General features: G+C 48.7%; 10 protein-coding genes across 13 annotated transcripts; 6 read left to right on the top strand and 4 right to left on the bottom strand.

Moving 5' to 3' along the window:
- Window positions 1–14541: 14541 nt before the first annotated feature.
- Window positions 14542–16203, bottom strand: LOC118516458. The gene is made up of 3 exons (XM_036062356.1): window positions 15303–16203; window positions 15126–15222; window positions 14542–14984 (listed from the first exon to the last, which is right to left on the bottom strand). The coding sequence occupies exons 1-3, from the start codon at window positions 15489–15491 to the stop codon at window positions 14671–14673; spliced, it is 600 nt and encodes a 199-aa protein (XP_035918249.1). The 5' UTR covers window positions 15492–16203; the 3' UTR covers window positions 14542–14670.
- On the top strand, window positions 16175–18101 carry LOC118516457. Of its 2 annotated transcripts, none has more exons than XM_036062355.1 (3): window positions 16175–16309; window positions 17440–17536; window positions 17610–18097. In XM_036062355.1, the coding sequence occupies exons 1-3, from the start codon at window positions 16199–16201 to the stop codon at window positions 18026–18028; spliced, it is 627 nt and encodes a 208-aa protein (XP_035918248.1). In that variant the 5' UTR covers window positions 16175–16198; the 3' UTR covers window positions 18029–18097. The 2 variants fall into 2 exon arrangements, with proteins under 2 accessions (XP_035918248.1, XP_035918247.1); XM_036062354.1 differs by lacking the exon at window positions 16175–16309 and adding an exon at window positions 16346–16920 and having other exon boundaries at window positions 17610–18101.
- On the bottom strand, window positions 17822–19921 carry LOC118516455 (dimethyladenosine transferase 2, mitochondrial-like). Its single transcript, XM_036062351.1, has 3 exons — window positions 18942–19921; window positions 18552–18871; window positions 17822–18486 (listed from the first exon to the last, which is right to left on the bottom strand). Exons 1-3 carry the CDS (start codon window positions 19710–19712, stop codon window positions 18123–18125), a joined length of 1455 nt encoding a protein of 484 aa, XP_035918244.1. The 5' UTR covers window positions 19713–19921; the 3' UTR covers window positions 17822–18122.
- Window positions 19922–20202: 281 nt separating this feature from the next.
- On the top strand, window positions 20203–22277 carry LOC118516456 (translocon-associated protein subunit alpha-like). The gene is made up of 3 exons (XM_036062352.1): window positions 20203–20477; window positions 20620–21336; window positions 21426–22277. Exons 1-3 carry the CDS (start codon window positions 20414–20416, stop codon window positions 21503–21505), a joined length of 861 nt encoding a protein of 286 aa, XP_035918245.1. The 5' UTR covers window positions 20203–20413; the 3' UTR covers window positions 21506–22277.
- A 1893-nt stretch (window positions 22278–24170) lies between these two features.
- On the top strand, window positions 24171–26126 carry LOC118516460 (liver carboxylesterase-like). The gene is made up of 2 exons (XM_036062358.1): window positions 24171–24319; window positions 24392–26126. Exons 1-2 carry the CDS (start codon window positions 24260–24262, stop codon window positions 26018–26020), a joined length of 1689 nt encoding a protein of 562 aa, XP_035918251.1. The 5' UTR covers window positions 24171–24259; the 3' UTR covers window positions 26021–26126.
- Window positions 26127–27653: 1527 nt separating this feature from the next.
- Window positions 27654–29780, top strand: LOC118516459 (carboxylesterase 4A-like). Its single transcript, XM_036062357.1, has 2 exons — window positions 27654–29450; window positions 29512–29780. Exons 1-2 carry the CDS (start codon window positions 27931–27933, stop codon window positions 29696–29698), a joined length of 1707 nt encoding a protein of 568 aa, XP_035918250.1. The 5' UTR covers window positions 27654–27930; the 3' UTR covers window positions 29699–29780.
- Window positions 29770–32282, bottom strand: LOC118516461 (sphingosine-1-phosphate lyase-like). Of its 2 annotated transcripts, none has more exons than XM_036062359.1 (4): window positions 32049–32282; window positions 30462–31960; window positions 30228–30374; window positions 29770–30156 (listed from the first exon to the last, which is right to left on the bottom strand). In XM_036062359.1, the coding sequence occupies exons 2-4, from the start codon at window positions 31700–31702 to the stop codon at window positions 29916–29918; spliced, it is 1629 nt and encodes a 542-aa protein (XP_035918252.1). In that variant the 5' UTR covers window positions 31703–31960; window positions 32049–32282; the 3' UTR covers window positions 29770–29915. The 2 variants fall into 2 exon arrangements, with proteins under 2 accessions (XP_035918252.1, XP_035918253.1); XM_036062360.1 differs by having other exon boundaries at window positions 30462–31704; window positions 32049–32268.
- Window positions 32283–32508: 226 nt separating this feature from the next.
- Window positions 32509–34096, top strand: LOC118516462. Its single transcript, XM_036062362.1, has 2 exons — window positions 32509–32643; window positions 32709–34096. Exons 1-2 carry the CDS (start codon window positions 32627–32629, stop codon window positions 33895–33897), a joined length of 1206 nt encoding a protein of 401 aa, XP_035918255.1. The 5' UTR covers window positions 32509–32626; the 3' UTR covers window positions 33898–34096.
- A 1376-nt stretch (window positions 34097–35472) lies between these two features.
- On the bottom strand, window positions 35473–54136 carry LOC118516463. Its single transcript, XM_036062363.1, is given in 13 exon segments — window positions 35473–39743; window positions 39821–40107; window positions 40184–40390; window positions 40971–41103; window positions 41188–41398; window positions 42171–42377; window positions 42495–42719; window positions 46984–47154; window positions 47798–47983; window positions 49373–50125; window positions 50128–50206; window positions 50208–50323; window positions 54052–54136. Coding segments are annotated over 13 exon segments (4683 nt in total). The 3' UTR covers window positions 35473–37720.
- On the top strand, window positions 44606–46971 carry LOC118516464 (dynein assembly factor 4, axonemal-like). 2 transcript variants are annotated; one of them, XM_036062365.1, is made up of 2 exons: window positions 44606–46067; window positions 46210–46971. In XM_036062365.1, exons 1-2 carry the CDS (start codon window positions 45087–45089, stop codon window positions 46459–46461), a joined length of 1233 nt encoding a protein of 410 aa, XP_035918258.1. In that variant the 5' UTR covers window positions 44606–45086; the 3' UTR covers window positions 46462–46971. The 2 variants fall into 2 exon arrangements, with proteins under 2 accessions (XP_035918258.1, XP_035918257.1); XM_036062364.1 differs by having other exon boundaries at window positions 44606–46103; window positions 46210–46535.
- Window positions 54137–57835: the final 3699 nt, after the last annotated feature.

Below are 57835 nucleotides of genomic sequence, written 5' to 3'. Positions count from 1 at the left end.
CCAGCTATCAGACGCGCAACGGCGAGGTAATTTTGAATACACTCCGTCACATCCGTAAGTGAGTCCCACTGAGACGGGCAATCGGGCGGGCGGGCACCATTCCCGGGGCAAAGTGGAAACGGAAGCCGTCGATTCATGAGCGTAACGCGTGTGAGGGTGCCAGAGTGCCTCTGTTTAATTGAACGCATTTCGCTCAATTGCTGAATTTATTATCACCTTCGTTACAAGTGCCGCCGATGTGGAATGGAAATTTAATTACTTTTTCGCTGGTGGTAGCTTTGGGCCACGGTGTGCTTCAAAGTGGATGGAAATTCGGAGGCAAGTAGTACCAGGAAACGCCTTGATTTTACAACCTTGAGATATTGATCAGTGAAGTGGAATTGTTTATAGCAAACTTGCTATAAAATGCTAAGTATTGCGATGAAAGTGAAACTGTTTCTAAGAAAAGATAGGAAAATAAGCTAGCGAATATAAAAAAGGAGCTTCTCAGCTATTGGTCCTTGTCCGTAACATCATTTTCATGCATTACTTTAAGACATCACAACCCCTAAACGTACGTAAAAATGTATTACTCTGGCTTTTTCTTTTTCACCCTTTTTCTCATCGGTACCAATTCTCTTATCCTTCCGACGCAAGTGAAAACCTTCACAGGGAAGGACCGAAAATTGTGTCGAATTGTGCCTCGAGGCGTAAAAACGGCGCGCGCTCAAGTTTCGCAAAGAGATTGTTTTAGACACACCCGCGATCATCCACAGTCACGTTCATGCGCTTCGAGGATGCCGATGCCGGAAAATTGCCATGCATGTTCCACCTGTTCATCACAGCAGCAGCAACGGGAGCAGAGTCTTTCAAGTCCTGAAACTTTATCCTCTCCCTTATCTGGAATCTGGAAGTATCCGATTGCTACGCCCCACAACATCCCGCTATGAGCGGTTCATATTCCCTACCATTTAAGGGCGAGTAATATCGCGGTGGGGTGTTTTGTTTTCCATACTTTTCCACCGCTTGTTGTTGTCAACTTGATTTTTCATCGTTCCCGTCAGCGTTCCCTTGCGCGGACTTAAAAAAAAACAGGGGGCGGCGGCCGACAAAAAATCATCAGATACTTTGGAGCTCCGATACTCCGATTGGACTGGAGCCAAACAAGCTTCTAATGGGGTGGCAGAATTGTTGCTTCTCGACTGTGACTCGGGAAAATGGTAAATTAATTCATTTTTCATTAACCAGCCCGAAAAACCAACAGCCTCTGGTAGGTGGAAAAGACTGAGCCGGGAGAAAGCGACAACGAACATGTGTTTTGCGAGTGCCAAATGTTGATAATGCTGGTGCCGGTACTTTGAAATCCTTTTTCTGTTGCTGTGAATAATTTATCAGCAGCGGATAGATGGCAATTAACAGTTGGCAAGAGTAAATAGGAAACACGGAAGATAGGACTATTAATGATACTTTGAAGCTGAACGGATACTTGAAAATGGGCAAACTCTTGGAAAGACTTCTTCCTCAAACAGCAAGCCAAAAGGGTGATATTGTAGAAGGGATTTTTAAAGTTTGAAATTAAATACGAAGCTCAGATAAAAACGCAAATAATACATCCAATATGTGCCACCAAACCCCATAAATAGCTTCACGCCACTGCTTCATACCGGTCGTTAACTTCTTAATCCCATTCCCATGGAACGATGTCAACTAAATGGTCGCGTTGAAGGTAATTGAATGAATCATGAGTTAATCCTGTTTGTGGAACGCTTCTTTTGCTCATAAAAGGCAAACATTTTTTTTATCGCACGACCGTATGAGGTTCTTTACGAGATTTTCCGTTCATTCCGAGCGTTCCAGTTGGCGATCGTGTCACAGGCGCGGGACATTTATAGACAAGGGACATCTTCTAACACCCCGTTGTGGCAGGCGATGATCTCACCTTTTTCCGAAAGAATCGTTCACAATCCCTATCGCGGTGCGAGGTTTGATTCCTTTCGCTTATAGAACGATAGCAAAACGCCAGCATGGACCTGGAAAGGAATCGATGAAGTGTACAACATCCGATTGCTAGAGGATGTAGACGAAACGCGCCGACGGCACAAATGCTCGATTCCGAAGTCATTTGCAGTCAGCACACTCGCGCTGTCTCACAAGACACAAGTAGGTTGCTTCAAGGACTCCACCGCCAAAGCCCCACAGCCAGTGGTGATGATGTAATGGATTCTTTTCTGCTGTTCAGTTACCGAGTACCATGGTGCCTCAGTAGTACAGAGTTCGCTCGAGGAAAAGGATTGCAATCGGAAGGCTTCTCGGTGAAGAACTAGCCGCGCCTCGTGCAACGCCCGGCGACCAACTGTGTGGACTGGGCATCACTTTCCGCCTCGGCATGACAGCACGTGGCCAGCTGCTGGTAAGGAGCTGCTGCTGAATAAGTTATTCCATCGGGTTTCCTCCGGCCAAGAAACACCATACGTGAGTAAAGCGTCCATAAGTCCAGGGATTAGGTGGCGGAGTGGCGGACAATCAACAGCACGAGCACTTCCTCACGGCACACGATTGTAACGATTCTCCTTGCGCGCGACATTGCGGCCAACCTGGCAGAGGAAGCTTTGTCTGCTTTATGGCATACAAATGCCTACCTATTTCGGGGAGGAGGTCGGGGAGGGAGGTCGGTGGTGAGGACGGCTACACAGGCAACCAACGATTCTCTTCGTGACGGTGCACGTTTGCGGTACGTCTAAGTAATACTTCCAGTCACACGTCCGGATGGCTAGACAGGACGCAGAAAAACCTGAGACTCGGGGCCCTGTCAATGCAAGAATCGGTAATGACTCGGTGTAGTACCGGGTCCCGGACGTTCGTTCTTTGGGTTATTCGGAAGGCAAATCGAGTGGAAAATGCTTGTCTGTCTTGTTGTCCGAAGTTCAAGAAAAACGCTGCGAAACGAGCGATATGCGGAACAGGGCAAATGGCTGCCCGGCGAGGTTTGGTAAATTGAATTGAAATCGGCACGGGACCCAGGACCGGCAGCCAGGCAGGGCGCCATCGCTGTGGCCACGTGAAAGTGTGGCATGTGGAGTAAAATGGATTGGTGCCCGGGGCAGCACAGCGGCGAGTACCATTTTAATAATTTATGGCAAATAATTTACAGCAGCGTAGTGGTGTACGGTGTGGAGCCGTCTGCCGAGGGTTTTACTGTGGCGTTAGGCGAGCGGCAGTACGAGGTTTCGAATTGATGAGCAGTCAAGGGTGTGATGGATAACTTAGTAACACCGGATGCACGAACACAGGGATCGTGGTCAAACGGGGAAGCAATTCTCTGGTAAAAGCTGCTGGCCATCAGCAGCACTTGGGAGTGTCATCAGCAGGACGAGATAACGAGGAAGAAGGCAGACGGTGGCTAATGTCAGACCGTGCTCTATAATGCATGACTACTTAGTTTACTAGCGGTAAATGACATCGTGTGCCTTCAACCGGAAGAAGCTCCCACTCACTGGAACTCTCTTCGAATTACTTTGAAAGCAAAAATTGATGGTTCGTAGAACAATTTTACGAAACAGTGTAACAGGAGGACAGAGCAGTGAGGATTGATTTGTTCAAACATGGAATGTAGGATCTAGATAAAGAACCTTTGGAAATATGGGACTTTTTTTGTTTAAATCTCCTCTATTTCTTTGTCACTAAAACATGGTGTCCGGCATTATGACCTAAAACGACCGTGTTGAATTTACGGATCCAGAAATGTCCATAATGACTGTGTATATTGCTACGGAGAAAGGAAATCAAGAATTCAAGGATATTTCTGCTATCAGTGGTCATGTAATGAAGCTCATTGGAACCTTGGGACTTTGCTCAAACGTCGTAGTTATGTTGCGTAGTCCTGCAACTGGGTCTCATTAAATATAATCAGAGCAAATAAGACCTGATGTCTGTTAGATTGAGAGTACGGCACGCTGATCACCAGACATTGCAGTCCGTTAAGTGGATTAACGGCTTGAGCCTCAGCTAACTTTGCTGGTGTTTTGACTAGACATGGTCGTTTATGTAATGCCTTACAACCATCTTATGCAACGTATTATACAACTCTTCGCATCAGTGCGAACATAATGCATTATGCAAGCGAATCTTCCACAGCGAAGCGAAATCTTTCCCAAATTCACAATCATTACAGCGTTCCGAAACCACCATACACGCTCTGTACCTAACACAAGGGGAATCGCATTCATTACATGTCAAGCCGGTGTCTTTGTTTACCGCAACAGACCGGCTGGCTGGTTCGCTGGCTGGCTGGCTGGTATGCTCTCTAACCCCCGACAACTCGATGAAATGCAAATTTCTCTCCCTTCGAGCGCTTTCGTCGTCCTCGCGTTCGACACTTCATAACATACCCAATTTAATCAGCGTCATCATTCCCGCACATCCTAGACGCGCCCGACCAACGTATGACAAACGACATAGCTGTTTGCTTAGCCCGACCGGCAAACATTCCGGAACACGTTTGCACTCGCTCGGTATTTCCGGGACGGTTGGACGGTTGTTTGGAACTTTGCCGAATAATTTTCCTAATTTGCACGCTCACAGTTTCGTTCCATCTGAGCCTAGCCCTACGATACACAGCAATCAGCCAACACTCCGGATCAGATGATGTACGTAGATTTCGTACCAACGTGTGTGTCTGAGTGCAAACAAAAGCTGGTGGTTTCTGGCTCTTTCAAGTGCATTCGCGCGTATCCGTGCTGACGCAATCCGGCGTTAAGGATTACTTCGTTAAAAGGAGGAAAGAAGGGACAAGTTTGAAAAATGCTTCAGCCTGTTCATAACGAGCCGGGGGAATGTCGGGAGAGGCGGGGTTTTTTTTTGCCTTCTTCAAAGCAATCATTAATGCCCACGGTGTGTTGGGAAGCAGCAGCAGCACCTGAGCATATACTTACACCCTATTCAACCCTTTTTCTGATGTTCTGAACCAGCGCGAGGGAGTTACAATGTACTTGAGTTTATCATTCACTCAACCTGCCACTGCACGGGGCTTGATGCTACTTCAATCGCCCGTTGTGCGCATTTGTTTACCTTTCTGATCGCTTGGAAGAGTCAGAAACGGTACTCATTACGTGCCGGATCCGGCGTCCGTTTGAAAGGAGCACATTTCCTGTCGATGAATGAAAAGTGCAACTCAGCCGACGCTACTCAAGGCGTTCACGGCTTTACGGGCGTTCTTCTTTCTGGTCGCACTAAGGAACCAGTGTGTAATAATCCCTACGAAACCTGCAAAACATGTGTACGCTGTCGTTCCCTGGTGATTCGTTTCTCATTTACCACATCATCGTTTAATCCGATTAGTAGCCAGACCGATAGACACATTCACGACCGGCGGCGTCCAAGAAGGTAACGTCTATTCGCTGAATGTAAGCACGGTGGACATATTGGAATTGAGTTATTATATGTTCGAGAATTTCAGCAGAAAATAATGTAGAAAATGTACAATATACTGAAAACATTTGCAAAAGTATTCACCTGTAATTTACCAACATGAAGTCATTTCTAAAGACGCATCAAATTGTTTGATCTACTTTTACAAAAAAATATGTTTGACCACTAAAACTCTCAATACTTATTTGAAGGGCTACTTGGGACGTAAAAGCAATAGATCGTTGACCTTTCCAGAGGTTAATATAGCTAAGGAAGCTTATATGATGTAGCGCAAAGGGACGACACAATTGCACCGTTCGGCATGAACTAGACGCCCACACCCACACATGTCTGTAAGCATCGCCACAATCCGGATTACTGTCGTATTGGACATTACTCAACAAACTCATCGTTTTTGGTGGTGGTGGTGCTGTTTATTTTTGTTATTTTAACTGCACCGTCTGCGAGTAAAGCTGATTCTCACGGAGCAGGTGACATGTGTGGGCAAAAAAAATCTTAATAAAAGTGCCCGAATTCTATAAAACAAAGTAGACTTTAACAAATTTATAGCAACTTTTGAGCATCGGAATTAGTGAAATAAAACAAAGGACAGATGTGTGAAAGAAACATGGGGAACCCATTATCAGCCGTTATTATTAAGAAGTTATCACTATGCAACACTTGCTGTGCAGAATTTTTAAAGAGACATCCCTATGTCCCTGCTTGTCACAGAACATCAGTCACTAGAGGTTGTTTCATTAGTGCTCACTGCATCACCTCGCCGGAATCCATAAACCTCCAGCGTTGTCCAAAACTCTCTATGCTCACCCAAACTGTACAAGGTATGAGACACCCGATTCTTCGTCCTGGTGAACGTAATCTCTTCCTGCAGTTCCTGGTTTGCGATGTGATCCACATCAATCCTTAACTGTTTTGGATAAGCGGCCGATGCTGTGTAAAGAAACTTGCCGAGCAAGAAACTGCCCTAGCAATGGGCAGAAATGGTAAGAAACTCTACCACAACTTCACACCAAAAACCTAATACCGGCGACGAAGGGAATCGCAAACAAACCCAAGAGAGCTACCAGCACTGATCTGTCCATTGTTGGGGTTTGTGAGTGACTGAAAGAATTGGCTGATGTCACATCGGCGAATGAAGTCTGTGATTTGCTTATCAGACTGTCAGAGCTGGGGTCAAGAATGAAAGCATGCTGTCTAATAAATTACGTGTTTTGCGATTATTATTTGAAAAAGTGAGCACGTTATTTGTAAACAGTTGCAGAAACCCTGAGGCTAATGCTCGTGCGATGTGCCTAGAGCATCGTCACTCTTGTCGAGTGAGATGTCCAATTAGTGGCCTGCATTCATGTGCCTGCCTGTCGAGCTATGGAAGAAAGCTCTTGAGCACGTCGCACAAAACCCTAAGATGGATCATTTAAGAGCCGGAAAGTGTCACTGCTTACAGATCCGTTAGGAACACTCATGACATGGAACCATTTTTTAAGGAACCTCACTAGAATTTTTGTTGTCTCGAAATTTTGCAGACGTTTGCAGAAAAAAATAGGCCCAGACTTTAGCATTTTCTGGAGTGGTTCACTTTTACCTAAAGTCTCCAATTTTGGAGCAATCAAAAAGAATGTAGTTCAAGGGAAGAAGAGTAAAAGTCAGTACTTACCTCCGGTATGTCATCCGGCACCTTGCCCATCCAGGACAACGACAGTATCGGGCAGTCGCATCTTGTGTTGGAGTTCTTCTCAAAATGCAAATGCATGATGTCGGCGGCCTCGGCAGTGGGTGGGTCACGTGTACGCTACTGCACCCTCCCACATGCAACACACTGTAGGTCACACTGTTGGCGTGTCACACGAATCCTGCTCACGACATTCACAATTTGCACCAAAAACAAATGCCCCGTCCTGTTCAATCTTCGATTTCACGAGCTGTCGAAGCTGCTCTGTTTGAACAGTAAACACTTTCTGCTGAGAAGTGGGAAAAAGGAACACAGAAACACATGTCACAAGAGGTTGCACCAGTGTCCCGTGTGAACGGATTGGCTCGGCACCACACGTCAACTGTCACCGAATGTTACTGCGACGCCAATACGCGTGACACGATGCTTTCACGAGCCTATACCCGGGTGCCGACAGCCGACCGGCCGGAAGGACATGTGTCTCGTCTGTTGAACGCCGGTGGACACGTTGTCACGTTTTGTTTATACCCGCCGGGTGATCACTTATCCAATTTCACCTGCCACACAATTGCCGATAAGTCGTTAAGAGGAACAATCACAAGGAAAGTACCGAACGAGAGTGCAAGTTGGCGAAAACTGTGATTGTTGACTGTGTTTGGCAACATCTGTCCACACCCGCGACGACACACGAGCCGCTACATTAGGATGCTTCGAACCTTCGAACTCTTGCAGACAGCGCGCTATTTTTGGCCAAGCGTCATTAAAAGCGTCAATGTCAAGGCATCAGGCACGCTTGGCTTCTCTCTTTCGATTTCGGGTGATACTATTTTCGCCAACGCCCAATGGACATTTGGTTCGTGTTTTTTGTTCCTTGGCACACCACACGTTCTTGGTGTCTTTACGGATGATAGGTAATTTATAATTAATTGTCGCTGTTCCATAAATTGTGGTGTGCAAATTAGCTTTTACCGACACACGTCCGCAGGTTCGTGTGGGAGGATAAGCAAGCTTGATTAAACACAGCCCAACCGCAAACGCTCATTCTGCTGGTCGTACATTACTGAGTGCATACATTCAGGCGTACCAGACACGATTTGACGCCATTAACCATTACTCACAGGAACCGCAGAGCTGCGGGAGCGTGTATGTGTGTTCGAGATTTGTATTGGTGTTACAGAAGCTTTCTTTTACTTACAGTTCGCTAAGAAAAAATGTTACTTTTTATATAAAATCGATACTCCAAACACAATGAAATGGTTGAATGTTGTAAAAAATATTCCCTACTGTACTGGGGAACTAGAAAAAAAAAACAGGAGACACTCTTCACAAATATGTTGCCTTTTTTCCCCGGAAGCATAACGATCTCCGGCTGTGTGTCGCTGCTAACGCTGCTTCTATTCAGAAAAGTTTTAAATTTATTCATCTTCGATAGCTACGCAACTTCCGCCGTCCGTCAGCTTGCCGTTGTGCAAAGCCTGATGATGCAATAGAATCGAGAATATATTGCTTCCTTATCCGACAAGCGCCATTAGGATGGGTATGTATGTAAAGATGAGGATGACAAATAAAAAACAGTTGCCGCAGTGGGACTTTGTGCCTCGGATTTCTGCCACACTCGAGCGCTATTTCTTGAGTGTGTCCAGTGTGGGCTCTGCCGCTGGTTCCTTAATTAAATCGTTATGCAAATTCCAGAGCAGAGACACATCATGCCCAACCCACTACAACTGCGACTGACATTCTATTTATTATACGGTTCTCGTTGTGCCGAAGAACTGTCACGCTCGCGTGAGCTACCATGCGGCTCCATCGGTTTTTAAAGCACGGACGATTAAAATGAAATTTAAATTCTCTAAAGAAATATATTTTCCTGTAGATGTACTCTCGTGTATAAAATGTGATTTTCTGATGCTTGCCTTTGAAAACAGTGATAAATATAGAGCGAGTCGAAAATAACAACACTATCAAATATCTTGATCATGTCATGAACTCTGAGTACGGAATGGGGAAAAAATGCTCAAATTTGTTGTACCAACCATGTGCCGCATATTTGCACCAGCATGTGAGCCACCTACACTCGGAAAGCGTATAGAAGAAAAAAACCTTCAGCTGCTTGGCAACGGGAACCGAACCGTCTATCGGGTTCATCAGCCGTTGGAGAAGCCAACACGATATTGTGAGCTTGTCCCGCCACCAGACGGATGGGAAAACGGACAGCGCAGTAGGTGGGAAAACTGCAGGAAAATCGACCATCCGGCACAGACGATGGTGTCATCGCATGAATAGCGCACCGGATCTCCGGTATCATTTTCTGACACCCACGACCTGTATAGTCTGCGAGGGTGTAGATAAGGCCAATGTCGGCAAAGATCGGTTGCGAGAAGTTCTTTGTAAGATTTAATTCAACCTTAGAAAAAGCTAGCTATAAGAAAATATTTTATACATTTGAACTTTCGATGATTTGGTGACTATTTTCTAACAAAAAAATGCCATAAATGTATATTTTTTGCTCTTTAATTTCATTTCTCTCCCTCTCGCTTATCGCTCCATTCACCGATCAATCATCGGAACGTCAATTGGAAAGTTGATCCGTTTTTTTTTTTGTCCCGAACCAATCGCTCAGTCGTTTTCCACCCAAACACTCACACGCACACAGTTTTTCCACCCATCATTCAGCACAATGTAGGTGTGTGCGGCGGATTCGTTACAGGGTTAAAAGCTGTAACCATCCATTGTCGTTATCGGCAAATTATATATCTCATCAGTTTGCCCACATTTTCCCCCCGTTTGCTTTTTCGTTTGGATAAAAGAAAGCTGTACAAAAGGTTATTTGAAACGAGTCGCAATGGAACGTGTCGCATTCATACTGCTTCGTGAAAATGAACGGTGTGAAAATTACACCACAATCCCGTTGTGAAAGGTGGTGCTCGTTTAACAAATTATCACAATAGCTTTTGAGAAGATAGCGTTGGATAGAAGTTCCATTAAAAGCTTTACCTTTGATTTACGATAAATCTCACCATCCTATCTATTTGCAAGGTGTCAAAAGATCCAAGAACAGGAGTAAATTTTAAGTAAAAGTGGCTCATAAATTGAAGATTATTTTAATCACAACCTCACCGGAAAACTGTAATAAAATAAAAGCTCTTTTTACTCCAAACTGCTTGGACACTGATGTTGGTGCACTATCGATTAGATTTAATCGGAATGATTGATCCGTGTTTGATATTAATAATAAGGTCATCGGCGGTGGCACAGTTCTAGCCGAAACGGTATCATGGCCGTACTCTGCCGGTGAGTGACTGGTGAATTTTCAACTATTTAACGCTTCCATTATGTGCCCCCACCAGACGTTGGACGATTATTATGTCCCACAAAAAACCCCATTCAAATCTAGTCCAAATTGATTGATCGCTTAATACAATTATTGGATAAGTATCTAAGATGTCTGATACGCACAGAAAAGGGCAACAAACAATTGGTTAATTATGAATTGTGGATGAGTGCTAGAGGGTTTTCTTCCAAGAACAAAAAAAAATCATTCATCGATAAATTCTTGAAACGCTTTACAAATACCGAGAACTGCAAACAAACAGCGTCCATCGCCATATTTTTTTTGCACACACAAATTTACCAAACCATTCATCTCCCGCATCCTTGGATCTGATAATATCTGATGTTCTATCAAACTCTCCTCCCAAAATCGCCACTTGTCCATGTGTTTGAACGTGTCAAACAACTTCGACCTACACTACTTTGCACACAAATCCACAAACGGACGCTGTTGGTTGTGTACCTTGCTTTACGGTCGTGTTGACAACCTTTCACGGACGGGTCAGAGCCGAAGACGGCACACCCGAATATCATCATCCACAGCGTGAAAAATTCCACCAACAAAAAAACAGCACCGAACAGTGTTGTAGTACATTTGGCCGAACGTCCGATACAAGTGGGATGACAAATTCTGTTGCGGTTGTGTGCGGCACAGTGCGGTAACCTTCAGAGAACCCCCGACCACAGCTTGACAGAGCGGATCGGACGTCATCGAAAATGGGACGGACATGTGTATCGGGTTGGACGAGAGCGTCGCAATGTAGAGAGAGTAGATCAGATATTTTTAGCATCGAATTTATGGTAATGAACTTACTTTCACGATCAATTCTAGGGTGGTGACAACGGCCAAAAAAAAAAGCGCTGCCAGTACCTGGTCCTCCGGGAGAGAAGTTCACAAATCAATCACTTTGATAACGACACCCTAATGGGACCATTTTGTTTAGCGACAAAGCTTCAGAACTGTCATTCACCAGAGAGGTTCATGGTGTACTTCGTTTTGACAACCGGAGCTGGATTGCGCGACCATTTTGACTCCAGTCCAGTGTCCGGTTCGAGTGTTACGCAATTGCGATTTAATCATGCTCTCTGGCCGGTTCCAACATCCAATTCCACAGCTCATAATACTCTCCCCGGTGGATAATGCTAGAACCTCATTGGATTAGTCTCTGTGGAAGGCTTCCAAACATTGTGCTGATGGGCGAAAATCAAGAACCGATGACTAGTTTTTGGCACCGTTCCGGATGTCCACTCTCGCATTATTCATTCCGCTGGTTCCTTCTGGTGGACTCAATCTTGCTTCCGTCGATGAGTTGTGAATCAATCGTACGGGTATGAAATGGAAATGCGCCATTGTTTTGGTTATTTTTGAACCGACTCATGGTTAGGGAGGACGCCTTGACGCTTTGTCTTCGGCACACCATGCCTTGGTCTGTTTTTATCACAATCTTCTTTTAGATATTACACACCATTTGCTGCATAACGAGGCAATAAAGATCCTTTTCCCAGCTTCGAGGCCCGCCATCTTCCGCCCATAACCGCGTCAGGTTCTGTGACATGCGAAAACAGTACCAACTGAACCGCAAACGATAAGCGATGGTGTACGATTCGGCCGTACCAACAATCGACCGACCGACCGGCACACACACCGCCGGTGGATGTTGTTTGTTGGTATATCTGCCATCACGCAACGGAACCGAGCACCGTCACCGAGCGCCGTAAGGTATTTATCGATTTAATAACAATCCTGTAGCTAAAAATAAATTATGCATAAACTTCACTTGCATATATATGTATTTTCGGTCGCTTTCGCGTTCTGGTATCCTTTTTTCCGCTCGCAAAAAAAAGCCCCAACGACCAAGTCACGTTAAGGAGGTCGGCGCCGAATTTCCTTTGGGGCGTGTATGGGTTTTCCCCGTCGCTTCAAACACTACTAACCAACACACGCAATCCTTGTACACACGCACACGTACACACAATCGCGATATGCGAGCTTGTTTTAATGAAGGGAAGCAGTCCCCCCAACAACACAACCCGAGAGAAAGGAAAAACCCCACTTTCTATCGAGCACTCTGTGCCACTGACAGTTCCAGTTGTACTGAGCCGAGATTGTCAACGGAGGATGTGTATGTGTTGCACTGTTCCTTGGCCGTGTACGATTCATTCATCCATGGTGGAGAAAAAAGCTCACAACACGCACGCACACACACACACACGCGCGAGCTCGTTCGTGCCTGTACTCATTGGTGCGATTGCTGGACGTAGTAGTCTGGAGCATCCTGAAGGCCACCGTACCGTAGTGGGCACATTCTTCTTCACAAAGCTAGGAAAAACACATGTTTAACACCACGACACGTCCTCTTGGATGAAGTTTTCATTCGCAGGAAAAACTAACTTTCCGCTTTCCGAATCACGGGTAGCATCAGTCGCCAACATTATGTGTCACAGTAATGGAAGTATTGTAACTGGCAGCAACACATAAAACCACTTCGGTGTTCCATATTCCCCCGGGGGGGAAAACCAACCAATTCCGTACCGATTTTTCGCGGGCCAGTCGGGCCTTACTTACTTGCACACTACGCAAACTATACACCCACTGTAGCACAATGTCGATTTCGCTTAAAATTCCTACGACCACGGCAAACAAAAAAATCCCACTGCACTACGAAACACTGCGGCGTCACTCCCGGGGAGGCGTTGAAGGAAAAAAAATCCCCGTGGCACTCCGTCAAGGGGGATCGCTTACGATTGCTACTCCTAGCTTGGCAACGTTAAATCTGCAACTGCGAGCTGTGCAAGATTTTCCACAAGCTCGCCTTTTGCCGAACGAGAGCGAGAGAGAGAGAGAGGAGTGCGAGAAAAATTGTGTGCGGAAAATTTGTTTGAGAGAGCATACACACGCACACACCGATGAGGGTTGTTAGTAGATTGCTCAAATTAGTGTGTGTGTGTGTGTGTGTGTGTGTGTGAAGGTTTGGGCGCGATATTGATTTTCACAACGACTCAATACGGTGTGGGAAAAAGAAAGAGAGCGAGAGAGAGCAGGCAGGCGCGCGCGCAAGACAGAGAAGGAGCATGATGTTTAGGGAAATTGCTTTTCATGTGACGGAATGATGCTGCCGCTGCTGGCATGGGATGTGGGAAGCCGTGGGTGCGGCTCTGGGAAAAACAAGTTGCGCACGTGGAGAGCGCTAGACAACTCTCACGCTCTCGTACACCTTGTTTGCTCGTTTGCTCCCGGAAGCCGGGAAAACTGGTTACATTATGCTCTTTTGTACGGAAGCGAAAACTTGCCTGCTGCCCGCTGGTGGAAGGGGATTTTTTTTTCTTTCTCGTCCGTTATCAGCTCAACGCACACGTGGAGTGGTGGCGAGAGCTGCTACTACTTTACGCATGAGGCCACCTGTTTTCTTCGCTGGTGTGCTTCTGGTTGTGTGGTTGGTATGTTAATTTGATTTGAAAACGTCACTGAGCTGTGGGTTGGGAAAATTGGGACGATAGAAAGGAAAAGTGAGTGAAGTATTTTAGTGCAAGGAAGGTAGTTCATATTTCAAACAGAGCCGTTAGCAAAATTTTAATTTTTAACTTAATGTTTCTTTTTCTTCCAATCGCTTACAAAATATCAACAATAAATTGGAATTATTTACTTATTTTATTTATATTTTAAAGATTACGGCTTGAGGCCGTATTGTCCAATAAATTGGAATGATTACTTAATATTTTTAATATTGTTGTTAAATTTTACGTCAAATGCACAAATCATGGAACACTCAGCAGTTTTTCAACTGTTTTCTTCCAAACATTTTAAAATTTTGAAAATTTTTGAACTCTTCACTAACTGTCAAAACGCAGGTCCAAGAAGGTTGCCGTTGTGCTTTTCTCACGACACACAGTGAGGTGCTACTATGAGTAATGGTGGTTTTGTTGTTATTTACTTTTTATTTTCCACAAATGTAAAAACATTTGCTGTAATGAGAAATTTCGCCTCGTTGCCGTTAACGTTAACTTAACTTTACAAAACAGGTTTTAAAAAAAAAAGGCGATAACTAGGCTCACTATTTAGACTATTTCGAAACGATATTTTGACCCATCATCGCTCATGTCACTTTGTGAACGTTTAAAAATTTAAGTTGCTCAACTGTTACGACGTGCGGCGTTACGTTCAATCACTTGGCTCAAATGCATATTTTATTGGCAAATATTTCTCTCCAAAAACGGGCTAACCGGGCCGACCGGGCGCCCACACCACAGACACAAAAACACACGCGCTACTCCCGCGTATTGTTGCTGTTGTTGATCAAGGTCCGATTGAACGCTACATCGGAAATGTTCACACACTCCAGTTCGTGCGTATCTTCGTTAATTCCCACCACCATCCTAAGGTTGGCCAGATGGCACAGCGCGTGCTCTTTGTTGAGCACGGCACACACGTTCATAAAGCGCACCGTCCCGTCCGGACACTGGTTCGGCAGGCAGACCGGGGTTTTTCCTTTCGGCTCGATGTAAATTACATTGCCGGCCGGACAGTATCCTTTGGTGTACATTTGGTAGCACTGTTGCGTTTGCGGATGGTACACGTACGCTGCGGGAAGTACCGGGAAAAGTGCCGGCCAGAGAGACAGAGAGAGAGTGAGAGAGAGAGAGGAGGGATTTTTTGAGCTAAGCATCTAAGCTGCCACAACCGCTGATAACGAAACTGCGGGAACGGAACACCGTCACTTACTTGGCTTACAATCACAAACCCAATCGTTCTCGTGGTCACCCGGATAGAGGATCTCGTTCTCTGCACATTGCTTCGGTATGTAGATGGGCGTACGGTTCTGGCGGGATGGATGAGCCATCGGATTAGTACAAACAACGCTGGCGCCGGCCGAATGGACTACTAAGGGGAAACACTTACCCGTGCGTTTTGCTTCGATTCGACGGCCGACTGTTCGGCGGGGTACGCAAACAGTTCCGTCCTGTTTTGCTGGGCGTTGTGCAGCTTCGGTGCAATATCAGTGGCGGGCAGAGAGCAGCACCTTGCGATAAGCAACCCAAAGCAGACCACGATGGCGATGGTGTCGAAAATGCGTTCCGATCGTATCATCGCTAGCACTCTTCCGGCAGACAAACAGTGGTTGTGACACAACTGGTGTGGTTCGGTCGATGTTCCGCTGTAAGGTCACCGCAATCCTTACTAGACCGGCTTCACGTAAGAAACTAAGTCGCACAACCGTCCGTTCTGCAGGCTTCGAGCGTAACAAGATCGTGATCGTACGCCGACCAGAGCAACGCACGCGGAGCGATAGACAAAAGAGCGAGAGAGAGAGAGAGAGAGAGAGAGAGAGAAGCCCGAGAGCACGAGCGCGCATTGATAGTGCCAAAACAGGCCTCGAACAGGGAGTTCTCGGGTGGGAAACCCCTACTGCCACCTAACCTGTCTTGATCCGACGGATTGGCGTTGGAAGGGGCGGGAGAGCGCGAGGGCCGAACGGAAGGCAACGCATGCCGCGAGGCTTCACACACAAGGGCGCAAAACCTCGCGGACGCGCACGACGACCTTCGCCGAGACTCGTCCGAGTGGCGGACTCGTTGGACAGCTTACGTCACCGTTGCCGAAGCCGATTGGGTGGTTCTAAGTCAACGTACGCATCGCGATACCGGGGAGGCGAAACTGGTTTTTAGTTTTGCGTTGCTATTGGAGGCTTCACTTAATTCATGGCGACCTCTTTCCGAAAGACGATGCCGATGCGCCTACTTTGGAACAGGGAACAAGGGAGCACACTCTAGTGTACATGGTGGGACCAACTAGAAATGATGTACTACGAGCCGAGATGCAGCAACAGCCTCGAACCCCGGACGACCAACAACAATGTAGCTGGAAATCCCCAAGCAGTGCGAAGGATTAACCAAAGACCCGTGACGGTACAAATTATCACCTATCTTGTCCGATGGCGCATGAATGAATTTTCATACCCTTAAAAAGCATAAGCCACTTAAGGATAGAGAGTCTCGCGAGAGAAGCGCCTCGGCTTAAGTTAAGCTTCAACTGTGTTGGTGCAAATGGCTCGTGATGGCGCAGGCACGGGCAATTATTTTGCTTTAAACAGCAAACATAAAAACCCCCAACCGCAACGATTAGACGTGCTGATGATGCTACTAGCGCCCATACTCTATGGCACTACCTACCCACAGAGCCACAGAAATCAAACAAAACATTTATAATCTTCGCAAAGCGAGCGAAGTGTCTGAGGATGAAAACACACACACACACGCACACAGGAAGCACGGGTTGCTCGGAGATGATCCGTTGCGAGATTCGCGATCGTGCGATCGTGGTTCACCGCGTACATCATCCCGCCAGTCGCAAGCTGACCGGTGTCTTTAACGGTTCGAGCACAATGGCAATGGCGCGTTTCCTGGTTGCGAGTGTGGTGGCGTTTGGTGTTGCGATACTGGCTCAGCAAACGTACACCCAGGAGCTGTTTGCCTTTCCGGCGGATGTGGTGGTCAGCTCGAGCTTGGAAAATGCCCACGTAAGTGGTGTGTGACAGTGGATGGTGCGAGAGTGGGGAACGTGGGCGCCCCGCGAGTTATCAGCCGCAAAAAGGTCAAGGAAGAAATTTAAACTCAAATATGCAAATGAGGACAAATGGAATTGTGCGTGTGTGTGTGCCATTAGGGCAGAAAAAAAAAAAGGATGCGTAAGCTATTTGCAAGGTTTTTTTTCGTATGTGAAATTCTATGCATTTAACATGAGCCACACGTCACACGACGACCGTTGGAATGGCAAACCGGTCCGTTGCTTCAGGAAGCGCTCAACACAACGCGCAAGTTAGCCTTGAAAATCTATAATTATTTCGCTTCAAAGAGCTGATCAATCAAACACCTCCTGCTATCCTCCGGTTCCTGTTGTGGGGCGGAGATACAGCATGGTCCCCGGACCGGGCCCATCATTTGACCTAAAACCCGAGATGGAAGTGAAAGTTTGCAGCGAAAGTTTGTGCGCTCGTAAATGCACCGCAATAATGTGCTTTTTCTTCCTACTTTTAAAGAATCGCACCCCCGTTTACATACCGGGCAAGTGCAGCACGAACGAAATCCTCTATCCGGGCGATCACGACAACGATTGGGTGTGTGACTGCCGGCCGGGTATGTAACCCTACAGTTCCGGCTTAAAACCACAACCGCTTAATGAATGCCATCAAATACCTTTTTTTTGCAGGATATGTGTACGCTCCGGCGCTGGAAAGCTGCTATCCGCTCTTTCAGCAAGGTTTCTGCCAACCGGGCGAGTACGTCGATCTGGCGCGCCCGTCGATGATCGTGCGGTGTACGCGCAATGTTTGCAGCGGCAAAAACGAAGTACCGTACAAAGGGCAGTGCGTGCAGCTGCATCGGAACAATCGGATGTGTAAGATTGAGAAACGCGTCAGCTGGGTGATCGGGGTTAACATTACCACACTGGAGCTGGACTGCATCAAGGGCACCACGGAGATGCTCGAGCTGACGGTGAACAATCGGAACGACGTCGACCAGCAGCAGGAACAGCCGGTGGCGATGAAGGTTAACCCGCTGTATTTCGAGGGCGTCAAACTGTGCCGCGCTGGCACTAAAACTATGCATAATGGGTTGTGCGCGTAATGCGCGTGTGTTTCCCCGCCTTCTGTTTTCAGTATAAGCACTCCGAATAAAAATAGAGTCAGTTCGAAACCGGTTACCGACCACCGTTCGTTCGCTACGCATCCGAACGTTTTTTCATCGGTTCGTTGGGCTCTTCCGATCCGGGATCTTCCTCATCAAGCGTTCGCAACAGGCGCTGCTTGAGCTTCTGACTTTCCACCGCCTGCATGAACGGTGACTGGTGGAATTCGGACCAGTTGATAAACTCATTAAACAGCGTTAGCGCCTGCGTTGGGGTCAGCTCACCGAACTCGGTGTAAATGTTCATGTTGGTCGGATAATCGTTCGATGACAGGGGCATCGATTTCGACAGCAGACTCGGTAACACGTTCGCGATTGATGACGCTGCCTTTTTCGACGTCCTTGGCGTATAGTTTGCGTTCAAAATAAGCCTTGCTCCACAGTGCGGAATCCAGTGTCTGCAAAGCGTGAAGCAAAAGGATTAGACGCGATTGCCAACACCGGCCCAGTTTCATCTACTCACTCTAGCGATGGGATAATCCGATTCCGTCTGCTGATGTAATGTTGCGTTATAAACGAAGCAAACAGACCGAAATTGTCCGGCAGCAGATGTTCGTGCAGATTCCTCCGTGGCACAATCTTCACCAAACACCACTCTTCCGTACCGTCCTCGATTAGCTTCTGGTGCAGCGTACGGACCTTTTTTGTACCGCCAGCAGTGCACCAGGGTAGGAAGTGTTTGCGTGGTACCTTTCCCAACAGTTCGTGCTCGAAGTACACCTGAAACACGATCGTGCTCCCCCGGTACAGTTTGTATCCTCCGTCTTTGGTGGCGGCGATTTGCTGCAAAAGATTGTCTCAACCATCAGTTACCACTTTCTCTCATACGAAGCCGTAGCAAATGTATACTTACCGCGTAAAGTAACGGTGACATCACGAGGTACATTTCGTACCGTCCTAGCAAATAGAATTCCGACTGGTGGGTGATCGAGTTGATAAGGTAGCGCAAAAATTTTACGGTTCCTATGACGGAAAACAGTCGGAAGCCGACCTCATCCGGCCACTTCCTTTGTGGTATGTCACTCAATAGCTTTAGCACGCGTCGACCATTGTCCAACCCATCCAGATAGGACAACCGCCACAGCCCGTTGAAATCACCAATCTGAAGCGCATTCTTTGGCAGTTTGAGTGACGATCGGAGTCGAGGCTCGAAAGCGGATTCCGTTTCGTAAAGGCGCAGGTTGTTAACTTTGCGTTTCAGGATTTGTTCGGTCAGCATTCCTGGGCCAGGATTTACTTCCACCAATAACCGATCGGGCGGTAGATCCTGTGTTATAACGTCCGCGATGCGTTCTGCCGTCGCTCGATTGGCGACGTAAAATCGTTCCGTGTTGAGGGAGCTTTTACGCAGTATCGATGGTGGGAAGTGTTTCAACACGGACGCATCCATCCCGTCAGTGGTCTGGAAGTGTTCCAGTATATCCTTTGGTACAGTGATTTCGGTGGCACCGGGGGATGATGTGGTGGCCATGGCTTTCGGTTTACGGCCGCGCGATGGTTTCAGTTGGAGCGATGCTGCATCGTTCACCACGGTTCGGTACAGAGAAGTCGAGCTGTTTCGCCATCGGGGAAAGATGCTTCGAAGCATGTGTAAACTGTGCCCGGTCATGTTTGGACCGATCATGTAACTTTTCTGCTACCACGAGGTTAGGAACTTTTATTTGAATTGATTGTACTACGTTGTTTGTGAGGGTGTTTCACGGGATCTACCACACTCGATGAAATTTACATATTACGGAACTCGCCGGCACCACGAGTTTTTTTATATTTCCCTGGTTTATTTACAAACTGTTGGTCGGAGCGGTAGCAATGTTTTGATTCAACAGTCAAATTAAGTTTGTCAAGGCGCCGATGACATTACGTATTTACAAGGAAAGGTTGAGTACTTACAAACCAAGATTTATATACAGCCGATTATCAACAAATTTTCCTTTTCGTGCAATATACTCAATCTTTCCAAGAAATGCTATCACATAACTTTTAAACTGCAACGGAAGTTAGTAAATTTTACGATTTCTTCTTATTTACAGCATTTCCATGCACGAAAACGGAAAGTTTATCTACTTACCTTGACCTGCTATCGATGAAGCTGCTCGAATCGGAACAGTCACAACAGCTGCTCGAATGGTTTCGTTAGGACGTGGCCGAATTAATACCGATGCAATTCCACGCGTCAACATAACTTCAAAATAACTTCATCAAAACGTAACATCGTCCAGCGCACATCGGTTCCTGCGCTTATTCTGCTGCCGCGTCTAGTTGTAAATACTGTTGAGTGTGTAGAGCTTGCGGACAAATAAGCGTGCCCCCGACAGAATCGTAACGATGCAGAAGTTTTTCGTGCTATTGCTGCTGGCTTTGCCCGCTGTCTTGCTGACGCTGAATACCGGTAAGTTGGTGACCGAGAGAGAGAGAAACGCGTGTGCGACGGAACAAGGCCGGAGGTGTACACAACGTGGCACACACACCAAACGTCCCGTTGTCCAGTGTGGAAAGTGGTAGCACTGACCCGTTTGTCGAATTCCCCTCAGGTTCGAGTCCGTTCGCCTTTGCCGCGGAAGACGAGCTGGACGAAGAGTTGGTCGATGTGGAAACGGAAGATGCGGCCGTCGTGGCGGATGAAACGGAACCCGAGGATGAGCCGGAAACGACAAAGTCTCCGGATGCGGACACGTACTTGCTCTTTACGCGCCCCCTCCATGCGACCGGTTCGCAGCTCGAACTGCCCGCTGGCTATCCGGTAGAGTTTTTGGTTGGCTTCACGAACAAGGGCGAGTTTGAGGATTTCGTCGTCGAGTCGGTCGAAGCATCGTTCCGGTACGCGATGGATTTCAGCTACTTCATCCAGAACTTCTCGGCCGTGCCGTACAACCGTGAGGTGAAACCGGGCCACGAAGCGACCGTTTCGTACTCGTTCCTGCCAACCGAATCGTTCGCCGGACGTCCGTTTGGACTGAACATCGCGCTGAACTATCGTGATGGCCGCGGCACTCAGTTCAGTGAGGCTGTGTTCAACGAAACCGTGCAGATCACCGAGGTCGACGAGGGACTGGACGGTGAAACGTTCTTCCTGTACGTGTTCCTGGCTGCCATCGTCATTTTGCTGCTGGTGCTCGGCCAACAGTTCCTGGGATCGTACGGCAAGCGGAAACGTCCGACGGCTGCCCGCAAGGTGGTTGAAACTGGAACGGCCAGCACGAAGGACGTCGACTACGAATGGATCCCGCAGCAAACGTTGAAGCAGATGCGTAAGTAGAGCTAACAGAGAAGGCCGGAAAAGCTAAAGTCCGGACATGCTAATTGACTTGATGCATCTCTTTTCGTTTCTCGCAAACAGAAAACTCGCCCAAGAGTGCTCCCAAGTCGTCGCCGAAGCAGAGTCCACGGCAGCGAAAGGCGAAAGCAGGCGTGCAGTAATCCGTACCATGCCGTCGTGTGACAGTGAAAGACTCGTCAGCACACGCCATTCCATTCCATTGCCGGAGCTGGATCGTGTGCACTTTATCACCCCCATCCCTCAAAACTCATCCTTTCCCGGTTCCTCTTCCTACCATACCACCACAGTGGCGTCTCGCAAAGCATCGTATCATTTCCTTTAGTGATTTACAACGCAGTGTCACAATCATCTCTCCTCCCGACTGACTCCTGCGCTCAGTAACTTAGAATAAACCCGCACGTACACTGGTGAGACTGCAACCGAATGAGATCGTGCACTTGAAAGGCACGAGGGAAGAGGCGGAGATGGCAACATCCCCACGAAGGCAGCAGGCAAATGTTTGGAGCTTCCAGCAGGATGTGTAGAGCTTGGCTTGCCTCCATACAATCCTACAAGCAACACACATAGGAAAAAAACACTCTGAGTTAGGACATTCGCGAACGCATTTAGCGCTTCCCTGCGTGTGCTCGTTCGGTTGAAATTATATTACGTTTGCTCATAATTATGTTTGTTTCGTCGTCGGCGGCGTCGTTGGGCTGTCGGAATCGAAAGGCTCGACGACGCACGCTCATCATCACCTCAGAACGCGGCTGCAGAAAAAAGCACAAAAGCAATGGAGGAAACTCTACTCAGCGGAGTCGATAGGGAAATGTTTTTTTCTTTCTATATCCGTAGTTGAACTGTTTTACTACTAATTTAATGAAAAAAGCGCGTGAATACAGAGAAATAAAAGAGAAGAAAAACATACTTGAAGAAGGACTGTTGTCTACTATGTACTGTACCATCGATGGAAAGACGAAACGAGAATGTGGGTGGTATTGACTTGCTGGCGGTGTAAAGTAATTAAAAATCACATCAAAAAGTTACAACGGATTGATTATTGTCGCCCTAATACGGTGCATCATCCACATCAGATTTAAAAATTCGATTAGCTGGAGATGGTTAGGAAAGCGCCATCTAGTGGTGGGTGTTAGAAGCGCAAGAGCTTGCATGCAGCTTGCAAAAACATTCAAAATAACGGCTGTCACATTAGCATAGAGCGTTACAAGGAAAGTTGAAACAGACCATGATCAGCAAGCTTGGAGAAGCTGCCATAAACCTTGCTCCATTATTTCTTGCATTTTTATATTAATTTTGATAGTGATAGTTAAACCGTACTATGGAAAATCCCATTAGGAGCCCGACCAAGCTTACCGGGCAAAAGTAGGTGAAAAACTCTCAGGAATCTTACTTACTTACTTATCAGGCGCTACAACCGCTTTGCGGTCTTGGCCTACTGCAACAATCCTCGATACCGCTCACGGTTCAGCGCCGTCGTCTGCCAATCCGTTATCCCGGCCGTTCTGGCGGACGCATCAACGCCATCACTCCATCTCAATTTGGGCCTTCCACGTCTCTTCTGTCCGTGTGGACGGTCTAAAAGGACTTTACGGGCTGGGTCGTCCGGTGTCATTCTTATGACGTGACCAGCCCACCGGAGCCTGGCGAGTCTAATGCGCTGTACGATAGTGAGATCATCGTACAGCTCGTACAGCTCGTCATTGTAGCGGCTCCTCCATTGTCCTTCCACACATACGGGGCCAAAAATCCTTCTGAGCATCTTCCTCTCGAACGCGGCTAAGAGGGCTTCGCCAGTTTTGGACAGAGTCCATGTCTCAGAGGCGTATGTGAGTACTGGGACTATAAATGTTCTGTACAGTCCCAGCTTCGTCCGTCGCGACAGGTATTTAGAGTGGAGAAGTTTCCTCAGGAATCTATCATGGTTAAAAAGTAAGAACCGAAAACAACATAGATGTTGAAAAATAGCCTAAGCAGTGGTGGCGTATCCAAATTTCAGAAGGCACGGGACATACTTCGTAAACCCTGAGAATCTTTTGCGATCATCATTCTGCTTTTAGAAAACATGATCCCTTAGCTGACGATAAGGTCTCTTGATGGACTATGTCTCTTAGATGAAGAGGTTCCTTGAAGGTCGCGATCCCTCGAGAGACAGGTCGCGAGGTCGCGAGACACCTGTGCTTTAGATTCTGCATAATTCGTTATTCTGCAACATGTAACAAAAAGGCTACCGAACGATCCAGCAGGATGATCCGTCAAAGGACAGCTGCATAACCGATTGGAAGGCAATCCCATCAAATCGGGAGCAGTAAAGGTAAGTGAATTACTGCGATTAGCCTGCTAAATAAACAACAATCGTCGAAACCCAAAAACAACTTCACTGATACGGTGCGCGGTAAGCCACGATGAGATAAGTTCACCTCATTCCGCTAAGCCGACTTTAAAATCGAGTCTCCAAAACCCGATCAACCCGATTAGCGCAGGATGACGGAGGAAGACCACCCAGGGATATCTGTGACGCTGCGACGCCACTCTCCGATACCAATAGTTCGGTTGTGGTGTTGGTCGCACGTAGAGGTGCCATTTTTTGGATTGGCGAAAGGAAAACCCCGATCACTAAACGGGAACATACGCACAACCGCGATAAAAGGATACGCGGACGGAAGGTCGGTTACTAGCCAATCTCGGTACGCGCCCTCTTCTTATCGCCATGTTTATGCGCCCCTCCGTAGAACCGCTTGATAAGGCAGCTTATCGGGCCGGTAGGATAAGCGACGAATGAGCCCCACCGTGTTGTGTGCGGTGAGTCCTGCCCCGTCGTATATAAGCCGATCAACACCTGCGGCAGCCACAGCTAATACACTTGAACACGGTGTGGCTTGTTGTGTGTCTGAAGGATGTTTAAGTTTGTGGCAATCTTAGCGCTGGTGGCCCTTGCGGTGCACGCGCAAGATGCGGTATGTATCGATTCTTCGCATTTAAAGCTCCCTCATTAACGCTGCTTCCATCTTTCGTGTTCATTCAAACAGTCCCGGCCAATCATCAACACGAGCGGAGGACAGATCCAGGGTATCACGTCCAGCTGTGGGCTGTTCTGTAGCTACTTCGCCTTCAACGGCATTCCGTACGCACAGCCGCCGGTAGGTGAGCTTCGGTTCCGCAATCCGCGTCCGGCCGCTCCGTGGATCGGCGTGAAGGATGGAAGCGAGCATCGCAGCACCTGCCCGTCGGGTGGATTCCTGGGCGGTGTGTCCGGCAGTGAGGACTGTCTGTACCTGAACGTCTACACCCAGAACCTGATCGGACAGCGGCCGGTAATGGTTTGGATTCACGGTGGATCGTTTACCGGCGGTTCGGGCAACTCGTGGATCTACGGCCCGGACAACCTGATGCCGGAGGATGTGGTGGTCGTCACCATCAACTATCGGTTGGGCATTCTCGGCTTCTTCAGCACGGACGACGTGCACGCGGCCGGCAACTGGGGCATGAAGGATTGCGTGATGGCGCTGCAGTGGGTCCGTCAGAACATTGCCGCCTTCGGCGGTGATCCGAACAATGTGACCATCTTCGGCGAGAGTGCCGGCGGTGTGGCCGTGCACTATCTCGTCCTCTCCGACAAGGCTAGTGGACTGTTTCACAAGGCGATCGCCCAGTCCGGTACGGCGCTCGTTCCATGGGGCTTCCAGTATCGGCCGCGGGAGCTCGCTTACCGGCTGGCCGACCGTCTCGGATACACGCACGACAGTGCGCAGCTGGTGCAGAGCCTGCGCAACACACCGATCGAGCGGCTGATCGAAGTGCAGGAAGGCTGGCTGGACATTGAGATCCCGCGCGGTTTCAAGCCGTTCGACTTTGTGCCGAACGCGGAACCGGTCAACTCGCCCGAGGAAACCTTCCTGACGCAGCTGCCGATTGACATCATGAACGCGGGTACGTTCAACCACGTGCCCTTCATCGCCGGGTACATGAGCATGGAGAGTCTGTTCATGGTGTACGAGCACACGATCGACAGCACGGTTTGGGACGCGTTCACGCGCAATCCGGACTACTTCGTGCCGCACTTCTGGAACATCCCGCACGGTACGGCAGCTGCGGCGGCCGTCAGCCAGGGCATCCGCAACGCGTACTGGCAGGATCGTCCGCTCAGCGACAGCATCATGGTCGAGTGGTTGACGTTCCACACCGACCAGCAGTTCATCTACGCGATCGACAAAACTATTCGGCTGCACGCGCAGCGCTCCAGTGCCCCCACCTACTACTATCAGTTCAGCTTCGACGGTGATCTGAATCTGGTCAAGCGGGTGCTGCTGCTCTCCAGCTGGCCCGGCGCAATGCACGCCGACGACATCCCGTACCTGTGGTCGGTGACGGATCTGAGCATCTCGCCCATCCTGCCAACGAACCACGCGCGCACGGTCAGCAATCGCTTCGTGCGTCTGTTCACCAACTTTGCCCGGTTCGGCAACCCGACGCCGAATGCAGTGGACACGCTGCTGCAGAGCCGCCAGTGGTTGCCGGTCACGGCGTCGTCCGTGCCGTACATGGACATTGGGCACGATCTGGTGACGAGCGTCAACCCGAACGGCCAGCGTACGGCAGTGTGGCGCGATCTGGAGGCCCGCTACGCCAACGATCCGTTCCGCTTCCCACGCAACTGAAGGGAACACTTTCTTCCACTCAAACTAATCTGATACTGAGCTAAGCGATAAGGCAGGGGCAGCATATTGAATGCGACGATTAAAAGACTTGATTTTTCAATTTACACATTACTGGAGTTGGGTTTGTTTTTACTGCTTGGAGAAAGTGAACCAGGCCAGCCATTGATCGTCTTTCGAAGTACTCTTTTCCTTCCACGTCCCACTCCCAATTACTTTAGGTGGGGTCTGAGTTTATCTTGTTTTTGTTCACTTTGACGTCAACGGCAATAAGCGGTGTGTCCTCTAATGGCAGGATTATCGGTGTCGACCAAAGAAGCGGTTAGAGTAGTTGTTGTATTTACTAAGCGAAAAACATGCGATTCGACCGTATCTTACTGCTTTTGAGGGGGGGGGTCTTGGCATGTTACGCACATTTTGTTGAGGGATTTGATAAGAATCTGGTAGATGGAGGGTTACGATAATGGGTGGCATTAAATGACGAGGCAATATGGCGTCTTACGATAATCCATCGGGGGTGTCCCTGTTACCAACGCGACGAATTGAGCTAGATTTAACGGCATGCAAGGATTAGATGGAAAATTTATAAACATCTTTGTTTAGGATAAATTATCACCGGCAAATATTATTTTAGGAAAAACCTAAACTAACAGAGCGACCTCCTAGCATGAGAAAACAAGAGTATGATGCGTTATTGGAAATATCTCGAAAAAGGGACAAATCTCGACATATGGTAATCATAAACTCAGGCCATGTAATAAAATACGAAAGTGAAGAACATAGGCCGAAAAAGGTTAACGCTAGAACCCAACGCATACGTTATCGTTGCGCGATTAGTTTCACGAAAAAAGGACCTGCGCGAAGATCAAGGCACGGTCGTAGGGCAGTGAAGGAAAGACCAACTTGACGAATAGAGTAAACGACGCGCAGGCAAAAGGCAATAGGAAAATAAACATACGCACTTGAACCACAGATGCGCGATGCATTACCCATGGTCATAAAACGATAGGGTAACAATCGCCAGACATTGTAACGTTACAGACCTCCTACACTAGCCGACGTCAGGCAGGGATCAAACGCATCGGCATACCGAGTTAGGATAAAGGAGATCGATGTAATGCTATTTCATGTTCTTTTTCCCACAGAATTTTAGTATATAAGACAGGATTTTTTGAGAATAAAATCGACTTGTAATCCAGACCTCAACGAAGAAGCTTGTGTTTAATTGTTTGGGTATCCATACAGAATCGGGAAAGTTTCACCTTTGCCTTCCCTCCGGAAATTGGTTACGCACTTTGACCTCCCCACTCCGTCGGAAGAATTAGGCGAAATCAAGCCAAGCAAGAACCACGGTTAGAAACTTCTCCTGGTTATTCAGGAAAAAAGGCTAATCGTCTGATCGAGCTACGGCATTCCCGTTGTCCACGCCGAGTTAGTGTAGTGCGAGTCCGCCGCTAAAAACTTCTCCTGGTTTTCCAGGAAAAAAGGTTAGCCGCCTGATTCAAGCAACTCTGACAAGGCCAGGAATCTGCGCGGAGATCTCCGAATCGACCATTCCTTCGCGTGGTCGGTTCAACAACGGTTCGTTATCGAACTAACAGTCCCTCTCAAATGTAGGACTGACTATCCAGATAGGCATGGTAAGTTATGTCAGCTATGCCAGATATAGTGGAGGTCCCTAGGTTATTGTTAAGAACAATAATTCTTCCTATTGGTAATGAGAGCAGGATCGCTTCTCCAGGATTCTTTGACTGTTTCTAACCTTCGCACAAAAACACAATCCATCATCTTATCTTGATACACAAATCCTAAGAGCGTCATGATTATCCGAATCGTTAATCTTATCTTCGGAATGGTTTGGACCTCCCTTTCGAATGCGACTACCGGAGTTCAGTTAAGTATACTTTCGCAAAATGTCCGCCCGACAGGCTGCTTTCGTTACGTTCGTCAGCATCTTGACGCTAGCATCGCTTGGTACGGTTAGTGCGCAGAATGACCCGTCCAGACCCATCATCGACAGCCCGGCCGGGCAGCTTCAAGGTACAACGGAGTCGTGCGGATTGTTCTGCAGCTACTACGCATTCAAGGGAGTGCCGTATGCGGAGCCTCCGGTAGGATCATTACGCTTTCGCAATCCTGTCCCGCGCGCAAGCTGGCCAGGTGTGCGCGATGCCAGCAGCCATGGTGCCGAGTGTCTCCAACTGTCCATTATCCCTGGACAGCTGCGTGGTAGCGAGGACTGTCTGTATCTAAACATTTACACCCAGCAGCTCATCGGGACGCGTCCGGTAATGGTTTGGATACACGGTGGCGGTTACAACGCCAACTCGGGCAACAGCGACGAGTTTGGGCCGGAAAAGTTGGTCCAGGAAAATGTGCTACTCGTAACGCTCAACTATCGGCTGGGTGTGCTCGGGTTTCTTAGTACCGGAGATCGCTATGCCGCTGGTAACTGGGGACTGAAGGATTGTTTGCAGGCGCTGCGCTGGGTACGAGCCAACATCCGGGCGTTCGGTGGTGATCCGGACAATGTAACAATCTTTGGAAATTCGGCCGGCGCTGCATTGGTACATCTGCTGACGCTTGTCGACGCGAGCCAAGGGTTGTTCCATAAAGCGATTGCACAGAGCAGCACGGCACTCGTACCGTACGCCTTCCAGCCGAGACCACGATTTTACGCCGATCGGATTGCGTCCGCGCTCGGGTTTGGCACGGACAGCACCACCTACGTCGAACAACTGCGAACGGTACCGGCGGAACAGTTTGTTCCGTTTCAGCAGGCTGGACTCACCGTTCCAGTACCGAGATTTCTTCGCCCCAGTGACTTTGGACCGGTGGTGGAGCCTAGTGACGCACCGGAGGAGATCCTCATACGGCAGCGCCCGATAGAGCTTATCCGAAACGGAGCCCATCGAGTTCCGCTCATCGTCGGGTACAACGATCTGGAGGGTGCGTTTTTCACCGCCTTTGAAAATGCGATCGATCCGACGGTTAAAGGACAGTTCAACGCGAACCCTCATCTGTTGGTGCCCATGTTTTGGAACGTCGGAGAGGGAACCGCCGCATCCGGCCAGATAAGCGGTGCGTTTCGGAATCATTACTGGCAGAGTCGACCGTTGGATGCCAGCTTGGATTACGAGTGGACGGTGTACCAGTCCGATCATTTGTTCCTGTTCGCGATCGATCAAACGGTTCGGTTCCACGCACAATCGTCTACCGTTCCCATGTACTACTATCAGTTCTCGTACGATGGTGACTTGAATTTGTACAAGAAACTGTTTGGCGTGCAGCATCCGGGAGCGATCCATACGGACGAGCTTCCGTACTTGTTCCACATACCGTCCGCCATGCTGGTACCGGTTTCACCCGACAGTCATGCCAACACGGTAAGCAGCCGTCTCGTCCGGATGTGGACAAACTTTGCCAGAACCGGGTAAGCACCAGGCAGACCAATTTAAATCTTTAAGATCATAAAAAGCTCCTTTTTTCCACAGCAACCCTACTCCAACTCAAGACCCGTTGCTACAAAACGTGCAATGGCCTTCGATGGGAGCAACAGGGACAGGATATCTATCGATTGGACACGATCTAATGCTGGCCCAGCAAACTCCCAATCCGACCCGTATGAACCTATGGTACGATCTACAGCGCACGTATGCAAATGCCCCATTCGAACTATGAATCACTACGCGACTTACCTTAACAAAACCGAACGAATAAACATCTGCAACACGACCTCAACACGATTTCAATAGGCTTCGAACAACGTTTGTTTATACTTTGCGTTACAAACGACTTTGAGTCAGTTTCTGGGGCCCTAATTCTCTCCGGTGCCTCTCTCGCTGATGTGTTTGAAATGCCACTGTACGTTTGACGTAACGTTGGCGCCGCGTGCGGTTCACTTGCCACCGGTCATCCGATCGACCGGCGTGTAGTACATGGAATCGATAAAGCACTTGGTGAAATCTCCGATCAGCTCCCGATCCGGTACCGACTGGGCGACACCGTAGATGGCCATCTTGCCCTCGACCGGCTTGGTGGGATTCTGCATGATTAGCGCCACCTTGGTGCGCACGTCCAGGATGAACTTATCCGCCACGCCATCCTCCGTGTGCATGTACGTTACGCAGATGTGGATGCTAAAACGAGCGGAATGCCGGATTAATAGTGATCAGACACCGCGACGACTCAAAGGGATGAAAATAATTACCCCGAGGGAAACTGGAGCGAGTTCAAGTTCCAGCCCAAATTGCTTAGCTCTCCGCCCAGCAGGAAGATATCGAAATCGCGCGACCCGATACCGATCACGCTCGTAGCTGGGGTACCGAAAATGAAGATGCTTTTGATGGCACGCAATCTGTAGAGAGCAGAGTAGAGCAATATGATTAGCAGCGCGAGCTACTTGAACGCGATGAAGCGAAATTGTTGCTTAGCAACCACCTACTCTTGCTCGATGTAACGAGTGGTATCGATGATACGCTTCGTTGCCTCTACGTAACCATCCAGTCCAAAGTTCATCATGGTGGCCCAAGTGGCTGCGATAATGCCGCCCGCACGGGACCCATTCACCGTCGGCGATCCGTACACACCGCCCGGCCACTCGGTCGTCACCGTGTACTGATAGTGGCGGTACACTTTCTCCGAGTACAGCACCACGGACGAACCTTTCGGCGTGAAGCCGTACTTGTGCGTATCGGCCGAGATGCTCGTCACGCCGGGAATGCTAAAATCGAACGGACGCACCGGATACCCGGCACGCTTCATGAACACGATCAAAAACCCGCCCAGACAGGCGTCCACGTGTACCGGGATGTTGTACTTGCGTCCGAGCGCCGCAATCGCCTCGATATCGTCCATCGTACCGTACGGGAAGTTCGGGGCCGATCCGACCAACATGACCGTGTTACGGTTGATGGCACGCTCCATCGCGGCAATGTTTACCTCGGTCGTGTCGGCATGCACGGGCACGACCTTCGTGTAGATGCCCAAGTATTTGGCCGCCTTATCGAAACCCGTGTGAGCCGTTACGGGCAGCACCATGTTGGGTTTGGTTATGCCGCGCTGATCGTTCGCATAGTCCCGGTAAGCTTTGCAGGCCATCATGATCGATTCGGTTCCGCCGGTCGTCATGGTACCGCACGCGCTTGGTCCACCGTGAAACAGGGTAGCCGTCATGCGGACCACTTCAGCCTCCATTTTGCACACGCCCGGAAACACGTCCGGATGGAGCGGATTGGTGTAGGACGCTTTACCGTACACCTCCGTTATGAGCCTTATCAGCTCGGGGTTGTAGTAATACACGGCACCGGAAATGAATCCCTCCTTCCAGCGGTAGTGACCCAGCTCGAGGTATTGGTCCACCTGGTTGAGTATTTCCTCCTGGCTCATGCCATCGTTCGGCAGCTCGGTGTAGTAATTACCCGCCTGGCTAATGTCCTTGATGAACCCGTCGTTTATTTTCTGGATCTCGGCATCGACCTTCCTCCGTACGGCCGGTATGAGACGAGCCAGCTTGAACACCTTCTTTTTCGCACGTTGATAAAGACTTTCGTCCTGGAACAGCAACTGACAGAGCCACACCGTGCCGAGTACCGTCGTCGTGGTGATGGCGACGATCTGCCACGGCTGCCGACCGGTGAACACTCGATCGATCGTACCGGTAACGAGCCGCAGGTGAGGTTCCATACCTGTGCGAAGCAAAGCTGAGGATGACTACTGTGCAAAGTTTCCGAATTGCGTACGTAACGCTTAATTATCGCTGTACGAAGGGTACAGTGCAATCTCCGATAACGACACTCCGCTACTGATAAGAGCGATGCATGGATGATGATGATGATGGTAGAGATTAACGCATGTACACCAGGAATGTGTTAGTACGAACGGCGGGATGTTTTGCTTTCGATAGAACGATGTGGTCCCGAGTACATGGGAGGGTCCAAGAAGCTACAAAATAAAGGAAAACGGAGCTTCCGACGAGTCACAAAAACGTTTCTTTCTTGGTACGTTGGTTGTGCTCTGCACGAAAACATACCTCGTAGCTAGATCAGGTCTAGATCAGTCGTTGTTACGAGGTCGGCACAGATTCCAAGATTCAACCATTGACTCGTGATGAACGGCACTCCGGTACCGCCTGGTTAATGTAATCACAGCACAAAACCATTAAAATCTCGTCTGCTTTCAACAAGCGACAGGTTTGAGTCACTGTCTGGAGCTAATTGAAAACAGGAATCCTGAAAGCTGAACCAGCCCAACACAATGACACTGAGCAAACGTCACTTTGGAAAACGTAAACACGCACAGTGTATGTCATACTTTTCGCAACAACGCCACAACAAAAAAACATTTTATTTATGAAACGACTATCTTTGCGAAATCTTCTGGTCGCTGCTCATTACTTATTATTTTTTGTTAAACTTCATGCAAAACATAAAAATCATAATGCGATGAGCAAAATACGTACCTTGTATGATGCTGACGTCGATAAATTGTCAGCACTGTACCTTTTTGACAAACAGCTTGTAAACACAAATAAATAACAACAAGCCATACACAGTTTGAGCGGCATTCTGCATTCGCTCGCTGAAAAAGTAAAATAAAACTAATGTGGACATGAATTCTGTTACGCTGTAAGTAAAGAAAATCCAAAAAAACCACGAGTGGAAAAGTGATACAGTTTTTTCCCCAATTGTAGTCCCAATTCAGACGCATCCAAATTCTGTCGCTTCTGCTTGTCGGAAATCAATCTGCTGAACGTGATTGGTTCTAGTCCGAAGGCGCAGGAAACGCATGGTGAGATTCTCAGGCTTGCCAAAACCTATCTGCAGCTGGAGCTTCGGCCAGACCAGGACTTTCCGAGCGCTGTGTGCGAGATGTGCATCGGGTTGCTGTATGATTTCGACAAACTGTACAAAAACGCACAGGAGTACAGCTATGCGCTGCGGTTGCTCTTGCAAGGCCAGCGCAGGAAGATGGTGAACGATATCGAGTCGGAGATTCCCGTCAACACAATCGAATCCATGATGGACATGTACGATCCTTCGCCAATTCTGTTCATCGATGTAGACAACAACGGGTACGAGGAACAGCTTATTGTATCGAATGTGTTTGGCGGCGGCAGCGGTGAACAGATCACCGTGGAAGACGTTCCCATCGCGGAGCAGAACGAACGACAAGAGGCACAAATCGATGTGTATCATGTGGATGGTCAGCTGCAGCACATCGTCATGGAGGGTGGAACCTTGATCGAGCTGAAGACGGAGGAAACGCCGAAACCACCTGCCAATCTTCAAACCACCCACCTGTTAAACGCCTCTCATTCGAAAGGTGCTACATACTCAGCCGTTAGAAAACGATCGGCAGCAGCACCATCCTTACCTGTGTTACCGAAGAAATCCGTGCCAACAAAGCTTCCCTCAGCCGTGATGTGCACGCCCACCCGAACGCTGAATGTGGAGGCTAGTGGCAAGAGAAGACCGGCTCAGCTTACCGGCCAACAGCACAGCCAGAGTGTCGGCGGTGTTGCCTCGAAACAGCTGTACCGTTGCAACCAGTGTTCGAATCTCTTTGTCGAGCTGTCCAACTATTACAGGCACACCTGCCAAAAGCGGCAAACAGATGGTACCGTTCAGAACAGCTCCTCGAAACAGTCGGCAGGCGCGAGCGACGGTCAGCGGACTCAGTGCAAGCTGTGCAACATGTCGTACCGGACGAAGCTACAGTATCAGAAGCACGAGTACGAGGCGCACGGTATTAGGAATGAAAACTTTGGCATCAAATGTACCATTTGCCACAAACTGTTTTCCCAGCGCCAGGACTACCAGCTGCACATGCGAGTGATACACCCGATGCAGGGCGTTAGTTTCGTGAAGATACACGGATAATGAGCATCGCACCTTTAAGTCGATCGTAGGCCGGCCATTCGGCAGTGAACTATAGCCTGGCCAAAGCTGATCCTAGACCGGGCGAGATGCGATCGAATCGTGTGCTGGGGAGGCTACTTTTAAACCACAACCTGACTTCATTTAATAGTAATATTCTTATTGTGACGAAGACTAATAAATTTACTTTTTCAAAACATTATCAGGTCTTTTAGGTTGTTGTAACTGATGGCCAAACAAGGCCGGCAGAGACCCGTTTCAGCAATGGAGCTCGTCAGAATATCTGACACCTACCTTCAACGACCAATCCTCTTGCAGACCGATCTTCACACGGCAGGACCGAGACTCAAATCGCATCCAGAACCGCCTCCCCGTACGTAGGGTTGAACACTTTACTTACTTACTTACTTATCAGGCGCTACAACCGCTCTGCGGACTTGGCCTGCTGCAACAATTCTCGACACCGCCCACGGTTTAGCGCCGTCGTCTGCCAATCCGTTATCCCGGCCGTTCTGGCGGACGCATCAACGCCATCACTCCATCTCAATTTGGGCCTACCACGCCTGCTCTCCATGTCTCCTGAGTCCATGTGGAGTGGAGAAGTTTCCTCAGGCTTTAGTATGACCGGTTGCCAGCCAGCACCGTTGCGCGTAACTCGACATCAATGTTGTAGTCGGTGGACTGACTTTTGACCCCAGATAGGTGAAGTTTTGGACGACTTCGAAGGTGCGGTCACCTATTTGTACATTACCCCTGCGTAAATCAGTGTTTGTTAGCAGGGCCGCTGGTGGTGCCATCATTATTTTGGTTTTCGTCTCGTTAATCTCCAACCCGAGGTTCTGTTCCGCACGCTCGATCCTTTGATAAGCTTCTGCTACAAAGGAGAGCCTCAAACCGATTATGTCTATGCCATCAGCGTATGCCAGGATCTGGATTGACTTATAGAAGATGGAAGTTTCCACCTCCGAGTCGCGGGTGGCTCTCTCTAGCGCTAGGTTGAAAAGGAGACAGGCAAGCCCATCTCCCCGGCGCAAGCCCTTGGTGGTAGCAAAGGGCCCTGAGAGTTTTCCATCCACCTTCACCTGGCATGTGATGTTGGCCATTGTCATTCTTGGTAAGCTTGGCCAGCATTCCAAACAGTACAGGTTTACCCAGGCTATGCTGCCACATGCGGCTTTAAAATCAATGAAGAGATGGTAGGAGTGGAGCTGCTGCTCCGCCATCTTCTCCACGATTTGCCGCATCGTTGAATACTTTACTACGGGTAAAATTAGGTCACAGAAAGCCAGAAATGGTAGGCCGAGACCTCTCGAGGTTGTAGTGAAGAAGGCTGAGCATCTTCTTCTCGAACGAGTTTAAGAGGTTCTTGACAGTTTTGTACCGCAAAGAGTCGTCCTTCAGCTGATGCTTCTCAATAGTGATTCCGTCAAGCACGTGTTTTGTCATTGTCGAACTATAATCCTCAATCCAATTTTGAGCTCAAAAAATCCCTCCTCTCAAGATGAAATCTCGCCAATGCTCCCCGCGTGTCATCATGTGTGCTTCAGTAGATTCAAACTATCTCAACGCCGCACCGGGTATGATCAACATGGATAGAATCTGGTGCATTTTTCTCTTAGCTCTCCTTCTGCGATGGTGTCCAAGTGGGGGGTTTTGCACAGGTTTTTTCTTCTTTTCAATTTTCTCGCACGTCCTCCTCTCGTTTTCTGCACTTTCACACATACATACACACTAATAAACCGATGTTTAGCTGTGTCCGCGTCCCGTCCAACACACGCTTCGCCACAGCCACGTGTTCCGGCGGTTACCGGACGGGGATAAAACGCTCGCTTTACACCATTCGAATTTTTGTTTCACCTTCAACCCCCCCCCCCCAAAAGGTCATCAGTTATCGCTAGTCTGTAGCTAATGGTTCCTATTTGTTGCTGGTTTCGTTCTGGTCTCACACTAAATAACACCACATATGATTAGTTAATGGTGGGGGGTTTTCTCCGTGTTGGGCATCTTTTTGTTCATCAAAGGGATTGCTGCTTCTGCTGCTATTTTCTATTCTAAACCGCTACCCAGCTGCTACTCGCATTAGATCGAACGTCTAATTGTGGTTACACGGTTGTACCGGATTTTTAATGCCCTCCAGCTATCACACCACCATATGGAAAATCGCAGCATCGATTCAAATGTTCGATTTTTAGCTCGGGCCGAACAACCAACATTAATATCAAATTTTTCGTACTTAAGCGTCTAACCTCCGCACGGTTATTTGGTGTATCGTTAAAAAACAGGATCCGGTGGAGAATTGGCGCCCTACGTCTCGTTCGCGATCCGTCCATCTGGGTCATGCGTACTTTGATTCAAATTTTTTTCCTCTAAATATCACTAAAAAATGGATCTCTACTATTGTTTCCGTAAACGATGCTTGATCAACTCTAGGATAAAACTTGTCGATGTAGTTTCTGCTTTGTGTGTGTGTGATCCATAATTTGTGGTTTCTATTGATCGTTGTTTCAATTGAGCTATCTAAGTGTTATCGGGTTGACGGTGCGCCATGGGGCCTTCTCAGTCCGGGTCTCTACCAAGACGCTTGTCTAAAAGATTGTGCCAGAATTATCCAGATATCCAAAAATGTGTATGTGTGTGTGTGTGGTAGTAGTATTTTCCTGTCCTGTTGGTGGTCAAATACACTAAGCTCGATACTATTGGTAAGGGGGGGTATTAGAATGTTCAAGATGCTTGGTTCCTTTCTATCACGCCCTACAGCTCTCTTTCTCTCTCTCTCTCTCTCTCTCTCTCTGTTTGTCCTGTGAGGTGCTAAAATCCCTACATTTGAAATGGGTCTATTGCAAACATTGATTTAGAATGTGAGATCGATAAACTCCCCTGTGTGTGTGTGTGTGTGTGTGTGTGCAAACGAGAACCAAAAGCAATCCTTTCCCCCTGTTACAATTGCACGCTAACGGATTCGAATGAACGTAGGATGTTGGCTGCTTCTTGTTAGGATTCTCCCACAATTCACTGGCAATTAGAGTTTACAGAATGTATACTTACGCGGACTTTCTTTTTACTAATATATATATACTCTCTCTCCCTCTCTCTCTTTCTATCTCTCTAGTCTAATTACCTTCGTCCATCGCTACCACTAGTAATAAGCTGATCACTCTCCGTATAAAAAGGGTTAAAATAAAAACATCTATCATCTGCCGTTGAGAGTAATTGATTTGCGTTTGTGGTTTGAATCAAACTGCTGATGTACCCTAAGTAGGTTTGTGGTTCAAATTACATCGATCTGCTAAATTCTTCCCCATTCTGTTTTTAGATGGGCGATCCTTTACAGCCCATCTCCAGAGATCCGCCAATCGGTCATTAAAGGTTTTTTGGTATTTGGTTTGCTTGTCCCTAGTTTGTGTAGCTCGTGTCGATGCAAATGAGCTCTACTTTTGTCAATTGCGTTTGCTTCGCATAACCTACAAAACATCTGTCCTTTTGCTCTTCTTACTTTCTACAAGCTACTCTACCGTCTGGCCTACCATTTATTTCCTCAGCTCTCTTCGTTTGTTCGTCAGGTTAGTAAAAACACCCAATACGATCGTCTCTTCTTACCGTTTGCACTTAAGCTTACGATCACTGTCCACGCCTATTAGTAGATCAGTTTTACAAAATGTACAGAACTGTGCAAATAATTTACAAACAAGTCGACCACACGTGTGTGCGTGTGTGTTACTTAGTGGTGTGGTGTCACTAAAGTACCTCGGAAAGGGCATAACAAAATTTGAAACAACAACTACACGGTTCGAAACATGCCGCCGTACTATCACATCGTCGCACGAATTTAAATGTCCGCCGTATCCCGGTTGGAATGTTCGATCGCGGCCAGCAGCTCATGCTTCTGGCGCACGTAAAGCCGACCCTTGCGCCACGGATTCTGTAGCTGCAGCGGGCGGAAATCGTCACGCAAGCAGCGTTCCCGTGCGCCGATCACCGCCACCAGACAGAAGCTGTCCAGCCGTTCCGGTGTGTAGATGGGGCCTTCGCGACCCTTCAACACCACCGCCATGTTGAGCTGCTTCACGACCAGATCGATCACCTCGCGCGCACTCGTTTTGGGCGTAACGCGAAGCTTCAGGGAAGTTCCGCTCGGTAAGCCCGTCTCGTAGGCGGCGTACACCTGCAGGATGCTGGTGGCGTTTGCTACGGTTCCACCGGTGGCCGTTTCGGTGGTCGGTTCCGGCGCGCTTGGCTCGTCCGGTTCGCCCGGCCCGACCGGCAGCGTCTGCTCCACCGTAATCGCAACGGAACTTGGTGTGTGGGGAGGGTGTGGCGCTTCCTGCCCCGGGACCGTTACTCCTTCACGCGGTTCCGCCACTTCCGGCTGCTGGTAGGATTTCGCTTCGTGCTGCAGGGCGGCCAGCGTTGGCTTAAGGTACGTCGTCGTTAGGATGGGTTTAGTCTCCTCGAAGATTTCCATCTCTTGCTGCTGCTCTCGTTCAATAAAATTGATCGCTTTCAACGCTTGATCACGTGACTTTTTGGCCAACAGTTTAAACGGAACGGCACCACCCACGGTTACGGCGGCAAGGGGAGCGACTGCTTGCTGCCCGACACCCGTGCCAACCACCTGCTGCTTGCTGGAGTTTTCAATATCCTCGACGGGAACCGTTACCTTCGGTGCGAGACTTACCGGACTGGCAGTTGGTACCATCGGCACTAGAAACGGCGAGCGGACGTTAAGCAACGGGCTGGATGTGGCGGAGTAGCTGGAGTAGATGGTGGGTGGTCGCTTTTTGTTCCCCGCACCCATGCCGATCGTGCCGCCGGGCAGCTTTCCATCGCCTCCGTGATGATGCGAGCTGTTGAGCGTATCTTCCGACCGTGACGGAGGCAACCGTGGCACCACCACAAACTCCTTCTCCGGCTCTACGCCCGTCACCGAGTAGTAGCTGCTGTGCGTAGCGACCGAGTTCGAGTCGGCACTGTTCTTCCGCGAGCCGGCCTGACTCACGTTCAGAAACCGGGCACTGTTGTACTTCAGCAGTTGCTCGGACTTGGAGTGTTCCGCGTCCAGCAGACCGTTGTGACCGAGCGTATTCTCTACCGCCGGGCCGGGCCACGATCCACGGCCCGGGCTGCTCTTGTGGAAGCTGTTCGCGCCCGGCGGTGCCGTGCCGGGCGGATGAAGCAGTTGCGATTCGCTGCCACCCTTTTTCTTATCACCGCCGCCATTTTTCGGCAGTTTACCGAAGTAGGTCGTCTTGTAGTCCAGTATCTGTTTCATGTTCAGCTCCGGCATGTTGGCACGATCGCGCGCATAGCCGATCACGTCCATCAACCATCGCACACCTTTCCAGATGGTGTTTAACCCGCCCGACAGCTCTTGCAGCTTCGCCAACCGATCTTTCGCTTTCTGCAGCTCCGAGCTGCTAAACGCTTCCCGGTGCAGATGGTTGGCAAGCATCGTGTCCAGCTCGAGAATGCAGGACAGCCGCGAGTACTTCTGTATGATGCTGCTCTGGTACGTTTTCAGATGTATCATCTCGAACGCTTGGATCGGCATCGAGAACAGATCGCCGCGCTGCAGCAAGCTTTCCTTCTGTCCCGGCACGGCGCAGCTACTTTCCGCCGGCGGACAAATGATCAGGAAGCTTACGTCCGCGTTCAGCTCGATCACCTCCACGTCGTACAGCCGGTGGGCGACCGCCACATCCACCGGGATGTCCATGTACTGGAACAGGTTGTGGACGGCTTTCGTGAGCAGTTCCAGGAAGTGCAGCTGCACCTCGGTGGGACCTTGATGTTTGGGTCGAAATTCCAAAATGCTCGAGGGTTTGTGCTGCTTAATCAGTTCCCATTCCTCGCTAGAATTCAAAAAGCACGCACAACATTAATACGGTTGAAAGGGAGTGCAAGAGACGCCATCGCGTGCTGTACTTACGCCGACACGTGAGGATTGTCGCGAATTTTACAGTGCGGCAGCACGTTCGGTGCCTTCACCGGTACCACCACCTGGATAACGTCCACCGAGCTTTGCATCTTGAGATAACCTACGTACAGCCCGCGCGAAAGCCGGATGTTTGAGACCTGGTGATAGTTGATCTGTTCCTGGATGGAGTTCATTAGAATTTCGTTAATGCTGCTGTCCTCCGTCGAGAGGGCGAGCTTTTTGTGGATTTTGTTCAGCTGTATCCAGCGAGAGTTGAGCACCGACACCGCTTTGGGACTCTGGTGTAGATGGAAGCAAAGAATTGATTCAATTTTGGAAATACGAAGTACAATTTTTATCTGAAAAAGCACCTACTTTTATACAGTTTACACAGGACAGCACCACCGTACCGTGCACGTCCCGTAACGGGCGATAGAACAGCTGGCCGAGATCGGTAATCGATAGGGAGGATTGCATCTGGCATGCGGCAGACAACAACTTCGTGCGGAAGTGTATCGCCGACGACGCATTCCGTTCCATGTCCATCCGCAGCAGCTTCACGTCATCCCATGTGCAGGCAACCTAGCATGAGATAAAGTCAAAAGCTGTTCTTCAAGACGATTCTAAGGATGAGGAGGACCTCAAGATTTCCTTCAACAGTTTAATACAGCACTCTGCGACCACTTTGCGCATCCCATCCTTGATATGTAATAATCACTTAAGAAAGTTATTCCTTCAGATTGATCATCATTACCACAAATTTTTATCCACATTGCGTGTTACAACTAAGTGCACTTCCCTTGTCAGTAACAATTTTTCCCTAACAGTAATATGCAATCAAGCCCATATAGGTGAATTGGGCCAGAAAAACACATAAACGTGGCAAGGGAAATTAGAAAAAAAATCGTTGGAAGAAAAACGGTAACCGGACGTAAACTCACTTCCAGTGTGTTTAGGAACTGCGCCCAACAGCGCTCTCAACATGAAATGAATAAATAAAATTGCACCACTCTAGGCTGTAGTCGGAGGCTCGCTGGAAATGTCAGCCGCTCGGGGACCGGGCTGGCTGATGCTCCAAAGTACCGTTTGGACGGTTCGTAATTTTTACTGATTTAGCTCGCCCGTGCCTTCCATGGCCATGGGTTGCTACGCATTCACTCACCTTCATCAGCCAGTAGAAGTCCGTGTGTAGATTGCTGGTGAAGGTTTCATCAATCTCAATTACCGGCACAAAGTCTTCGTTCGTGAGCAGCAGCTTATCCTCGTGGTACAGGACGCAGGCCAGATAGATGCCCCTGGTGAAACGCGAGTGTTGAGCGGCGTAAATGTGGGAAACGATGGCACTAAATAACGTGCGAAAAGCCTGTCGGGGAACTTACCGTTTGAGATTCTTCTGAAATTTGGACGCCGCCGAAAACAGTTGCTTGATGGTGGTTTTCTTTTTCGTCGCACGTTTCTGCTGCTGTCCGCCGTCGAGCGCGATCTCGGATGCATCGTCGGGCCGTGCCAGCCGGACGGCGTTGAACAGCTCGTCCAGATTGCGCTGCTTGCCGGCGAATCGATTGTCTCGGCCCTCGACGTCTCGCCAGCCTGCGGAGCAGCAGAGAAACAGTGGTTCATTGGTAAAAGTGGTGAAAGAATTATGGCCACGCCGGGGTACGCTGCGGACAAATTTACAGCGCAGCACCTTGCCCCGAGCGATTCGTTTGTGTGGCCATTGCCCATCACAAACGGCTAGCAACGCGCATCATTCGTTACACTTTCCCACATTTTCCCGTGGGTGTCCTATACGGACACACACACACGCACACTTTAACCACATGCCATTCGATGGTGTTAGTGTACATCTCGAAAGCACAAAAGCATCCTTTGATAATGACCAGTCGGCGGGGAACGATCGTATCCTAGCGACTCACCGACAGCATTCAAACGAAAATGGAAGGAACGCAGTAACCGCTGTTCGTACATGGGCACACCACCATGGGCGGTCTTTTTCATTTGTCCCACGGGAAACGGACACCGGTAACCGAGAGCCGTGCGCGTGGAGCTCGGTAGAAAAAAAAGCGTTGCAAATACATTACGCATTTGTGTGATTACGGTCAGAGAGATAAGTGTTGCGAACAAGCTGACCGACCAGGCAAATCGGACTACCGGTCGCAATAGAAATGCGTTGTTAAACTAAGGTTGCGCACAATTCAGTAATTATACGTTGGGAAGCCCTTTTTGTTGCCAATCACAGTAGAAGCTTTCAACCTTTTAAATGGTTACCACCACTATCACCATTAGAATGTGCATTAGCTTTCGATTTTCAACGGGGCATTAGGGCAAACAAAGTAAAACTCTTTAGATAGTATCTTCTTACTCGATGGTACGACACAGTTCGGGACGGATAGTTTGTACGGTCCCCAGCCCTTCACGTTGCCAGCGCACGCTCGGAAGAAGTATCGCCGGCCCTGGATCAGCTCGTTCAGATTGCAGACCGCACCCATGCACCCGTGGAAGCTGCACCATTCGCTGATTTCACGTTCGCCCACGACGTTGCTAAAATCTGACCGGGATGACCATTGCACTGCCAGCAGCAGAAGGGACGAGAAAATAGGTGTTTTATATCGTGATTATTAGCATCGGTATGCAGCGTGCATCACGCCACGAAAGGCGAGGTTTTTAGTGGCCCCATTTAACACACCTTTGAATTTGGTAGTTATGGCACCTTCCAGCGGTTCGTACAACCGCAAGCTGACCGCACTGCAACCGGTCACGTCGATGTCGATACGGTTCGGCACATCGGGCGGTTTCGTTTGGTCCCAGCCGAGTATCATCCGCCGGAGCCCCTTCACACGACGCTCCCACAGCCCCACCTGCTTGTCGATTTCGCTCCCGGTACAGCTGGTAACCGATGGACCGCTGCTGCCTGTAATGGGAGGATTGAAGAAAGCGTTAGCCAAAAGAAAAAGACTTGGAACGGGAATCTCAAAGACGCACGCAGCTTTTTTTAAGTGAGTTCAACCTGATGCAATCTAGATAAAGGTCAACTATTCTAAACGGCTTATATAAAGAAACCTTTTTCTCAATCGATTGACATTCAAAAGCATTTCCAAACGGGCTCGTGTTTCCTTGCGGCTGCCAACAATAACCCTATTACGCCAGCTACTCCCCCACGCAGCGACTCCCAGCAGCTTTTGAAGATTCCATTTCTATCTATCGGTTTACCAGCATCCTTCCCAAGCAAAAAAAAGCAGAAGAGGTGATTGCACGGTTTTTTAATCACAGAACATGCTTCTTCGGTTTCGAAACTGAACCCCCAGCCCCCCCCCATTCGACCGTGTGCACCGAGCGCATTGAATTACTCGTCCGTTTACCGATGCTGCTTCTCCAGCGAGGGCAAATGCATACAATAGCACACGAACGCTCGCTGGCTGGTAGTGAAATAGATTTTCTCACTGTAATGTGATTATTCGCGCGGTTTCGTAAAGGGACAGGGCGGAAATGGGATTCGCCGCACCAGAGGCGCAATCGAACATAGCTGGGAATTGATATTCTTGATGCATATTTTATGCAATAAAATCTCTTGTGTTGAGTAAAGCTTTCTTTTGCGTTCTGATGCGATAGGGCGAAGGATCGCAAGCAGCGGAGGGATGAAGTTTATTGGCGTTTTATCTGTAAGACGAAATAGTTTGAGCCAGTGGGAGACAATTTAGAGAAATGGATGGTCTTATAGTAATTGAAGTCCGGGAGCATGTGACGGGATCGATCGCTTTTCCAAAGTGTCCCACTGAGACTTGGTGACACTTTAGTCACGTCACGGAACGCATCCCGGAACAGCGCTAATGGAATTGTGAAGATACTTGTATGCGCAAACAATCCAACAATATAAAACTTTGTCAAGAACTGGGTTCCGGACGTGATCGCCAAACTGACAAGTGGAAGTTGATTAAAGCTACGTCCATACGCTTGATAGCCTATTAGGTGTGTCATGTAGCCCAGGCACATGATCAATATGGTTCCGAAAGCTTACCATACCCCGTGCCCGGAATATTACCACAACGTGACCATAATACTGCCTCTGCCTAACGTGTGTCCGTATCACATAAATAACTAAACCATCGTGAAGGGTGTCGTACATCAACTCGAGAAAATCTACCGGGACCACAAACGCTGGATGACACGCGGGACAAAGAGAGGAGCGACCGATGGAAGTACAATTTATGAAACTTTCAACGCAATCTCCAAACAACAAAGCAGAGCATTATAACCTACCAAATTAAAATGGCCCTCGAAAAAGTCAGTCTGTTTGGGCTACACCCAAGCACTGGCACCAAAAACTTCACCTCTCGCCAAAAAAGATGGCGATCCCGTTTTAACTTTGAATGTAAACCCCTCCGTTGAATTGCAATTGCAAAGTTCTGCTCGCAAACTATACTGCTCATCGTTCCAGGACGCTGAGCACCGTGGTGCAAAGTCCCTGTTGTGGGAGCGGTGGCGTTACAACTTATTTAGTTCATTACATTTTGCTCCAGGTTTTTTTGTTTGGTTACTGCTGCTCCGACTGCTTGATCACAATCACAAGTTGGGAAAGTGTTTGTAAATACTGAGAAGGAAGAGAAGCAAGTTGAAACATAAGATGGTGTCCAGTTTGTACGGTGGAACACATCTTTCGGACGAAAAACACTGGTAAGCAACAGAAACCACTCAACGCACGAGCAGGTGACGCGTGTGTTGTACATAGGGGCGGCGTGTTAATTTGGTGTGGTCCTGCTTCTACAGGCTGCAACTCCCCAGGCCTTTTAGTTGCTCCCAAGGGCAGGCTGATTCGGTAAAACAAATCAGCACAATGTATTTAGGTTGCTTTTAACGTGCAACTTCTAACGAAACATCCGCTTCAACGAAGTAATTTCATTTTTGGAGAAGCAAAACTTCTCGTCCCGTGCAGGACAATGCTGGGAATTTGACACAACTTTTTATACCAAAATAACAGGCCAGGGAGGATTACTCACCATGCACCATGTGGGCCCGTTTTCACTACATTGTGTAACAGCAGCAATTATTAACTAACTTTATATGCTGTAGCACAAGCATGGAGCATTCCTGTGATTTTAAATTGGTTGCTCCAACTCACACCTAGATGTCGCTAGTAGTGCCAACGTTGCGCAAAGTTTTCACTACGACGACATCAAACAATTAACTCTTCGTCGTGTTACCGTAGCAACTGGCGCTGCATTGTTGATAGAATCAGTCAACGTAGTCCGTCAGTACGTAGAGTTCCAGCAAGAGCACCACCATGCCATTGATACCGAAAAATTACACGTGGCAGCAGAAATCCAATAGCTGCGAAGACGCTGCTGACGGTGATGGTCCGCTGTCTGACATTGTTCTGCGCGTGCCGTTTCCTGGAAATCGTTTTCAGCCGGATGACATCTTCACAACGGAACAGTTCCTGAAAATTTCGCGCTCACCACACTACTGGGAATTGTTCCTGTGTCATGCAATCGACCCGGATGCGAGCCACTGTAGTATCCTGGAGAATGAGGTAGTATTCGAGCTGGTCAAGCGGGACCCAACAGTACGCTGGGAGGCGGTCGAGTTGGATGTGCCGAGGGCGGAAAGGGCATCGCTCAAGGAGCATTACCTAGCGCAGCACCGGAAGCGTTTGGAGGAACGTGATAAGCAGCGCGCAGTGGAAAAGGACCGTAAAAAGAAGGATGAAATACATCGGCAGATCGAACGGGAACGAAGCGACCGGACCGCCATCGACACACTGCTGGAGGAGTCCAAGCAACGGGAATTGAAGCGAATGGAACTGGCAATGGTAAGGGAGTACCGGCCGGATCCTTCAAAACAGCTACCGACCGGTCGAAAAAGTTCACCCCGCATTCAGCGTTCCGCCCCAGCAGGACCTAGTGTCCCCGCCGAAGCACCACAATCACCGCCGGCAGTGCGCCGTTCCGGTACCCTGGAGGTAACGTTCAGCGATCGAACGTTCGTGACTCCGAAGCGGGAATCGATGGAGCAGGCCGAGCAGGAGTGGACCCGCAAGCAGGCCGCTGCCCGCCGTTCGGTAGGCTTCGACGATGACGAGCTACGCCCGGACGAGCGAAATCCCGAGTGGCTCAAGCAGCGAGGCGATACGTTTTTCCAGCAGAAAAACTTTCTGGCCGCCATTTCGGCGTACAGTGCCGGGATACGGCTTACGAAGGATTACTATGCGCTGTTCCTGAACCGGTCCGCCGCACACTTGGCGCTCGAAAATTATCAACGCTGTGTACGTGTCCGGATCATACTCGCTCCTGTCAGAGAAGTGCGAGGGCATAAACTTTCAAAAAGACGGATTTTACTTCTGGCTAACGATTTTTCTTTCTCTTCTTTTGTTTTTTTTACGGTTGTGTTTATGGGCGCTCATACAGGCAGAAGATTGTTCGGCGGCGCTGGAACTTTTGCACCCACCGGTCGAAGCGAATCGGAAGGCACGGGTAGCTTGCCTTGCCCGACGAGCTGCCGCACTCGTGAAATTGGGCTTTCTTCAGCAAGGATACGATGAAATGGTGGCCGCGAGTCGTCTCGATCCGGCCGAGGCAAGTCTGCGGATGGAGGTGGACCGGTTGAGGCGATGCCTGGACGAGCAGACTGCTGATGAGGATTCCGAGTCGGACGAATGAAGGTACATTAGGTAGAGGAGGTTCGTTAAAGAGGTGTCTAACAAACGATTAAAAACAGTATCGAATATCAAAGCAGCAATAAAGGATAGCAAAAAAAAAACGTTGACCTTTACCACCACACCCATCTTCGAAGAAGTGTCCTTTGTTGTCTTGCTTAATTGTCAACCATTAAACCACATACTCCCATAAATCGCCCAAAAAATGAGCATCAAACGAACCTTAACCACGGAGTTGATTCAACTGTCGGAGGCGGGCGATAAATTAAACTAAACGTCTCACTACCAATGCCTTAATGCTTATCACATTTCATCAAAAAGGACAACCGTGGCAATGGCGTCCTACTGCCATAATCTTATCAAACCTCAAAGGTTAAGTTGCGTTCGCAATGGCGGCAAATCTGAACACGGCGTGCGCAATGAACCTCATAATGAACATCAAACGTTCCGTCGTCCTCACTTCGGCCCTCCGCCGGGTGCTGTAATACTGTCAGCTTATCCTCCGCATTCCCATTCCCTCACTTACCGATGATGTTCGAGAAGGTAGTTTTGCCGGCGTTGGCCCCAGATCCGGTCCGGTCGTTGCCGGTCATGCCCGGCTGATTGCCGTCGAAGTTGCCCAGCTCGTGCACAGTCGCTTCGGCCTCGCCGAGCAGATTGTTCAGATGCAGTCCCATGTTGCTGTTGGCCGCGTGCACTAATTGGAAGAGACAAGGTGATTTCGTTAGCAAAATGACAGTCAACAACTTGGGGTCATCCTACATCTTAACCGGTGGTCAACGGTGAACGTCGTGCGAGGACAATCGACGAAAACATAAGGTCTTTCCTTTCGGTCCCCTCTGAGCAACATGTATCTCTGTGGTGGGGTGTGGATGGATTAGCTATTTTTAGTCAATGTCGTGTATGCGTGACTAAGTACTTGAAGAAACATCACCACGTGTGCGGTTGTGATAATGTTGAAATATGCGTTCCTGGTAGTTCTTCCGAACCGACCACTCGGGGCCACACAGGTTTTAATTACAAAGAATAATTAAAAGTCAACCTGTCGCCCGGGGAACTGACTGTACATGTGCTGCAGGTGTCAAACTGGCACTTTTCTAGCGTTATCGTCTCGAATGCCTCCCTTTCCAGCACCACCGCATGCGTCATTCGTTGCGAGTTTAAGGACTAAAAATAGATAAATACACGACGACGAAAACGGATTCTTTCTTGCAATAAATTTGAAGGTCGTCCTGTTGCTAGTTTGGTTAGTGTCGATGGGTCGTCGTCGTCAGGTTGGCTAATGTCGCTACGGACGAGTTGAACAGAAAAAGGAAAACAGTGCGAAGAGTGTCACTTACCAGAATGTGCATTCTCGATGGCGCCCTGCTGGAGCAACATTTTAGTCATCGAACGATTATTGCTGAGCACGGCCACATCCAGTGGCGTGAGACCGTCGCTGTTCAGACTATTAACGTCCACGTCCGTGCTTTCCAGGATGGTGCGTGCTTTTTCCAGGTGGCCATGCTCGACGGCGGAGAATAGGGCTGTGATCGAGAGCGGGAGAGAGGGAGCAGGTGAGAATAATATCAGTAATCCTTATCCAGTTAAAGATTGTTTGAATATTTATGCTAGTAGTCCTATTGTTTGTACAAACCACTTAAAGCGATTGTACAAATGGCACTAGCTTGCTTTCCAATGCATTATCCATGAGTCTTTTATTTACGACGGAATTCGTGTAACGTTTCTCGGGCATGTTTTCACACTTACAGGCACAATTGTAATGCAAATTAGTTACATTATGTAAATTACCAACTAATTGCTAGTGCTGTTTTTAATTACATATCAATTCCAATACCGACGGTACATCATCGTAACACGTTCGTTACGGCCAAACTTGCTCCTCCAAGCACATGTCTTTTTTGGCGGAACTATTTATATAACATTGACCCCCTTGAATTTGAATAACATTGACCGCACTTGGAAGAATTATTGCGATGCGTTAAATTTAAAATCACCAACACACACACACACGCGTGTACTACGCGCGCAATGTAACCGCAACATTGCGGAAAGTAATTGCTCGCTAAAGTGCTTCTCACTACATGCCATTAGCATGCATCCCACGCGTAGCATAAAATCTGTGGCTATGTGAGAGGGCGATGGGACATCCCAATTATTTCAAAGCACAAAAATGTTTGTGGGTGTGCTTTTGAAAACATATTTATATTCCAATCCCGGGAGCAGAGCCGCGGGTGCGCCGAAACGACTCATCTAATATGACAGCTGTCCCATTCGGTTATTCGTTCGATCCGGTCCGAGCATCCGGTGTGGTGTCGCGAGATTTTCGGTTAGACAGCGGGATAATGATTTATGCAGCTGAACTGGCGTGTCCCCCGTGCTGTACACGTCCGCGCGCCTCCCCGAAGGCAATCGCGATAATTGCCCATGCATAAGTGATGAACCTTACGCATATTGATACACTCGATGGCGCGTACCAATCGTTTGGTTTAATGAATGAATGCGATTTAAAGAGTGTTTTTGTCACTCCCACACACACACACACACAGACGCTGCTTAATTGAGCCGATTTATGATGAACTGACGGCGGATGATTGAGCTCGATCGGCTCAGTGCTCTATCAATCAAGCACAAGGAAAGGAATTGAAGCTAATGTCGGTGGAATACGTCCTGCAGCCTCATATTGACTCAGTGCCTTACAATTATTAGAGCAAACAGTATCGCTCTAATAGACAAACAAGATGTCGCGTTTTTGATAAGCTTCATGAGTACAAATTGAACGAAATATGCTAGGCGCACGCAAACTACGAATTTCCTATGCCTCCCGGGCATGGAAATACGATTCGAATTTTCCCTCTACTATCTCCCCGCGGTTTTACTTTAATCAAACAAACAAGTCCGTAAAAGCTCCGTACCATGCAGATGAATGTTAATTTGGTTCACTTTGTCTAGCTGTGCCTGCATTTGTTTGTGCTGTTTCTTGTTCGGAAGCTTCTTCTGCTTCCAGTAGGACGGTGGTGCCGCTACGGACTGTTGCTGCAGTTGCTGCTGCTGGTACGATGGCAAACGGGGACACACTTTGCCGTTGTGAACGGCCAAAACGTCGACCGAGTTGGTCGTACCGGTGGTGATCGTTGTGCCATTGTTTCCACCACTGTTGCTTAAATTATGATTATCGCTCACGGTGAGCCGGTTCGAACGTAGCAGCAAGTGTTGCGCATTGCGTGCATTACGTTCCGCTTCCGCGTTGCCATTGTTGACCGTGTGGCGGCCACTCTTGCCACCCCCCTTCAGCTCGCAGCCGTCCGGCTCCTCGACCGAGCTGGTCGAGAGATGGCGCGTTTTCTTAATAATCTTCGGCGAATGTTGCCGGTGTTTTGGTAGGATTTGTTGTGACGTTGCCGGTCCAGCACCCGCGCCCGGCGGATGCTGCTGGTGGGGTAGCAGATACTCCATCCGGCTGCCGGAAGCGGACGACGGTGACGAGCAGCTGCTGGAAAGGTTGGGTGAACTGGCGCTCGAGATGCGGCTCAGTACGGGTGAGGTGACCGCAGCCAGCAGGGAACCGAGCGGCGAGTTTCGCGGTTTCCTTCGGCCCGGGCTGCGGGATAACTCATCTTCGTACGTCAACGAAACGGTGCTGGTGGTGGTGGCGGTGGCGATTGTGATGGCAGCGATTGAACCGATGCGGTCACGGTTTGCGTTTCGATCGTGGACAGCGAACAGCTGGAACTGGCGGCCGATTTGTGGTTGGGGCGAGGTGGACGCGTCGGACGGCCGTGGTATAATGCTGGGACAGGGCACGCGACAACTTGGCAGCTCGAGGTTCGAGAGTGATCGGGTGACCAGCTCCGGCAGACTGATTTCTGCACAGGACATCAGCAAAAAGGCGATGAAACGGAAAGGTGGAAGAAAAGAAAGGGAAAAAAAAGAATAAATTTAATAACATAAAACGAAATCAATAAAATGTAACAAATAAACGGAAAATATTAAAAAGCTAACAAGGAAATTTAAACGCAGGTCGAGAAAATAAATTAAAAACAATAAAAATTAATATAAACAAAGCAAGAACAAACAAATGAGCGCTGCTTTTCCGCTTCGCATAACAACAAATTATCGCGCACACACGTTAAAACATCCGCATCTTTCCTCCGAGGAGCGTTCCAACCAAGGAGGCACGTGCCTAGAAGTCGCGACGATGACTCACCAGGAAAATTTGAAATTAATTCCAGCATGAAAACTTCAAAACGCTTCCAACCAATGACACGTATTGCTACCTAACAAGCAGTTGAAATGGTTGTAAATTGCTCTCAATTTATTTTTAGGGATGTCTCGTCCAACCTTCCTTAGACGAGGAAGTTCTGGTCCCATTCGCTTATGATGATACGCGGCAGGCGTAAAGTAGGTGAATCGTTTAATGCCACACACAAGAAAGCAGGCGCTTTTCTCCATGCAGCATTCCAACACCTTGGCACTAATGAATGGAGCATCCGTGTGTTGATCCGGTCCCGGGGAGACGTGATCTTTTCATAGGCATTCAACGCACTGCTCCCGGTGTCTCGGTGGCATCACCGGCAAGACCGAACACGGACACGCCCGGGTCTTTGAATGATGTTAATCTTGAAGCATTTATTGTTCGGACAGCTGTGCAGTACTGCGTTTGCCACGCCGAGACTGCATCCAGATGGTCTTTGCAGCTTCCCTGCAGCTACGACCGTGACGAGAGTTGCTGGAACGGTACCACCGGCTTCCTCGACATGGATGCGGACGGCTTTCATCAAAAAAAAGGAGCTTAATGTATCGTTCATTCATTAGCGCACTGGATGACGAAGGTTTCTTTGGCTGATTCCGCTAACCTATAGACGGAGACGGATCTTTCCGGTGGTACGTGCGATGGTGTCGGTGCGGTTCGGTTGGGTTTGTAACTCATTCGTTCGTGCGAAGGAAATTTATATTTTTAAAGCGTGCCCTCCGTCTGTCTCTCTAAAGCTTCATGTTGATAGAAGAAACAATCCTTTTCGCCTGTAGGTTGGAGCCACCTACTATGGCTCTGCTCTGCTGGCAGTGCTAATGGAATAACCCAACCCAGCAACCCCTATCTTGCAGTCCCGTTTTTTGTAAGGATGCCGCTTGAACTGCGTCAGTCCTTTTGCAAGGAGGTCTCGCGTCTCGAGTACGGCAAGCGAAGAAAGGATACTTCACGAAGTGCATGGAAAACAGAGAAAAGGAGATTGAAACAAAACACCTTAGAAAAAGTCTCTGCCTCTCTGCCACACATCACCACACCACACCCGCTCGCCTTTCACGCCTGAAAGTGGCCAAGAGGTTGGTTTTCCACCGTCACCAGCGCCTTTGGAGGGACTCACAAAAAAGAAGGCGTGCACCGAACCGGCTACGCTGCCGCTCAGCGTGTTTGAATGTTACTATTTTTATCGCACACAGAGACGACCAGCTCTTCCACTGGTTCGGTTGTGCCTGAGAAAGCGCAAGGTTCCACACTTTTCGTCCAGAAGAGGCAACAGCAAACACAAAAAAAAAACCATCCTGATGAATCGAATAGGTTGGCAGCATCTTTGCGAAGCACATCGAGTGTCTGGTTTTTGCCACCTTTCATTCACTATCTCGGTCGGCGGAACGGAACGGTCGCACACCCATAAATTGCATCCTTTTAACCGCGTTTTTCTGCATCTCCTACTGTCCCAGGTCCACCGTCACAGCGATAAGGAAAAGCTGGGGAAACGGGGATTCGTGAGGTGGACGGCAAAAAGCGCAACGGAAAGACAAATCGACAGCTGACGATAAATGGGATATCCGTCTTCTCTTCATCAGCTGTTGATCCCGAATCCCGAAGACCCCGGGTAACGCAAAAGCTCTTCGCCACGAACCCCGCCAAAACATGGCACGGACAACCCAAAGCGGCTTAGTGTGAAAAAGTGCAGAGCATTAAATGGGGAGGGGGCTTGGGAATAAAACGAGCGTTTGCTGGTTCGCTTACTTTGGATGGTATCACAACCCAAATGTGTTTTATCGACAGTTAACAAACTTTCCAGTTAAGAAAACTGCAATCTCCAAGGTCCTGCATCGAAACTGGAACATTAAACGGCAAATTGCATACTTGCAGGCGTTTGTCTATTTCATTAAATTTTTTGTAGTTTTATCACAGTAAATACTTCCCGAAAAACTGTCTTCAAGCGCAAACGACTTCATTAGCATTCGTCACAATTCAATTAGGAACTGTCAATACTTCGTCCAATAAGTTTCGCGTGTAATTAAATCAGCCTGCTTCAGAGTGCAAAAGAGTGCTTCGGTGCAGGCAAAAAACCAGCACGAAAAGAAAAGGTCCATGTCCCATTCATCAATTGAAAACGAGCCAACAGCTGCTGTTAATAAATAGGTAACGGTAGTTACCATTACGCTTTTGCGTCCTGTTTTCTCTGGTCAAATCTAATTTTCCCAGAAACAAAATGAATGAAGCAAAAGGATCCTATTAAAGAGGACCTTCCGGTGTACAACAAAAAAAGAGAGGGTGGGGAAACACGATGACCCAATGACGACGTCCACCAGCAGTACCGGAAGGGAAACATTTTCCAATCTAAAAATAGAAACCCCATTGACTTGCTTTATTTGCTTAAGAGAGTACACTGAGGCACTGCACCCCATTCTCGACTTGAGCCGTGCGCGTGGGAAGGATATGGGGCTGTGGCACAACTTCCGGCCACACGACCGTTGCACCGTCATTGCATCATCATCATTCCGTCGCGCATTCTTGAGCGTTTGTGAAAATGTCCTGGTTTAGTTTTGTCTTTGGCCTGCAATTTCCTCCCGTGGGTGTGTGTGGGGCGACCAGAGCAAGGAAGCTGTAACACTAGACGGCGCCAGCTGCAGGAGTTATACCATTACAAACTCGCTGTGGTCGTTGCACACAGTCCTTGGACAGTGTCACGGGTGGAATGTTATTGTTGTACTACCGAGTTCGGTTCCGTGCGTTATGGTGGCGTTTGTTATTATATCAATAACTCGTTGCTCGTCGGTAATCAGCTTCGACAGATAGGTGCTTGTGCCAGAGCTAACGAGTGGTTGATGGCACAAATTGTTTTCACTCGATACTCTCCTGCCAAGATCAATTGTTACGAATCGATTGTAGCGCTTTGCCCGACGAAGAAATACATAGCTGTGCAACAAATCAAATCAAAGGGTAAAGTCTTACTTTTGAAGTTGCCATTTCCTGGAAATGCAAACGACACACGTGCCAATGAAAGTGTGCTCCCAGTTTCTGCCCACTGTACAACATGTCATACAGCTGGTAGAGAAATGGTGCCAACTTTACGCCACACATCTTTAAGTATTGTGAGACCCATGCAGATCCTTCAGATTGCTACACCGATCGAATCACCGGATGCGGATGCAATTGCTGCTGGCGAGTGTGCAACTTTAGCCTCTTCTAGTGCTCCGGCCAAGTTTGACTAGCTGTTTGCACCCCAACCCACGGCTACGAAAACAGCGTCCACGTCCCAGAGGCACGCGCGTAAGGCAAAACTTTCCATCCAATTCCCATCCATCCCAATCCGATAGCGCTGTTGCAAAGTTCTCTTACTGGTCGTATTGTTCGCCCACACCGATCCTTTCCGTATGGTGGCAGTCTCTGACGGTAAGCGGTGCCGGTTCCTGCTGCTGGGCATGCTGTCCATGTGATGCCGATTGCTGGTCAACCGGTCGGTTTGGTACTTCAACTTCAGACATCACTTGTGCTGCTCCTCCTCGGTTCCACGGTTGCGATGGCTTCCCGCCGATTACTGCCAAGTTTGACGTTGGCTCTGCTTCTTGTTTCGGTTGCTTTCTGACCACTTTTAAATTCGTACCCTGATCCGCTGTCGCCAAACTTTCTACCGGCCGGTCAGCCTTTGCGAAAGGGAGCGGAGGACGTGCATCTTTCGCCCGCACCGAGCTGGCTCGTATCACACCGATGGCGGTGTTGGCTTCTGGTGGCCTTCGGTGAACTTTCAGCGAACTTTGAACACTGTTCGTTCGGGTAAATCCTTCCATAAGCAGGGCGGCCGCTTTGGGAGGAATGTTTTCCGGCAGGACGGCACATTCCGAACCGTTGGAGCACTCGTCGTCAGCGGCGCGTTTGTCCTGCAGCACCTTCGTCTGGAGACGACGCAACTCGTTGTAGGTAATTTTAAGCTTGTGCAGCTTGTTCCTTAAGCTTCGCCGCATATCATCGCCGGTGGATCGTGTGAAGTGTAAGCTGCTGGAGCTGCTGCTGCTAGAGCTGTTACGGCTGGCGGATCGTTTTTTTTGTGCCCGGCCCAGCTGATGGAGATCTGGCCAGATCACCAACAGTTGGTAGATGACAGTAGACACTACGACCCCCGTGAGCGCCTACCACAGTACCGCCACCGGTCGAGGATGCGTTTTGTGCTGTGCTTTAGCTTCGTACGCAAGCTACGCAACGAGTTAAAGGACGATCGCATCGAGTGGCTTCGACGGAAGGGTTGCGATCCGTCCGCGGAAACCATGGGTGATGATGGAACTGTCAGCCGAATCGTTGCTGATGGGTGTTGCCGACAGTCGGATCGGAACCTGTTGTACCGAAGCTTGCGACGGTATCGCCCTCATCATCCCCGACGAAGCTTTCACTGCTGTCGTTGAACACGGCATTGAGGTAACATCCATCGGCTGTTGGCCCGTTGCGGGCGCTCGTGTTCTGATAGAACGATGTATCTTTGGCTTCACTTTGGCTGTCAAAACCCTCGCAGCCCAAAACGTGCGCACGCTGGTTTCACTGTTTGCACTACGAATGTTCTCCATTTTTTGCTATGTTCTCACATTGAGCGATTGCTAGCTGAGGATGGCTGTAATACGATGAAGGATTACAAATCAAATCGTTGCTGTACCGACGGAAATCGTTTCGGCTGCGTTGGACATTTTGAAAGCCGGAAAGGAAAACAAAACGAGAAAGCTTTTTTGGGCAGTTGGGATGAGATGGAAAAAGGCTTCAGTCTAAGGGATTTTTGGGTGTCGTTTTTGGAAATAGACATCCTTGCTTCAGGTCGTTTCGAATTTAAAAATACATTTTACCACAACTCTTACACTCATCGGCAACGGTTTAATCAATGTTCAAGTGCAAGAAATATATAATTAAACTTCACTTCAGTCTCTCAGTCGCTCGCCGTGTTCCCGTGTGTTTCACTTCCCTCGAACAACACTTTTCGCGCATTTAATCGAAATTGATTCCAATACGGGGGTGAAATTTATTGCACATGAAAAGCGCATAAAACCCCCCCAACAGATCCGCCACCGTTCGGGAAGAAAGGCACGCAGACGAACCCTTGAGCGCTCAGCGGATAAATGGCTAATCGCTTCTGCTTCCGAGAGCTCGGATATATACTTTTCGCACTTCTCGCGTGACGTCTCGTAAGTAATTTTCATTGAAACTGTTTCGAAACGACCCCGGAGAACGCGCGTGTCTGCTTTGCGCGCTAATGGAGACGGCGCGAAAGAACAAAACAAATAAAGCCGTAAAAAAACACTAGTATCCGACCGTCCCGCACTCCCAACCAGCAGTAACGAGCTTTCGCGTGATGGAGATCGGCAAGATAATTGGGATGAAGAACGGAAAAGGATCTCCGGCCCTTGGTCCTTCCAGACCGAGGACAGCGTTGCGCCATGTAATCCTCTTAGTGCGAACTTGAGCATAAATAGAAAAGGAAAGTTTGTTTGAAAATGAATAATTTCCGCAAAGGAGACGACGGTATAAAAAATTCACTACAAAACTTCCTTTTTTCTGCCTCCCCACTGTTCTTCGTTCGAATCGAGAACTACCAACGATTGTTAGACAAAGTGTCATCGGGGTGCCATTATTTATGTATTTTTTGCAATGATCATTTACGGCTTAAGGATGTTAAGCAACCCATTTCCTGGGGCACACACACCTGCCCGCGCTATTAAACAAAGGCTCAATGAAGTGATATTTTCAACAATTTTATCACACTGACAGTAACACTTTACCAGTGCGTTCAACAGGACCAACACGGGTTCCGGTTGCATTTGCCAGCAACGGGAGTGCTCGATTCCATCCAAAGGAAGCCTGTTTCTTGGAAGTGTTTTCGTGTGTCTTTCGGGGAAGTGTCAGCGGTTTTGTCCCTCAAGTTGTCCTCCACGACACGCACGCTTCCAGCAATCGAGAAGGTAAAAGGCTCCCCCGGGGACAGCCATCCATTCTGATCAAACGCACGCGTCACGCAACGGAGGCAATGTTAAATGGAACTGGGATTTCGTCACCTTCTGGCCGACGCGACGACCATTTAAAATGTTGCTGGCGAGTGGCGACCCACTGTACTGTGTGATAACACGCACATTGTTGTGTGTTAGGGAGCCACTTTTAGGGAAGCTCGTCCAAGGAAGGCGAATAATCGCTTAACCGCTAACACTCGCAAGATTTGGATCGTAAACGCGGAACGAGTCCCGGAATCCATAAACTAACGCGCATCCGGAAGCCGGATTCCTTCCGAGCGTCGGAGCACTCCAGACACTGACAGGGTACAAAATCTAACCGCACTGCAGTATATTTCTCCAGCCCAGTGTTAAGCTACTCCATCACTCCGAGCTGATGACGCACACAGTGACACGTTATTGTTGTGTGTTGAAGTTTCTTGAGACGGTGGTTCCTTTTGGGAACGTTCTCTGCGTTTTTTTTTCAACGATGTCCACAAGTTGTTTATTTAAAAACTGGAGGATTTTTTCCTACTCCCGTCGTACAATTCCACCGGGGCGTAAAATCATGTGCAAGAAAGATGGTGTTCCCCAGCGGGCCGTGGGAGAACCTTTACGGAGATGAGGCTATTTAATTAATCTATAAATTATAGCAACACACCATGGGACTTTAATGGGAGTTCTAGCCGGTTACGTGTCCCTCACGCCCCCTCTGCCAAAAATGGAGAGAAGAAAAGGTCAAAAATGGGACGCACATTGAGCAGAGAACGAGCAGACCAAACACGCGACAAAATTGTGTGACAACATTTAAGCGCTGATAAAAATGTGATCCCTGTGAACAGAAGAAGAGCAGCATCGCCCCCTAAGTACGGCACGAAACTTGCTGCTTGGCTTTATTTATTTATGATGTTGACGTCAGCGAGTACCATCCGTGCACTGTGGGGACTTATTAAAAGCTCGAGTAACTTCGCTATCCATCACGAGCCGACTCCAACGAGGAGGATGGGTTGGAAAATCTCGATCCCGTCACGATGATAAAGCTAAAGGAAAGTAAATTTACACTTTTTCGCGTGGCCAGCTTTCGTCCCACCCCTCCCCCCCCCCCCCCCCTCGACCTCCCCCCATCTACAAAATCCCGTTTGTTGCAATGGTAGACATAATTT

Source organism: Anopheles stephensi, unplaced genomic scaffold (assembly GCF_013141755.1).
Source record: "Anopheles stephensi strain Indian unplaced genomic scaffold, UCI_ANSTEP_V1.0 ucontig297, whole genome shotgun sequence".
Lineage (NCBI taxonomy): Eukaryota > Metazoa > Arthropoda > Insecta > Diptera > Culicidae > Anopheles > Anopheles stephensi.
Note: the sequence above shows the minus strand (reverse complement) of the source record. Positions and strands in the feature narration are given on the sequence as shown.

Bases quoted from the DNA above. Each gene is read 5' to 3' on its own strand.
- LOC118516458 (XM_036062356.1), bottom strand. From the start codon at position 15,491: ATGATACGATCGGAACGCATTTTCGACACCATCGCCATCGTGGTCTGC. The intron at 15,223-15,302 runs GTAAGTGTTTCC...CCATCCCGCCAG, and splicing joins AATCGAAGCAAAACGCACGG to AACCGTACGCCCATCTACAT. The intron at 14,985-15,125 runs GTAAGTGACGGT...TACTTCCCGCAG, and splicing joins GGTTTGTGATTGTAAGCCAA to CGTACGTGTACCATCCGCAA.
- LOC118516457 (XM_036062354.1), top strand. From the start codon at position 16,639: ATGAAAACACACACACACACGCACACAGGAAGCACGGGTTGCTCGGAG. The intron at 16,921-17,439 runs GTAAGTGGTGTG...CTACTTTTAAAG, and splicing joins CGAGCTTGGAAAATGCCCAC to AATCGCACCCCCGTTTACAT. The intron at 17,537-17,609 runs GTATGTAACCCT...TTTTTTTTGCAG, and splicing joins GGTGTGTGACTGCCGGCCGG to GATATGTGTACGCTCCGGCG.
- LOC118516455 (XM_036062351.1), bottom strand. From the start codon at position 19,712: ATGATCGGTCCAAACATGACCGGGCACAGTTTACACATGCTTCGAAGC. The intron at 18,872-18,941 runs GTAAGTATACAT...AATCTTTTGCAG, and splicing joins TGTCACCGTTACTTTACGCG to CAAATCGCCGCCACCAAAGA. The intron at 18,487-18,551 runs GTGAGTAGATGA...CACGCTTTGCAG, and splicing joins CGGATTATCCCATCGCTAGA to ACACTGGATTCCGCACTGTG.
- LOC118516456 (XM_036062352.1), top strand. From the start codon at position 20,414: ATGCAGAAGTTTTTCGTGCTATTGCTGCTGGCTTTGCCCGCTGTCTTG. The intron at 20,478-20,619 runs GTAAGTTGGTGA...AATTCCCCTCAG, and splicing joins CTTGCTGACGCTGAATACCG to GTTCGAGTCCGTTCGCCTTT. The intron at 21,337-21,425 runs GTAAGTAGAGCT...TCTCGCAAACAG, and splicing joins GCAAACGTTGAAGCAGATGC to AAAACTCGCCCAAGAGTGCT.
- LOC118516460 (XM_036062358.1), top strand. From the start codon at position 24,260: ATGTTTAAGTTTGTGGCAATCTTAGCGCTGGTGGCCCTTGCGGTGCAC. The intron at 24,320-24,391 runs GTATGTATCGAT...TCATTCAAACAG, and splicing joins CGGTGCACGCGCAAGATGCG to TCCCGGCCAATCATCAACAC.
- LOC118516459 (XM_036062357.1), top strand. From the start codon at position 27,931: ATGTCCGCCCGACAGGCTGCTTTCGTTACGTTCGTCAGCATCTTGACG. The intron at 29,451-29,511 runs GTAAGCACCAGG...TTTTTTCCACAG, and splicing joins ACAAACTTTGCCAGAACCGG to CAACCCTACTCCAACTCAAG.
- LOC118516461 (XM_036062359.1), bottom strand. From the start codon at position 31,702: ATGGAACCTCACCTGCGGCTCGTTACCGGTACGATCGATCGAGTGTTC. The intron at 30,375-30,461 runs GTAGGTGGTTGC...TGCTCTCTACAG, and splicing joins ACTCGTTACATCGAGCAAGA to ATTGCGTGCCATCAAAAGCA. The intron at 30,157-30,227 runs GTAATTATTTTC...CGCTCGTTTTAG, and splicing joins TCGCTCCAGTTTCCCTCGGG to CATCCACATCTGCGTAACGT.
- LOC118516464 (XM_036062364.1), top strand. From the start codon at position 45,087: ATGCCATTGATACCGAAAAATTACACGTGGCAGCAGAAATCCAATAGC. The intron at 46,104-46,209 runs GTGCGAGGGCAT...GCGCTCATACAG, and splicing joins TACTCGCTCCTGTCAGAGAA to GCAGAAGATTGTTCGGCGGC.